Source organism: Thamnophis elegans, chromosome 16 (assembly GCF_009769535.1).
Source record: "Thamnophis elegans isolate rThaEle1 chromosome 16, rThaEle1.pri, whole genome shotgun sequence".
Lineage (NCBI taxonomy): Eukaryota > Metazoa > Chordata > Lepidosauria > Squamata > Colubridae > Thamnophis > Thamnophis elegans.
The window spans coordinates 38,703,285-38,772,907 of record NC_045556.1 but is presented as its reverse complement, the minus strand read 5'-3'; the positions used below and the strand labels follow the sequence as shown (position 1 = coordinate 38,772,907).

The 69,623-nt window shown below is 48.5% G+C and overlaps 3 protein-coding genes across 6 annotated transcripts; 2 read left to right on the top strand and 1 right to left on the bottom strand.

Annotated features, from left to right (window-relative positions):
- Window positions 1-7,076: 7,076 nt before the first annotated feature.
- IER5L (immediate early response 5 like) lies at window positions 7,077-8,954 on the top strand. Its single transcript, XM_032232377.1, has one exon. It carries the CDS (start codon window positions 7,306-7,308, stop codon window positions 8,488-8,490), a length of 1,185 nt encoding a protein of 394 aa, XP_032088268.1. The 5' UTR covers window positions 7,077-7,305; the 3' UTR covers window positions 8,491-8,954.
- Window positions 8,955-23,396: 14,442 nt separating this feature from the next.
- On the bottom strand, window positions 23,397-47,974 carry PTPA (protein phosphatase 2 phosphatase activator). 2 transcript variants are annotated; one of them, XM_032233043.1, is made up of 10 exons: window positions 47,849-47,974; window positions 39,267-39,370; window positions 38,639-38,725; window positions 36,692-36,817; window positions 36,060-36,177; window positions 33,845-33,944; window positions 33,308-33,432; window positions 32,868-32,968; window positions 24,300-24,407; window positions 23,397-23,858 (listed from the first exon to the last, which is right to left on the bottom strand). In XM_032233043.1, exons 2-10 carry the CDS (start codon window positions 39,324-39,326, stop codon window positions 23,784-23,786), a joined length of 900 nt encoding a protein of 299 aa, XP_032088934.1. In that variant the 5' UTR covers window positions 39,327-39,370; window positions 47,849-47,974; the 3' UTR covers window positions 23,397-23,783. The 2 variants fall into 2 exon arrangements, with proteins under 2 accessions (XP_032088934.1, XP_032088932.1); XM_032233041.1 differs by lacking the exon at window positions 47,849-47,974 and adding an exon at window positions 43,404-43,534.
- Window positions 47,042-68,736, top strand: CRAT (carnitine O-acetyltransferase). Of its 3 annotated transcripts, none has more exons than XM_032233039.1 (14): window positions 47,042-47,179; window positions 54,022-54,285; window positions 55,319-55,437; window positions 56,840-56,893; window positions 57,591-57,756; window positions 59,907-60,081; window positions 60,729-60,907; window positions 61,774-61,874; window positions 63,511-63,630; window positions 64,166-64,288; window positions 65,801-65,936; window positions 66,604-66,666; window positions 67,069-67,206; window positions 68,131-68,736. In XM_032233039.1, the coding sequence occupies exons 1-14, from the start codon at window positions 47,153-47,155 to the stop codon at window positions 68,344-68,346; spliced, it is 1,881 nt and encodes a 626-aa protein (XP_032088930.1). In that variant the 5' UTR covers window positions 47,042-47,152; the 3' UTR covers window positions 68,347-68,736. The 3 variants fall into 3 exon arrangements, with proteins under 3 accessions (XP_032088930.1, XP_032088929.1, XP_032088931.1); XM_032233038.1 differs by lacking the exon at window positions 47,042-47,179 and adding an exon at window positions 49,243-49,423; XM_032233040.1 differs by lacking the exon at window positions 47,042-47,179 and having other exon boundaries at window positions 54,171-54,285; window positions 55,326-55,437.
- Window positions 68,737-69,623: the final 887 nt, after the last annotated feature.

The window sequence follows — 69,623 nt, the reverse complement described above, 5'->3', positions numbered from 1 at the left end:
GCTCTCATGCCTCCCCTGGTCCTTCTTTTCATTAAACTAGACATACCCAGTTCCTGCAACCGTTCTTAATGTTTTAGTCTCCAGTCTCCTAATCCTCTTTCTTGCTCTTCTCTGCGCTCTTTCTAGAGTCTCCACATCTTTTCTTGGATCTCGTTTAGACTTCAAACATGGGGCGCCCCAAATCAGAAAAAAAAATTTAGCTCTCCACCTCTCATACACATTACTGGACCTAAATCAAAATGAAAACTGAGTAAAAAATATCCCAAATTAGAAACAGCAAAACAAAAAACAAAAATAAGATATAAAATAGCAGCCGAGACCCCTCCTGACATCCCAAATTCAATATAACCAAAACTAAGAAAAGTGTTCAATTGTACGATTGTGGAGGGCCTTGTTGGCGAAACAAAGTTTTTCATGCCAAGTTGTTATGCCTAGTTTTGCCAAGGAATAAAAATTGGTACCAAGAAAATAATCACAACAATGCCACCATGTTCTGCGGAGAATTATAATGCACAACAACAACGATGTACTGCTAACTAGGGCATGCAAAACCTTTGCCAGACCAATCCTCGAATACAGCTCATCTGCCTGGAATCCACACTGCATATCGGGCATTAATACGATCGAGCGGGTCCAGAGGTATTTCACGAGAAGAGTCCTCCACTCCTCTGCCCACAACAGAATCCCTTATGCCACCAGGCACAAAATTCTGGGCTTGGTCAATCTGGAACTACGCCCGCCTACTTTCCGACCTGAGTGTAGTACACAAAATTGTCTGCCACAACGTCCTACCTGTCAACAACTACTTCAGCTTCAACCTCAATAACACACAGGCAAACAATCAATACAAACTCAAGGTAAACCTCTCCAAACTCGATTGCAGAAAATACGACTTCAGCCACAGAGTGGTCAACGCCTGGAATGCTCTACCTGACTCCGATGTTACACCCTCAAACCCCCCAAAGCTTCAACATAAGACTGCCTACTGTGGACCTCACCCCATTCCGAAGAAGTCCGTAAAGGGGGTGTGCATAAGCGCACCAGCGTGCCTTCCGTCCCTGTCCTACTTCCCCACTCATTCGTATCCATTTCCTGTGTTCATAATCATTGTTTATACTTATACTTATCGTTTACATGTTTGACAAACTAAATAAAATAAATAAATTTAAAAAAGATATCCTTTCCTTCTCCAAGGAACAAGGAAGCAGCTGCACAAGATCAGTCGCAGCCCCAAATTTCGGTTGCTAAGCGAGACGCCTGTGAAGTTAATTTTGTCCCATTTTACCACCTTTCTTGCCCCAATTATTAACCAAATCACACTGCCGTTGTTAAATTAGTAAGCACAGTCGCAAAGTGAATCTGGCTTCCCCGCTGAATTTGCTTGTTAGAAGGATGCAGAAGGGGGGGGGATCACATGACCCCGGGGCACAGCAACGGTCATAAACATGAGTCAGTTGCCACGCATCTGAATTTAGATGACACGGCCACAGGGATGCTGCAATAGTCATAAGCTACTTTTTTTGCACTGCCATTGTGCACTTTAAGCGGTCATTAAGTGAATTGTTGTAAGTCGAGAACTACCTTTATTTTTCTGGCTGGCCATCTCATCCCAGGACTCTGGGCAGCCCTGCGTTCCCCTGCGGTGGCTGAAATTTTGCCTGTTATTTCGAATATAAATAACAGCCCACCTTGTCATTTTTTCTCACCTTCTTTTCCAACCTCTGTGCTGCTAAGAAAATATTCGCCAAATTTGGGACCCTGTGCCAAAGAGCCATTCCAGTGTCTTCCTGCAATGTTCCCCGTGGATTTAAACCCAGAACTTAAATCTCCTGGGTGAAGTAGCTTGAACAGACTGGGAGGAAAGGGGGCATTTAAAAAAAAAAAAATCCCTTATTAGAATGTATTGCCACGAGTCCACTAATTTAAGCATGTTTAAGTGGGTTTAGCATGGCCTTGAAAGAGCAAAGGATGACATTACTTTCAACCACGTATTTGTATTAATATCCCCTTTGATAACCAAGTTGGTGAGGAATGGTAGAGTGGGAAGGGGGTGGATTGTTTAATTTTTCAGAGTAGTTCTCCCCACTTTTGGGGGAAAGGAAGCCGCAATGCATGCTGGGAGGCAGCGTTGATTAACGTGCAGAGAGAGCTTAATTCATCAAAATCCAAACCAAATCAAGAAATGTGGGAGGCTAAATATGCTCCCACTTGCGTGTCACAATTTGAGAAGACCTAAAGGGGGGTTTCTCACCTTCAACTGTTTCTAAGATTTGGGGGTTTCAACTCCCAGAATTCCCCCAAGACGCCAGCTGAGGAATTCTGGGAGTTGATGTCCACATGTCTTAAAGTGGCTAAGGCTGGGAAACTGACTGATTCCCTGGTATTCCTCGACTTACGATCACAATTGAGCCCCAAATTTCTGCTGCTAAGCGAGATAGTTGTTGAGTGGGTTTTGACACATTTTACGACCTTTCTTGCCCCGTTGTTAAGTGAATCACTGCAGTTGTTAAGTTACCAACATGCATGATACGCGGCTCTGGCTTCCCCGTTGATTTTGCTTACCACAAGGTCGTAAAAGGGGATCACGTAACCCCAGGATGCTGCAACCGTCATAAATATGAGTCAGTTGCCAAGTGTCCAAATTTTGATCACTTGACCATGGAGACACTGCAGTGTGAAAACTGGTCATCGGTCCCTTTTTTGTGCTGTTGCGGCTGGTCACTAAACAAATGGTTGTAAGTCAAGGACTACCTCTCTTTTACTACTGCTATGCTTACATTTCTTTTCATTTATCTTTCTTTATTCTTGTAGACCCGCTAGAGTCGCCCCACGGTGAGAGAACGAGCAAATAAATCTAACAAATAATAATAATAATAAGTAATAGGCACCTTGGGTGCGACTCCAAAACAATTGGAGTACCATTTGAACACTGTTGGCATTGACAAATTCACTACCAGTCAATTGCAAAAGGCAGCTTGATTCGGAACAGCTTCCATCCTGCAATGAGGCCACTGGCACCATCAAAGGTTAACATCTGTTCATCCCCGGTCCTTGGGAAGAAGGTCTCAACAGGGGGCAAAAAATGCCAAATCCAGTCTAAATACCTGCTGACTGTACAATGAACCATAATAATTTATTATTTGAACACTTGAATACTGTTGGCATTGACAAATTCACTACTAGTCAATTGCGAAAAGCAGCTTTGCTGGGGGGGAGCTGAGAGCAGATCCTGCAATGAGACTTTTAACCTCACAAAACCTCCGTGTCTGCCTATTCCCTGGTCCCTGGGAAGCACAAAAATGCCAAATCCAGTTGGAACATCTGGCTGACTGCGGGACAAACCAGAAAACAAACGTGAAACCAACCCTCCAGTTGTGCTCCATTGGCGTTAACAGCCAGCAGCAAACCGGACCCTTCTGTTTTGCAGAACACGGGTGGCCTCTGCGGCTGCTGCCCCTCCCTTTTCCTCCTCCGCCTTCCTTTGCAACCGGCTCCCTCCTTCTCCAACTTTGGGGTGGACCCCCCTCTTCCTTCCTTCGTGACAACCCTGGTCTTGTTGTTGTTGTTGTTGTTCCTGCAGTGGGTTGTTTTTGCCCGGTCCTACAGTGTTGGGCTCCAGCTCGCTTTGGCGAAGGCTGGATTTTTATTTTTTTATTTTTTGCGCAACAGGGAGACAGATATCTCCTCCAGGCTTTTTCCGCCGGTTCCTTTCGTGCAACCTGGTAACCAACCGGCAGGATTATAACTGAACAGGTTTGGGCTGGGATGCACGTTGAGACAAATTTAATTCTCCCCCGAACATGTTTCTCTGCAACTTCGTGGCTCTTCCTGAGCAGAGCATGGGAGGGGATTCGTGCGGAAAAATTCTTCTATGGGTTTTCATCCCCCCCTCCTCCCCACGTCTTGCTTTCTGTCTGAGCACTGAGAAGATTTGTTTACAGGTTTCATTCGGATAAAATACTTTTCAACACAGGGCAGCGTCTTGCTGTTGTCGTTTTTTTAGTGGGGAATTTTTTTTTAAGGGTACGATCTTTGCAACAGAGGCAACTGATGGCCAGAATTGTGTGGCCTAGGAGCACCGTTGACCCTGAAATGTCCGTTGCTAAGCGGAACGGTTCGGTCAGCTTTGCCCCGTCTTACGGCCTTTCTTGCCAACGGTCGGTAAGTGAATCTCTGTGGTGGTCAAGCCAGTAACGTGGTTCTTGAGTGAATTTGGCTTCCCCCCTTGAATTTGCTTGTCAGGAGGTCGTCAAAGGGGATTACACGACACACACAACCCGGATACTGCAACCGTCGTAAACATGAGTCAGTTGCCAGGTGTCTGAATTATGATCAGGCGGCCCTGGAGATGCTGCAGTGATGGCAAAGTGTAAAAAACAGCCAAAAGTGGCTTTCGCCAGTGCCGTTGTAACTTTGAATAGTCACTAAATGAATAGTTGTAAGTCAAGGATCAGCTCTGTGCAGTCTTTGGAGCCTTCAATCTTGGGAACTTTTAAGATGGTTGGACTTCAACTCCCAGGATTTCCCAGCTAGCATTCCAGACCTCTGAAAGCGGCTGGGGAATTCTGGGAGTCACAAATTACAACGGCGGTGGGCGGTCTCTATTACAGTCGTAACACAAGGACTGCTCGTAATCTTTAGCAAGCAGAGGTCCCTCAAAAATAAGTATCCTTCATAGACAGGTAATGTATTTTTCAGATTGGTGATATCATCCTACCTAAAGTAAAAGTAGAGATTCCCCTCACACATCGGTGCTAGTTGTTCCTGACTCTAGGGGGCAGTGGTGCTTATCTCTGTTTCAAAGCCAGAGAGCCAGCACTGTCCGAAGACGTCTCCGTGGTCATGTGGCTGGCATGACTCAAGGCACATGGAGCGCTGTTCCCTTCCCACCAAAGATTATCCCTATTTTTCTACTTCCATTTTTTACGTGCTTTCGAACTGCTAGGTTGGCAGAAGCTGGGACGAGTCACGGGAGCTCATTCCCTTACACGGCGCTAGGGATTCGAACTGCCGAACTGCCAACCTTTTTGATCGACAAGCTCAGCGTCTTAGCCACTGAGCCACCACACCCCTTATCATCCAACATACTAACAGGTTATTTGTCTTCCCGCAGTGCCAGGGAAATCCAAATTGCTCAGTCCCAACCCAGCCGAGTTGAAAGCGGCTTCCCAAATCCTATTAAATGCTTACTAATTATATGGCAGAAAATAAAATCTCCTTTTTGAATCAAACTTTCTAGGGATTTCAAGGACAAGACTAGACTCTTTCAGCAGCAGAAGCAGCAGCTCAAAACTGGTGGGCTTTTAAACCCCCTTTTTTTGTTTCCCAGTCTCTCTGCTGAGATTTCTGGGAGGTTGGATTAGATGACCTCTGAGGTCCCCATCCAACTCCCATCACAGCACTCCCAAACCCTGCTTAGTTTTTCCAAGATCAGCCAGACCAAGCTGCCCCTTAGCTGGATCCTAAAGGAAATATAGAAATTAAAAAAAAATGGTCTAACCCTTCCTTCTACAGTTGTTTCGCCTTACGCTGCAGAAGAAAATCACATTTTGACATAAAACAAGGGCAAATTAGTTCCACCGGGGGCTTGCAATTAATTGCTGGGGTTAACAAGTCTGCCTCAGCTCTCTCTCTCTCTCTCTCTCTCTCTCTCTCTCCCTCCCTCCCTCCCTCTCTTTAGCAAATGACCCAGAATCATTGATAGTCCAGCGGTATACAATTTAATAAATCATTATGATTGGTTGCATAGTCAGCCAGATGTTTAGAATGGATTTGGCCATTTCCAAAAGACCTGGAATGGGCAGGTGTGGCTGTTTGATGGGGTTACAAATATGGTTGCAGGATGTAAGCCATAGCTAATAAAACCTGCCTTTTGCAATTGACGGTGAATTTGTCAATGCTGATGGTATTCAAGTGTTCAAAGAATGAATTATGGTTCATCACACAGCTAGATGTTCGGACTGGATTTGGCATTTTTGTCCACCTATGGAATCCTTCCCATGGAGCTAAAATAGGCAGATGTTGTTGTTCAACGACATCAAAGCTGTCCCAAAGATGCTTTTTTAAAGAGACTTTCTGGTTTTTTTCTTTGAAGACGTTTCACTCCTCATCAGAGAAGCTTCTTCAGCTCTGACCAAAGAAAGAAGGACGTAGGCTGTTCAAACTGACGCAGAGCTTGCCAAATACTGATGGTGTTCAAGTGGTGCTCCAGATGCTTTGGGATCGCACCAAAGGCAGTTATTGGTCCTGAGCATACATTGATCCCCATGGCAAGAAAAATGACCAGTTGACATAGACATTGAAAGGTTGATGGTACCACTTCTGCTGCAAGGACCTTTTTCAAACGAAGCCCATCAAATCCCCCAAAATGCCTTCGTTGCTAATGCAAATCCAAGAGGGGGAAAGAGCCAAGAAGTAGGAAATCCCACGGAACTCCCCAAGACTAGAAACCCGGACGAGGTGCATCTGGGCTGGCGCGCAATCGTGATTTCGACACCGGGCATTTGGGAATCCCCAGACAGGCGATTTGGGAGGCAAAGAAATGCCAATTCAGGGCCGATTTTGGGGCGGCGGCGGCCCCCACTACCCCACACCTGCAGCAGGGGAGGCGGGGATCCACGAGACCCCGCCCACTCGCCCGCCACACACACCCCTCCCCGGGCCCGCACGTGGAGAGCCGGCCCGGGGAGGCTCACCTGTGCCAGGCGGCGCAAGCCGCCCCCCTGCCGCCTTCACCCCCCCCAGAAAAAACCCTCGAAGCCCCCCGGCCCGCCTGCCCGGGCGGTCGCCCGCCTCCCTCGCCCCCTGCCCGGCCGGCTTGGCCCGGCGCCTGCCTCTCGGCTGGCCTCTCCGGAGCGCCCCGCTCCAGCTAGCCGCGTCAGCCCGATCGGTATTTGAATAGCACAAAGGAACCGCCTCGTCTGGATTGGCGGCTCGGGCCCCAGGTGGGCGGGCGGCGGCTGCCAATCCAAGACCAAGGTGCCCGCAGATAGGTCCCGGGCTCGGGGGGCGGGCTCGGGGACGGGGTATAAATAGCGGGGGCTGGGCATAGCCGCGCTTAGTGCTGGCCCTGCCGAGCGCGGACGGCCAGGCGGACGAGCCAGCAGACAGCGCCGGGCATCGGGTGGGGTTGGCGGCTGCTTTCGCTGCCTTTCCCGAGTGGGTGGCATCCAGCGCCTGGCACGGCCGGTCCTGCCCGGCGCGGCCCCCGTGGGAGCAGTGGCCCCGGGCAGCGCCGGCCTCGCCGCGGGTGGATGCGGGCCCGGTGGCCGTCGGGCGGCCGAAGCTGAGCGGCCGGCGCGGAAGATGGAGTGCGCGCTGGACGCCCAGAGCCTGATCAGCCTCTCGCTGCGCAAGATCCACATGTCGCGCACGCAGCGCGGCGGGCTGAAGCTGCACAAGAACCTGCTGGTCTCCTACGTGCTCCGCAACGCCCGGCAGCTCTACCTGAGCGAGCGCTACGCCGAGCTCTACCGCCGCCAGAGCAGCGCCCTGCCCGGCCAGCCGCCGCACCCGCTGTACCTCGACGGAGCCGCCGCCGCCGGCGCCCTGCCCTTGCCGCCCGCGCCCACCCTCGGCGCTCCCCCGACGCTGGGCGAGCTGGCCGCCGCCGCCGACTTCCAGACGCTGCCCGCCAACGCCGGACCCGACGGCCTCCAGCTGCGGAGCTGCGCCCTGGCCAGGCCGGACTCGCCGTCCATGTTGCTCCTGCCGCCGCCGCCGCCGCCGCCGCCCACCGACGACGCTGCTTTGGGGCTGCCCGGCGCGGCGGGCGTGTGCCGGGACTCGCCGCTGCCCTTCTACCCGCCGCGCGGCTACCCCAGCTCGGGCTCCGCAGGAGGAGGAGGCGGCGGCAGCGGAGGCGGCGGGGCTGACTTCGGGATCCCGTGCGCGCCCTCGGGGATGCCGCCGCCGTCGGGGCCCGCGGCGCACTGCTCGAGCCGCACCACCGTGCTGGATCTGGACACGCACGTGGTGACCACGGTGGAGAACGGCTACCTGCACCAGGACTGCTGCTGCGCGCCCTGCCCGCCAGGCGGCCTCGTCCCCGCCGTCGTGGCCTCCTCTGCCAGCTGCTGCCCGCCGCCGCCACCGCCGCTGCCTCCGCCCAGCCCGGGCGCCAAGCGCAAGTACGAAACGGCGGGCGGCGCTGGGGACCCGCCGCTGTTGCCGCCTGCGCCGCCCGGTGCGCCTTCGCCCTTCGCCTCCTGTGCCAAGCGCGCCCGCTTGGAAGGCTTCCCCGCCGCTGGACAGGCGCCCTCGCCTTCCTCCTCCTCCTGCTCCCATCCTTCCTCCTCCTCCTCCTCGCCGGACGCTTCCAACATCTCCAGCCTGATCTCCATCTTCGGCTCCAGCTTCAGCGGCTTGGTGAGCCGGCCGGCGCCAGCGGCACCGCCGTCGGACTCGGAGCAGCTCTCCAGCGGACAGCTGTGCGGCAAACAGGCGCTGGCGAGTTTGGGGGCTTGGACGCGGGCCATCGTGGCCTTTTGAGAGCGGCCGGGGTCGGCTTTTGCGGGGCTCTCCCCGCCGCTCGGCCCCTTTTCGGACGCTGTGGGGGACGGCTGTGATTATTGGGGGGTGGGCGGGAGACCCTGAAACAAAGACTGGACTTGCGGGGGTCTGGGCTGAACCTGGGAGGGGAGGGGGAAAGGCTTTTGGGGAGGGGGGACGTCGAACCGAGCGAATGTTTTCTAAAATTTGGACCACGGAGTTCCCCGGGGCCACCGGAGCTCAATTTTTGCAGCGGAGGGACGGCCGAGGAGAGGCGAGGCGATTCGGGCAGCGAGGAACGCGGAAGACGGGCGAATAACTTTTCCTTTGTTTCTTGATTTCCCGGCGCTTTTGAGTTGGAGGGGGCTCTGGCGCTGCCTTTTTTCTGGGCTCCAAGCCTTCTTTGGTTTCCTTTTTCTTTTAAAGAGGAGGGGGGGTCATTTTTTAAAAAACCCGGGGGGGGGAGGTGGGACCGTGAACGAGTGCGAATGCCGCATGGGAGGGGGGGAAGGCCATATTTTTTTTGGGGGGTCTCGGTGGGGCAAGAGTTAGTTCTGCCTGCTTGGAAGGGGGCATTGTCGGGGGGGGGGAAACCTAAAGTGGAAAATTGGAGACTGGTCCCTACTTGGAAAGAAGGCGATTTTTCCTTTCCCGGCTGTAAGAGCAATATTTTTAAAGGCTTCCGAGTTCTATTTTAAAAGCCCCTTGAAAATGCTGGGTTTTCAACGGATTTCGCTCTAGAGTCACTGCCCCCCAACTCAAATGTACTGTATAAACCCCCCTCCCTCACTTTGCAGCCGCTTTGGGTTTTGAGGAGGGACCTTTAGCGGACATGGGCCTCCCCTCCACCGAACCCTTTTTTTAAAAAAAATCCCCAACGTTTTATGCTGCAGAAAGAAATTTATTCAGAGGGTGATTTTTTTTTTTTATTGATTGACCACGTTGGAGATGGTTGCTATTTTGTCCTTGCATGTACACAAACACCACAACTCACACCCTTGCACCCTCTTAAGTAGTCCATTTGCAGATGGGGTTTGGGGGGGGGGGGTAACAGCTCCCATCATGCACAGCTGTCTGCCTCCCTCCATCCCAAGGGAAGCCTGAAAGAAAGAGGCAAAACAACTCTGCCTGCTCCTCAGTTCACTCTTTTTGTCTCTTTAAATGAGTTGGATGACTCCTCCGTTTTTGTTTTTCTAAACAACTCCTCAACCAGCCAGCATTGTTCAGTCCTGTGTGCAGGAAAATAAATAAAATAAATAAAAGCCTGTGTTTTCTGTAACCCTTTTTTATTATTTCTCAGAGAGGAGGGAAATGGGAATTAAATTTGTGTTCTTTTTTTTTTTAATTATTATTTTGCAAGGGAAGGGAGGAAAATAGCCTTTTGTTGTAAAAAGGTAGTTTTTTTTTTCAATCTGCCATCCACTTCACATTTCAGCACTGTGTATTAAAGGACTCATTGCCAAACTATTATTATTTTTCCCCACCCTCCCTTTGTATCTCTGTATATTTGTGTGTGTGTGTGTGTGTGTGTGTGTGTGTGCATACTGAAGTGTATATCACCGGGTAAAACTGTTCAGATTTGTTTAAATTTATAATCTTAATAAAAAGGCCAATTATAAAATGGGGAGAGCAAGTGGCTGTGTTATCCTTTGCTTACAAAAAGCTTAGAGCTGGGTGGGGGTGGGGGGTGGGGGGGCTGCAAATCTTAACTTCAGTTGTTGCTGCTCATGTGTAAACTGAGTGACTCAACTGATGAGATTTGCTTGCCAGCCCAACTAACACAAAAGTTTTGCTTGAAACAAAATAGTTGACTTGTTTCAACTGAAAAAGGCCCTTGGCTGAAAGGATTTAACTCCATGTTATCAGGCACATTTTAATATTTTGGGAAGGGGAGGGGAGGGGGGGCCAAGCCTTATCCAAATGAATAAACAAAAGGAAAGAGAAAGATCAATTTTCTCAAGATAACCAGATTGGAAGAAAACAGCATCTGCTAAATGCTATCTTTTAAACAAAAAAAAGCAGCAAAAAGCTGTGTTCATTTGTAGCATTTAGTATCTGGAGCAAACCTGAGTTGCTAATATATATATATATATATATATATATATATATATATATATATATATATATATATATATATATATATATATATATATATATATATATATATATATATATATATATATATATATATATATATATATATGCTTGGGGAAGTTTGGGTGGATTCAGAGAGAGAGTTTGAGTTTGGGATTTAAAAAAAATATTAACAGAAGCGTTCCTTTGACAAAGGGATAAAAGTTTTTTCCCCCCCTTGTGGATCTATAAAACATGGTTATGTGGCCCCTGTTCCTAAAAGTTTGTTTTTCCCTCTTTTCTTTTTATCTAGAGCGGAGTTTGTTATCTCTGCTTTACGCCACTTGGTGGTGTTTTCCACACACCCCTTTCTTTAAACCAAATGAATGAAGGTAATAAAAGGATTTTTCTGACCAACTACAGGCTGGCCTCAAAATTAATGGGTGTGTGTGATCGTGCACATGTGTGCCTACACAAACACTTTTTTTTTTTTTAAAAAAAGGAGCTCTTCCTAAAATGTAGCTAGAAGCAGAGATTCCCAACTCCCGGGCAAAATTGGCATAATAAATCAAAACTTTTTGACATTCCTTATTAGAATTTTTAACCGGACGGGATATTTATATTCTGGCCCCAGGAAGATGACCGTTTTGGTTTCTAAGACTCACGGATGGATTTTGATGAATTTGTGCACTCACTACCATAATTTTTAAATATATATATATATTATTACTGTTTTCTTAAGTAGGAAAATCATTTATTATGGATCATGTTAATATTACGAGTTGATCTTTGTTTAATCTTGCTGAATGTCAGGTCTGAAAAAGCCCATTTTAGATCTGAATTGAATTCCAGGAGAACGGAATGTATTGAAATCGGAGGCTGATATTTAAACGAAAGAGAGTTCCCTTCCATCTTTTTAACCTTTTGTTGAAGTATGTATATAATTTTTAATTCGTTTTTTCCAATCTTAGATTTGCAACCGAGGTAGAGTCCAGCCGAAAAGGCAATTGCCAGAGCTCTCCCTAGTGGTCAATGTGGGCATTGCAGCATTATGCTGTAGCAGATTTTAAAAAAAATACATTTGAAATTCAGAAGGCAAAATTCAGAAAAAGAGTTGGAAGGGATCTTGGGTTGAGTGGAGTCCAAATTCAACTCATTTGGGGAAGGGATTTATATCAATACTGGGTGGGGGAAGTGGAATACTTTTCTCCCATTGCCTCTTTGCACAGAGGTTCACAGATCAGCACACACAAACACATATACACACACACACCCCAAATGGGCTGCATAAAAGATTAAAACAGAAAAAGGCTACTCCACAACTTGGATAACCCAGGCCAGTTGCTACAAGATGCCAAGCCATGGTGTTAATGAACAAACTCCAACTGAGTCCACACACTACGTCATACATCAGGATTTACCAAACAAACCAGGGTTTATCTGTATCCTGCCTTTATTATTTTTACAAACAACTCAAAGTGGCGAACAAATCCAACATATTTTCCTCCTACTCTTTTCTCCACAACAACCTTGTGAGGTGAGTTTGGGCTGACTGGTCCAAAGTCACCCAGCTGGCTTTTACGCCGAAGACAAGACTAGAACTCATTGTCACCTGGTGATTGGCTCAATGTCAGCCAGGTGCCTTCCTTCATTCCCTCCTTCCATCTTTCCCAACTATCAATTCCTTCTCATTCCAATCTCCCTCCCTCCTTCCTATCTCCTTCTCTTTCCCTCCCTCCCTCCCCCGCCCCTATAAGTAGATTCCTTCCTTCCTTCCAACCATCTTCTCAATTCCTTTCTTCCCATTCCAATCTCCCTCCCTCCTTCCTATCTCCTTCCTTCCTTCCCATTCTTTACTTCCTTCCTTCCACCCTCCCTCTCTCCTGCACAAAGCAAGGGGATGACCTCAGGATCTCCAAAACCTGGCCATGACCAGAAAACATGTGAAATAATAATACAGCCAAATCAGCACAGACGTCCTGGTGAAAATAGATTTACACAACAAATTCCTTTTTCCAACGGGGGCTACAGGTATCCAGAGAGGGGGGATTATTGCGACAGAAGAAAAAAAATTGCACTTTCGGTTGACTGAATCCAAGCAGAGTTGGTCTCTTCCATATTTTGTGCATTATCCAGAGCAAAGAAGGGAGTGAACCTACGTTTTTAATTCCAAAATTAAAGACCAGGATTCAAATTTGGGCAACAGCTGGAACAGAGACCATTTCTATCCCTCTTTCCGGTGGGATTATTATTTTTTTTTTTAAAGAGAACCCCCCCCCTTCAAAAAGGGCCCAACCGCTTTGCAAGAGAGCATGCAAAAAACCCGAAATAAAAGCTGTCTTGTAAATAAACTGTGTTGAAAACAGCCCTGACCTTGCTTGCCTGTTGCGGAGGGCAGAGAGAGATGGGGGGGGGGGGGGAACGGAATTAGCCGAAAGACAGGAGTTTGTTCCTGGCTAAATTTAAACCCCTGATAATTAGCGAGACTGGCTCTTCTGGATGGACCCTTTTTGGTATTCCCACAAGACAGTTAACCTCTCCATGAACCCGGTTAAGTATGTTGTGGGAACCAGGCCAATGGACGGGGAGAACCTACAAAAACAGGTTAATTTAGCAACTGGTTTGTGGGTTGGGCGAAGCACCCAGAAAACCAGCTTCCAACCCCCCTCAGGTGCCAGTTCCACCAACCTGGTGCCCTCCAGAGGGGCAGTGACTACGCTTCCCAGCCTCCCCACCCTCGGCCCAGCCAGCGTTGCAAGGACAGGAAAGAGGGCAGAGTGGCTACAGCGGCAGACTACAAAGCCCATCTACCCGATGGGGATTATGGGAAGCACATATAGCAAATACTACTGGGCCCATCACTTCAGGTCGCCTATTTAAAAAGAAAAGGGGGGGGAGAGAAATGGGGATGTTTGCAGGCCAATGGAAACCAGACCAACGTCCCAACCAACTTACGCGGGATAAAACCTATCCGCGGCGCCGATGCTTAAGGTTCATATTGACTTAATTAATTTATTAATGGTTGGTTAACTGTATCCTTGCTTTCAGTTAAGATTAATTCATATTTAATTCCGCGCAGTTGTGATCTTGCCGCCAAATGCTCAAGGCAGCTAACGACATTAAAAACTCAAGTAGAAAAAAAAGAGAGGCTTCTTTTTTTAAAAAAGAGAGTTAATTAAGAGCCGCCTCCAAATTCGAGTCGAGCCTCTTTCAAGAACGGACACGCTCAACGTTTTCAAGGCAAGGCTAGGAAAGAGGTTGGAAGAGTTTTGTCAACTTCGCCCTCTAGTCTATGGCAGTGGTTCCCAAACTTGGCAACTTTTAAGACTTGTGGACTTCAACTCCCAGAATTCTCCAGCCAAGTCTTAAAGTTGCCAAGTTTGGGAACCACTGGTCTATGGCATCGAGATCTCCTGGTGGCGTCTTGTTCAGTTGGAAACACCGCTTAGGTTTTTGGACGTCAGCCCAGGTTAGAATAAAAAATTGTTCCTGCTAAGTTTAACTGTGTTGACATCATCAACAAATCCAGATAGTTTCCTTGTTGAAGCTCAAAAATGATTTTCCACTATTGTCAAAAAAAAAAAAAAAAATTGTTTTAAAATTCTGGTCCCCTGGTGGTCTCCTATCCCTTTTCGAACCAAGTGAGCTTTGCCCCCATTTTTTTTTTTACCTTTCTTGCCACAGTGGTTAAGTTAGTGACACAGTTGTTAAGCAAATCTGTATTCCCCGCTCGTCGGAAAGTCACAAAAGGGGATCACGTCACTCTGGGATGCTGCGACCGTCATAAATATGAGACAGTTAACAAGCACCTGAATTTTGATCACGTGGCCACGGGGCTGTTGCAATGGACAGGTGAAAACAGTCCTCAGTCACATTTTTCAGCACCATTGTAACGCTTGTGGCCCATGCCAGTGGCCAGTGCAGCTGGCAGCATATTCGGCCAATGAGGAGGTTGGGGAGGAAGATGGGCCAGTCCTGGAGTCTGGGGAAGGCTCTGATGATGAGGGCTCTGTGTCGGAGGCAGAGAGGGGGACAGGGATGTATGCCAGGTAACAGCTACCTTCAGAGTCAGACATCTTGGAGGGAGAAGAACAGCTGGAGCCTGTTCCCAGTGTGCGCATGTGCAGAGTGGCCAGACGAAGGGAAGAGCTAAAGAACAGGGGTCGACTTGGGAGGAAGGCCACAAGTGGGCGATGAATGCCCCCCCCAGAGGAAGTAAAAGAGGAGTGAAAGGGGAGTGGAGTTTGCAGGAGAAAATTAGTTCGCTTAATTCGTTCGTGACTCTCTGAGGCTCCTTGCCAGATTCTGCAGATGTCGGCCTGGCAGCTCTCCAAGCCAGAGAAGGTCTGTGACCGTAAATCCTCCCTCGAAAGCCTTTGCTGGAAGTGAATGAGCAGAAGTCACAGCAAATTAATCAGTTTGCTTCATTGGTTCGTGACTCTCCGCGGCTCCTTGCCAAGTTCTGCAGATTTTATGCCTGGCAGCTCTCCATGCCAGATAAGGTCTGTGACCGTAAATCCTCCCTTGAAAGACTTTGCTGGAGGTGAATGAGCAGAATTAATAAAAGGGGTTTTTCTCGGACCAGGAGTTGGCTTCATCCTCTTGGGAAGCCTCAGTCAGAACAGTAACTTCAAACGGTCAGTAAATGAACTGTTGTAAGCTGACAAATTTAGCTTTGTTAACCTTCAACTGTCCGCTTGGATCGCATCGTGGGCTGCAAAGGGGAACTTTTGTCTTTTAAAATTAAAATTAACCAGCCCCCCCCCCCCCCCGATCCCTCTAGCCTGACAACTGTACTGGGGTTGGGGGGAGAAAATTCACTCTGCACCGTCTCAGGCGCCCAACCCCTTTTTTCTCATTATCCTTCGCACCAACTTTCGACCTCGCGGCTTGGAAGCCGGGGACGATGGTTCAGTTGCAAACCCCAGCAGAAATTCCAGCCTTTGAACCGCTAAAGCTGCGCTGCTGCTCGTTTCATCTTTTCTCCTCGGCTGTCAGCTCAGCAATTCCTTCTTTTTTTTTCTTTTTCCGAGGGAGAGAAAACTTAGCACAGCAGCAGAATAGAGAGTGGCAGGGAAAGAAATGAGGGGTGTTAGGGGAGAGGGGGGGAAGAGAGAGGGGCGATTTTCCCCGTCACCCTGAAAATTCACCTGCGTGATGATTAATTTAGGGGCGGCTGATGAATGTGCGGATGAGGCAGGGAAAGAGGAGGGAAGGGGGTGGCTCTGTGGGAAGGAGGGTGCCTTGCGGAGCTTTGGAAGGGAGACAGAAGAAGGGCGGACAAGGGGCATCTGAGCGTGTGCAGAGATCTGGCCAAAGCTTTAGCGCAGTGATGATGGCGAACCTTTGGGGCGCTGAGTGCCCAAACTGGAACACGCGTGTATGCACCTGCATGTGTGTGCGCCGGAGTGCCGGAAACCCGAAGACCAGCTGGCCAATCTACAGGTACACGGGCCAACTGGTTGTCGGGTTTCCAGCAGGCACTTCAGCCAGCTGGTCTTCGCGCACGGCAGAGCACTGGGAACCCAAGGACAAGCTGGCCAGCGCACACATGCCTGTTCTGGGGTTGTTTTGAGGCCGTTTTTCAGTGGGGCTTTGCAGGGGGGCGAGCGCCACAAAACGGCCTGAAAAACGGCTCAAAACTGCCCCCCCAAAAACAGGCTGTTTTCCGGAGCTTTTTCAGGCCGTTTCCCAGCACTCCAGCGCCCAACGGAAACCAGCTGGCCAGCACTGAAAACCAGGAGAGCAGCTGGTGATGGTGGCTGTGACCACACAGAGGGCTCTACTTCGCCATCACGGTTTCAGGGGATGCTCTGATCAGATGGTTGGAAGAGACGCCTCTTAAATCTTTGGGCATCTGATCTATTTGCCGGGAGGGGAGGGGGGTTGGAGAGGGGGACGTTGGTTACCAGAATCCTTCCAGGCCAACAGAACTTTGGAGAAAAGAAATTGTCGGGGCCTTTTTGGATATTGCCGCTCTGGCAACTGGATCTAGTCAGTTTCGCAATGTTTTACTCCAAGGACTCTCAACCTGGGGAGGGGTGTGTGTGTGTGTCACAAATCTAGGGAGGGGAGGGTGGCAAATGGCTCGTGTGTGTGTGTGTGAATGTGTGCATTTGTGTTACATATGCAATTGCCTGGATTGCTGTCAGAATTCTCCCGCAGAGATTTGGGGTTTTGTGCATCAGCAGCAGCTCTCAAGAGCAGAGACTGATCCAAAATAAACACGGGATGTGAATCAAGGATGGTTATCTCAAAAACACAACCTGGATCTCCAGAATTATGGAGAGCTACACAAACAAAAACAGGATTTTTCCGTTGTTTATTTCGATTCAAAGGACTCATCCTTCACACACAAACACAAATGCACACGTGGTCGCTAAAGGGATGGCCCGAAGTTGAGGGCAAGGAATACAGCTTCCAGATCATAGAACACAGAATCCTCAGGGCTAGTGGAGACCCTGGAGGTCTTCTAGTCCAACCCCCAACTCAAGGCAGGAGACTCATCCCAGCCCAGACAAATGGATGTCCGGTATCTTCTTGAAAACCTCCAATGCTGGAGCACCCACATCAGAGAGCGAGCCTTTCCACGGGTTAATTGTTCTGCCAGGAAAGCTCCTCTCCTTCACTGGTTTCCCTCCACTGCCTTCTGGTGCTTTGGAGAACAGGCTGGCCCCCTTCTTTGTAGCAGCCCCTCAAATACTGGAAGGCCAACCTAGAACTAAGGAGAAATTTCCTGACATTGAAAACAATTAACTGGTGGAAGGCTTTGCCTCCAAAAGTTGTGATTGCTCCAACCCTGGATGTCTTTAAGAAGAGATTGGACAATCACCTGTTCGAAATGATATGGGGCTTCCTACCTGAGCAGGGGGTTGGACTAGAAGACCTCCAAGGTCCCTTCCAACTCTTGTCATTCTGTTATTCTATCACATCACACCTGGTCCTCCTTTTCACTAAAGGTAAAAGTTCCCCTCACACATACAAGTGCCAGTCATTCCCGACTCTAGGGGGCGCTGCTCATCTCCTTTCCAAAGCCAAAGAGCCAGCGCTGTCCGAAGACGTCTCCGTGGTCATGTGGCCGGCATGATTCAACGCCAAAGGCACACGGAATGCTGTTCCCTTCCCACCAAAGGTGGTTCCTATTTTCCTACTTGCATTTTTTAAGTGCTTTCGAACTGCTAGGTTGGCAGAAGCTGGGACAAGTCACGGGAGCTCACTCCCTTACGCGGCACTCAGGATTCGAACCGGCGACCTTTCTGATCAACAAGCATCTTAGCCACTGAGCCACTGCTTTCCTTTTTTTTTAGACTAGACATCCCCAGTTCCTGCAACCGCTCTTCATACGTTTTAGCCTCCAGCCCCGATCATCCTTGTTGTGTTTCTCTGCCCTCTTATCTAGGGCCTCAATATCCTTTTTTGAACCAGCTGCAGGAGTCCAAGTGTGTCCTTTTGATCTCCCCTTATTTGGAACGACGCGGGAGTGGAAGACTGGGAGACCCAAACCGAAGCGTCCATGAAGCCACCAGAAGTCCATCCCGATTCAGGCCCAGCTTCGTTTTCTCCACTTAGCGATGTTAATAGCAGAGCTATTATAAAAGCTGATGCTTGTGGCAGGAGGCCAGTAAAGAAATTGGTCGGGCTCAGTTTTCATCCAGCTTTTACATTATCTGCCCGGAGTGCTTATATCTCTTCAACAAATAAAAGTTCCCCTTCACCTGTTCGGTGATCCTCAAGGATCACGAGAGATCCTGAAGCCGAAATTCCTGCAATCCCCTCTGGAATGGAGAGAAATCCTTACCAGAATTAGCGGAATGTATTTCCGGACCGATTTCCTACAGGCAATGTTTGCATGAAGTCTCTTTGGCAAATCTAGAAGCAGAATTTGTTGGGAATATTCTAATAATGGTACTGAATTCGTTGGGGGGGGGGGGGGGGAGAGAGACCGCAAGCTTGTCAAACCCGCCAATGTTAAAAGTCACGAAAGTTTGACTAAGGTTGATGCTGAAGAAGCTTCAGGTTTTGTGTGAATGTAACTGTCTTCCCTTGTTCTGGTTAGGGGTGTTGCAACACAGTTCGTAGGGTTTTAGTTGGTATATTCTAGTGTTTCTAGATCCCAGCAACTTTGAGATGTGTGGATTTCAACTCCCAGAATTCTCCAATCAGTCGCTGTTTTCCCGTTTTGTCCGTTTTCTGCCCGCAAAGAAGCTTCGCTTCTAATCCTCACCCTCCGATTTAGACGCACGATACGTGTTTGCTTTTAAACAAATGCTTCCCCACCTCACCCTCTCCAATAATTTCCTGGAAGATGTAAAACTCAATTCCTCAAGATCTAGTAGGACCCCCGCCCCTTCTTTAAGTCAATTCCACAACTAGGATCTTACAGAGAGCAAGGGTTAGTCAATTTCACCTTCCTGTCTAATCAATTTCACCAGCCGTTCAGCAGAATCTGCGACTCTTAAACCTATCACCTTTTCTTGATGTAGGCTAGCAGGGAGTCCTCGACTTACGACCACCACGGAGGCTAAAAACGCCTGTTGCTAAGGGAAACATTTGTTCAGTGAGTTCAGCCCCATTTCACCACCTTCCTTGCCACAGTCGTTAAGTGAATCCCTGCAGTTGTTCAGTTAGTAACAGGGTTGTTAAGGGAACCTGGCTTCCCCCATTGACATCGATGTGTCAGAAGGTTGCAAAAGCAGATTGCGTGACACACGTGTGTCCCCCTCCCCCCCGGGGCACAGGGCAACAGTCCTAGGTACATGTCAGTTGCCAAGGGTTTGAATTTTATTCACGTGACCAATGCTAGGATGCTGCAACCATTGTGGGAAAAACGGTCGTAAGTCACTTTTTTCAGGGCTGGTGTAATTTTGAATGGCCACTAAATGAAAGGTCGTAAGTCCAGGACGACCTGCGTTCCAAGCACTTCTTTGCAAGTAATGCTACCAAGGCAGGCACCACTGAGGCTTTGCAAGACTGTAGTAACCTTCTCCTAGGCCCTCCTCCCTTTCCCAGAATCCAAAGGCCACTCCAGATATCCTCCAGAGTGACTTTCCTCAAAGGCTTCTCTCATCCCATCAAGTTCTTCCCCTCCCAGATCCTATGGGAGAAGAAGACGCTCCTTAGGAATGAATTGCCAACCTGATCTCCTCCAAAAACATATTATTATTATCAGCAGCAGCAGCACCACATGGTTCAATTATATTATTTTACTCTTATTACTAGGACAGGTGAGTTGTAGAAAGGACAGGAAGCCCTTCTACTAACTATGCAATTTCACTGATCCTGCATCTGGAGTAAATGGTAGTTTACTTTACCTCCGCCCCCCCTCCTCCTCCCCCGTACGAAGTTGCCTGCCCCAGAATTAAATAGTTCTTAAAAAGGGAAGACCTGGTATCAGCTTTCTCTCTCTCTAGAAACAGTGTGTGTGTATGTGTGTATGTGTGTATGTATATGTGTATATGTATATGTGTGTGTGTGTGTGTATGTATGTATATATATATATATATATATATATATATATATATAAAAAAAATAAATTTTTTACAACCCCTGGTAAGCCCCAACTATGGGAGGAAGCCAACTGCTTCCATCATCTGTCAATCGGCTCGTCACAAGAGTCCATCACGACAGAAACCCAATATTTTTACTGTTGCCTTTGTTATATTTGTGTTTTTTTATTTGTGCTGATAAATAAATAAAGGGAGACTAGTATAGATCTATTTCAAGCTATTTAGCTCTCATCAGCTAGCCACACCCTTACTGGGATTTGAAAAAAAAAAAATCTAATAGATACCTTTCACCCTGGCTTCGCTGATAACGGATTAGAGCCTGTGGCCTAATGGCTAAGATCTCTGCCTAGTATGCAATATAGCCCAGGTTCAAATCCCAGTAAGGGTATGGCTAGCTGATGAGAGCTAAATAGCTTGAAATAGATCTATACTAGTCTCCCTTTATTTATTTATCAGCACAAATAAAAACACACACTTTCAATTATTCTACTATGCATTTTCTATGGTGGGCAAATGGGAGGGGGGATTGTAGGGAGTTAGATGCTATGTAGCCATAACAACATTCTTTCCAGAAATCCAAGGTCATCCTTTGTCTTTGAACCTCTGCACCTGACCAGAACTGGATGGGTGGAAGCTGCCAGCGTGGCAGTGGGAGATTGGACCATGGGGTGGACTCGTGGGCGTGGGGAGGGCAAGATCTTGAACTTTAGGCTGTTGTACTATAAAATCTAGGAAGAGGTGGTTTAAAAGCCACTGACCGTCAGACCAGCCAAAGGAACGCCGAGGTGGGCCCTGAAGACTCCCTGGAATTAATAAAAGCTATGTCACACAGAGAAAGAGGCCAATCCTATTTAATGGAAGGGGCAGCCACCGCCGCTCCTTGGCGTTTAACAGAAACAGGCAAAGATGGACGTTTTGAGGGGGAAGGGAGGAGAGGGGAGGGGAGGTCTCCTCCCTGGGGAGGGGGGCAAGTAGACACATGCAGGGTTTGCAAAAATCCCCCCCCCCATCTGCAAGCTTGCCTGGGGAAGCTGCCGCTTGCTTTGATCAGAGTTTCAAAAGGCGTTGGGGTTTTTTATGTGTGTGTGTGTGCATGGCCATTCTGAGTGCAATTTGCAAGAAGGCTGGACTTCTTGCTCTAGAGTAGGCTACGGTCAAGCTAGGGAAAGAGGTCAGTGGATAAGAGGAGAATATTTGTAGCTCGGGCTTGACATGAGGGGTCCGAGCTGGATCTTTTTTTTTTTTCTCCTTGAGGACGTTTCATCACCCAACTAGGTGACACCATCAGTGCTAGAAAGGAGTGGGATTTGCTTCTAGCACTGATGATATAAAGCTAGTTGGGCAATGAAACCTCTGCAAGAAAACCACTAAGATAAGAGAGCATCGAGGGCCCCCCAGTCGTCACTGCCTTCCTCCTCCTCTCTGCCAACCTCACTCTCCTCACACTGCTGACGTTACCTAGTTGGGTTGTGAAACGTCTTGCAAAAAAACCATTAAGCTCAGAGAGTATGGAGGATCCCTCAAATAGATCAGTTGGGGGGGGGGAGGGTGGAATCCACTACTTTCTGGGAATCGCCCTTTGAAGTTACCACCTGCCCCTTTCAAATCAGCCTCAGGCTGGGATTTCTGTGAAAGAAAAAAGGGGGTGGGTGGGTTTTCCTTTAAAATGGAATAAACCGGCAAAGCAGTTTCTTGGAATCCCCCCACCTCAAGCCCTCCCATTTTGGAGAAACAGGATTGACAAGTTTTTGCAAGGAGCCAGAAAAATAAATAAATAAAATAAAATAAAACTACAGATGTACGGTTGAATTAGAAACTGAGGAAAGGCCTATAGGAGAAACTGGGGACCCCCCTTTTTCAAATCACTTGGAGGGTGGGGAGAAGGGCCGGTCATGTATTCCCCATAAACTTCAACCGAGAGATTTAAAACAATATTATTTGCTTTTAGACTTGACTGGAAAGAAAAATAAACAAACAAACCGGAAAGACTTTTGCGGAGTGTGTTTTGGGGTTTTTTGGGGGTGTTGGTGGTGTTGGGGGCTGTTTTCAACCAAAATGTTTTGAAGGTGTGATTTAAATAGAATTTGGCTCCTTGGCCCGAAATACTGAAATTGGTAGTGGGGTGTAGCGTTTTCACCCTTCCTTTTTTTGGGAGATCTAAAACTCCCTGGTCCACGTGGGAACCCCCCCCCCCCAAATCTTAGCCAATCCCACAATGCATGGAGTTACTCTTCATTTTCTCCAGGTGGGCTGGAGAGGAGGAACTGTTTTGGCCAGGAAGCTTCCAGATCCAGCTTGCCTGGCAGCTACCCCTTCTGACCCAACTCCCTTTTTAAAGGACCGGATTCCATGCTTCCTTGGGGGTCCACGAGGGAATCCCCCCCTCCTTGCTAAATAGCCACCGTGCAGAAAAAGGCTGGGAAGCTGGGGAAGGCGGGTGAGAAACGTCGCACACTTTCAAAATAAAAGAGGCTGCCTTTGCGCGGAGCAACGGTTCTCAATCTTGGTGGTTTTTAAGAGGCGTGGACTTCAACTCCCAGAATTCCCTAGCCTTTGTGCTTTATGTTTTGGTGTGAAGGCAAACCATCTTCCCTTGATCTGGTGAGGGGTGTTCCGTGGACGCAGACCCTGTGGTTTCAGTTGGCAAATTTTAAGGTGTGTGGATTTCAACCCCCAGAATCTCCCAGCCAGCAAAAGATATTCCCGTTTTGGCTCTTTCCCCTTTTGTTCATTTTCTGCACCGCAAAGAGGCTTTGCTTCCAACCATCCATTCTCTGATTTAGATGTAGGTTGCCGTTTTTGCAAATTGTGACTTGGAAGAAGCAAAATTCAAGGAAAAGCAGATTGCTCGAGATCTGGAACCCCGGCCGAATTGAATCTGAGCCCCCCCCCCCCCGGTCAATTTCCAGTTCTTACAAAGAGCAAGTTAGTCAATTTCACTTTCCCATCTAGTCAATTTCACCAGGCACCGAGCAGAATCTGGGATTCTCAACCTGTAATCTTTTCTTGATGTAGGCCAGCAAGAGACGATGCTTCTCCTTGAACGTGTCCCCCCCCCCCCCCCCCCGGCCCCCTGTCTGAACCCTTCAAATTTGATTTCCCCCGAGGTTGTGAAAACACTGGTATGGAAGCTTTCTCTCTGGGGTGGAGAGGGGAATAACCCCCTGATCCCTGAATGGAAAGGGTCCGAAATCGAAGCTGGCTGGGGGAATTCTGGGAGTGCAGAAGTCTTAAAGGGGCCAGGTTTGGAGACCCCGCCCAAAGGGATTAAGGCAAAGGAGGGGAAGGATTGGGAAGGGAGCCCTGGGAAAAATGCCAGCACGTCTAGCTTGACTCTGAAGTTTTAACGCTTGTGTATTTCCCCAACAAAATATACAGCACAGCTCAGAGAAGCAAACTGCCCCCCCCCCCCCGCCTCAAGAGCACCAACCATCCTGGGGCAAATGAAAAAAAGGGGTGCAGAAGAGGGGGGGGACCATTGCATGGCCTGAGTCAAGTCCACCTCTTGCCCTTTTTTCATTTTTTGGGGTTTGTGTGTGTGTGTGCGAATGCCAGGGTCTTCTTGGTCAGTTGTGCCCTGCCAGGCTCCTGCCGAAAGGAAGGAGCATCGGGGCTGGCGGGGTTTGGGGGTTACTCGGAAGAAGAGCCCTCCCCCTCTCCTGCCGTTCTCCAGGGCTCCCCCCCCCCCTCGGTCCCATCACCAACAGAGCTCCTTTAAGGTGTGACAGGCTGGATAGGAAGCAGGCTGCCGAATTTGAAGTGCTGAATGACGGGGAACTTCTCCAGGCACTAAAAGAAGGGGAAAGAAAGGGAAGAGGGACAGAAGTTTGACATCCGACGTCCATCATGGTCTGGAATCACCAGGCAAAAAGTCCAGGACCTCAGGCCTCCGAGGGTAAACTGGACCCCGATCATCCAGTCAGGCCTAAAGCAGGACTAGAACTCCCCGACTCCTGGCGATTGCCCCTAAGCCACCCAGCTGGCTTTCACGGCCAAGGCGAGGCTAGAACTCCCCGCCTCCCACTTCCTATCCTGGCACCTTCACCACTAGACCAAACTGGTTCTGTCTGGTCTTTCATTTCATGACAGGTCCAGGTTTGACTGACAAATGCCAGCTCTTCACGTTCATAGTCAGCCTCAAGGTCGGACAGATGTCTGACCCAGAATGGACATCTGGATGGAGAGGTGCTGTTTCCTCCCCCCCTCCTGCTTTCCTCTGCCTTTCCTCACCTCGGCTTTGTACATCCGGATGAGCCCCTGGTTGACTTTGGACCACGAAGGGACGGCACTGATGTTCCACAGCTGGTTGGAGTGCTCAGGGAAGGGCCCCGTCTTCATCTGGAGGGCAAAAGGAGTCGGCGTTAACCTTGAGGCCCATCCCCACGACTAACGGGAGCCCAAAGTGGTAACCGGTGGTATAAAAACACCCACACGTGGCCCCCCCTCCCATTTCATTATGCCTCTCTAGGGGAGAAGAACGTTTTCCCACTCTGCTATAGCTGCAGACGGTTGGCCCATGTGGGTTTCTTTGAAAGCCCTCAGGAGAAACTGTCGGGAGAAAAGAGAATGAACTTGCTGTGGATCTGAACTTAAAACCCAGTTTATCCCAAGTGGAGCAGTCTACACAACGCAGTCAACCAAAACCTCAGCGTTAATCCTCAACCTACGACCATAACTGGGGTTGTGACCACAAGTCATGGCGATTGTTAAGCCATTCACCATGCGATTGATTTCACGACCTTTTCTGTGGCGGTTGTGAACCGAACACGGCGGCCATCATAAAACAAATCCTTTTGACTCAATGGGCGTTTTCTGCCAGAGGTCGGAAGGAAAGATCGTGGTCTCATGAGCCCGGGATGATGCCAATGGCGGTCAAGGCCAGTCAGAAGCCAAGCACCCAAAATTGGTTCTTTCAAAGTACTGACGGACACACACAGAGACTCCGGAAAGAGTGCGGAGAAGAGCAAGGAAGACGAGAAGGGATCTAGAGGCTAAATCACACAATGGTTTAAGGGAAGCGGCTTATCTCTAGTTTATTGGAGGAAAGGATTAGGGGGCAACACGATAGCCATCTTGGAGTATTTGGGGGGGGGGGTCTGTCACAGGGAGGAAGGGGCTGACCTATTCCCCAAAGCACCAGAGGGCAGGACAAGATAAACAACTTAGAATTAAGGAGAAATTTCCTGGCAGTGAGAACAATTCATCAGTGGAACAGCTTCCCTCCAGAAGTTGGGGGGGGGGGGGGCTCCATCACTGGAGGTTTTTATCTGGAATGGTAGATCTCCTGCCCTTGAGCAGGGGGCTGGACTAGACGACCTCCCAGGTCCCTTCCAACTCTGCCTTTCTCTTATTTATTTCCTGCCTGCCAATCTGCGCCCAGCCCTGCCCACGAGGCCAAAAGACCAGTTCTGCTGGCTGCCTGGGCATCGGAGTGTTTTTTGGAAGGCTGAGATGCGCCCCGTTGAAGTGGTCCGATTTCTCCAGCAATCTTCAGGAGGGAACCCCCCCAAAAGGCCCCCACATTTCCCCCCCCCCTAATGCCAGCCTTCCTCCTTGCCTGACACCTTTCTGCGAGAGAGAGAAAGAGATTCGGATGAACTCCCAAGCGAGAGGCGAAGAGGGCTGCTTGCGGGGAGGCGAAAAAAGCAGTTGAGTTACTTTTCCTGGACTCGATTCTGGGGCACACCCTTGAGAAGAAAGCTGGCTCTGTCTGGGGCGGGGGGGGGGGAGGGAGGGAGAGAGGAGGAGGAGGCTGGGAGGGAATGCAATCCAACTTGCCGAGAGGGAAGTTTCCATGACATCATCCACCACAGAGCTGCAGCGCCAGCTGAAAAGCAAGCCTGGGAAGTCAACAGCTCTTTGCAGGATGCGGATTTTAAAATAGCTCACTTCCTCCTCCTCCTCCTCCTCCTCCTCTTCCTCCTCCTCTCTCCAGACCCAAGGCACAGGGAATATTCAGACTGCAACCCCCACCCACCCCATGCAAAAAAAAAAAACAATGGGGGAGGGGAGAGGAATTTAAAATGGGTGGTGGAAGGGGGGGAGATTTCCTTTGAAATGCACTGCAAATCTCCAAGTGCAAAGATATTTTGGGGAAGAGATTGGCAACACGGTGGGGGCTGGAGGGGGGGAGAAAATAGGTCATCAGCCCCCTCCTCCTCCTCCTCCCAGGGTCAGCCCCCTTTCTCCACCCTTTTTGTAGCAAGGCCTGGATTTCATTTCTGCCCCCAAGGGCTGCGAATGGTCTCCTGTCTCCATCCTCAAGAAAAGGACAACGGGGGTGCTGTTTTCTCCTGGCTAAACCCACAAAAGTTGGGGGGGGGGTCTGGAACAGAAGCACAAATTTGGGGTGGGGGCAAAGAAAAAAGATTGGGTTTCCCACCCACCCCGCCCCCTAATTTGGGCAATCAGCTGATGCGAACCTAAAAGATTATCGGGTTCTGTACGGGATTTCTTCGCCCAAAAGAAAGCGAGGAAGAGAGAGAAAAAAGGCAGAAGGACAGGGGTGGGGGAAGGAAGGAAGGAAGGAAGGAAGGAAGATGAAGTGTGCTGTTTTGGATGAGGAATCTGCCACGCCTGCTTTCCAAGCTCCTAGTCCTCATGGGCTCCAGCACGGGTGGGGGATGGGGAATTGCAGATTGTGACCTTTATACAGGTAGTCCTTGACTTATGACCACAATTGAGCCCAGGATTTATGTGGCTACGTGAGAAGTCTGTTAAGTGATTTTTGGAGACTTTTCTCACCACATTTGTTAAGTGAATCATGGCAGTTGTTAAGTGAGTCACACACTTGTGAAGTGAATCTGGCTTCCCCACTGACTTGGTTTGTCAGAAGGGACACCACCACCACCCCCTCCGGGAGACTGCGACTGTCATAAATCTGAACCAGTTGCCAAGCGTCTGGATTTTGATCACGAGACCAGGTTCACTTAACGCAGTGTTTCTCAACCTTGGCCACTTGAAGATGTCCGGACTTCAACTCCCAGAATTCCCCAGCCAGCATTCTGGGGGTCTGCGAGCTGTGGACGATGGGCCTGGTGGCAGCCTCAAAAGGAGCCTGGGAGGGAAGGTAGCACTGCATCCTATTTCCAGTCATTTGATTTCAATGGAAAAGATATTTACGCATGAAAGGTTGATATTTTGAAATAATGTCATGGCTTAAGGAGATTTGGAATATATGTGTGTGTGTGTGTGTGTGTGTGTGTGTATTGTGTGTATATATATATACACACACACACACACATACTTTAAAAAGGAAAGTGGAAGGCCACTTTCTCAGAATAACAGAGCTGGAAGGGACCTTGGAGGTCTTCTAGTCCAACCCCTTGCTCAGGCAGGAGACCCTAGAGCATCCCAGACAAGTGGCTGTCCAGTCTCTTCTTCAAAACCTCCAGTGATAGGAGGCAAGCTGTCCCACATCCTATTTCCAATCTGTAAACAGGTAAGGATGGGGTGGCTCAGTGGCTCAGACGCTAAGCTTGTGGATCAGAAAGGTTAGCGGTTCAAACCCCTAGGGCCGCGTAACGGAGGGAGCTCCTGTGACTCGTCTCAGCTTCTGCCAACCTAGCAGTTTGAAAGCACGTTAAAAAAAATGCAAGTAGAAAAATAGGAGCCACCTTTGGTGGGAAGGGAAGAGCGTTCCGTGCGCCTTTGGCGTTGAGTCATGCTGGCCACATGACCACGGAGACTTCTTCGGACAGCGCTGGTTCTCCAGCTTTGAAACAGAGATGAGCGCTGCCCCCTAGAGTCGGGAACGACCGGCACAGATCTTCGAGGGGATCCTTTACCTTTAACCGGTGAGTGCTGACCTTTGCGACAGAGGGCAAGGCTGAATTTCAGGAGCTTTAACCCAAGGACAGGAACTGAAGCCTGGGGGGGGAGGGGGGGGCAAGGCCCCAATTCGGAAAAAAAGGCCAGAGGCAGCAGGAGCCGCAGAGCCCTCTGAGTCATCCCGGCCAGAGACTCGAAAAGAGAATGACAGCGTGACTCATCCGGGCTGCGTCAGTCAATCCCAGCAAAGTTGGTCAGATGTTTTTAAGATGTTTCTTCCCAAGAAGCGGCTGCTATGAGGTTCCTCCGGAGCCACCCGGTGGGTTGGGCTGATCCGTTATTTTTTATTTATCTATTGGATCGTTACCCCTCTTTTACAGGGGGGTCCTCGACTTATGACCACAACCGACACGAGGATTTTCCTGCCGCTAAGCGACACAGTCCTTAAGGGAGTTTTGCCACAATCACTGCCGTTGTTAACGAAGTCACAGGGTTGTTAAGCAAATCTTCCATCCCCACAGACCTCCGCTTGTCAGGTCGCCAAAGGGGATCAACTGATCCCTGCATTTCTAAAGTGATCTGCCCTTGTTTTTTTCACCCCTTCTTAAATTCATTTACCAGCCTCTCGCCTACGTAGCGGGGCAAAATCTGGGACGTACAGCAGATCACATGTTTTGTGCAGAAAGGAGACCAAAAACGTGAAGGAGTCAGCAGGGATGGATAGTCCAACTATTTTAATTTTAAAAAGAAAGTATCTAGGTTTTTTCTCTCTCTGGAATTTTGTACCTCCAGTGATGGAGCCCTCACGACTTCTGGAGGGAAGTTATTCCACTCACTGTCAGGAAATTCCTTCCTTCCTTCCTTCCTTCCTTCCTTCCTTCCTTTCTTTTTCTTTCCTTCCTTCCTTTCTTTTCTTTCTTTCTCTTTCTTTCTTCCTTTCTTTTTTTCTTCCTTCCTTTCTTTTTCTTTTTCTTTCTTTCCTTCCTTCCTTTCTTTTTTTCTTTCTTTCTCTTTCTTTCTTCCTTTCTTTTTTCTTCCTTCCTTTCTTTTTCTTTTTCTTTCCTTCCTTCCTGCCTTCCTTTTTCGTTCCTCACCTTTATTATACGTAACTCAGGCCATAGTACATTGCATTTTATATAATGATCAACCTCCAACAGAAACAATATCTTTTTTTAAAAAAGAGAGACAGAAAAACTTTCCAAAACCCTTCAGTGCTTGCAGAAAAGGCACCTGGGGCCCAGACAAGCAAAGCCTCTCTCGCCTGCCCCTTCGCGGCCAGGGACCCACAACGTCCTTGGGGCAGATGGTGGGTTGTGTTTGCGTTTGTGTTCCAAAGGGATTACCTTTCGCGCACCCTCAGTTACTAAACCCGAGTTTGGCACCCCTGAAACTCCACTCCGCCCAAGCAGGTGGGCATCATCGTGGTGCCAAATGGACATCTGCTGGAGAGGGGAGACTGGGGATGAAGTGGTGGAGTTTTAGAAAATGATGAAGGAGGAGGAGGAGGAGGAGGAGGAGGAGGAGGAGGAGGAGGAGGAGGAAAGGCACAGAGAGGCAGGGGGGAAAAAAGAGAGAGGTGGAAAGAAAGGAACTGCAGCTGATTCCAGGCACAAAGAAAAGAACGAGCTGGGGAGAGAGAAGGATGGAGAGAGAGAGAGAGAGAGAGAGAGAAAGAGAGAGAGAGAGAGAGAGAGAGTCCCGCAGTGACCCCAAGGGAACAGAATGAGTCAGGGTAACCATATTGAGCAGGAAATTACTCACAGACGCTGCGTTCCTGCCTCTCTGTTCCCAAGAGAATCGGCCTTTTGTAAATGGTTCCTCTGTCAGTTGAAAAAAAAATTAAGGGGGGGGGGGGAGAGGAGATGGAAAAGGGGAGGGGAGGAAGGCAGCTGAGCCCAGCACCTTCCTGTCCGTGGCTTCCTTTCCAGCCAGGAAGGACTTAGCATTCCTGGCTCCCCCCCCACAAGTCCCAAACATGCAATGCAAAGCTTTTAAAAATGTTTTGTTTTTCCTCTACGCCCCCTTCTCAACCCCCACCCCCTTACTGAAATTATTCAATTGTTCTGTAATAAACGATTGTCATATTATTCTGCCCTTTTGAAATTGGAGCTGTCCCTTCCCAAAACTTCCCCAAATTTAGGAGCTGGATTTATTTATCAATTTGTAAAAAAAAATTTATTAGCTGCCCATCCCAACTGCAAGATTAAAACTGGGGAGAGGGGGCATGGACCTGGGGCGGGTGGGGGTTGAAAAGGGGGGGGGTGTAGAGGAACAAATAAACAACAAAACCTTAAGAAAATCTTTGCATTGCATGTTTGGGGCTTCGGAGGGGGAAAAAGGCAGGAATGCTAAACCCTTCCTGCTTTTTTTTCCAGGCGTGGAATTTGTGAGTGGGAAGGCAATCGACTTCTGGCCCAAGATTTGGGCCTGTTCACTGACACCCCCCCTACCCTGGGAGGGGGGGGGTGAGGGGGGTGGAGGTCTGGTTTGGAAATGAGGCCAGAGGGGACCCCCCAAGAGACAGGGAGATGCTCTTGCTTGGACAAAGGGACAAAGCCGGGGGCAGGAAGGAAGGAGGCTGCCTGGGAACCCAAGAGCTACCCCAGCCAGCTGGGGAGGAAGAGAAGGGAGGCTGTGGGTGGACTCTCATGGCCCCCACCGTGAGGAGAGCGTTGTCCCTCTTTCGGGGATCTCCAAACAGCAAAGCTGTCCCTGTGTTACAGAAGGACTGGAATGTGGTCATAGAAGATAGAATCCTTGGAGGTTTTCTAGTCCAGTGTTTTTCAACCTTGGCAACTTGAAGATGTCTGGACTTCAACTCCCAGAATTCCCCAGCCAGCATTCGCTGGCTGGGGAATTCTGGGAGTTGAAGTCCAGACATCTTCAAGTTGCCAAGGTTGAAAAACACTGTATCTAGTCCACCCCCGCTGTTAAAGCAGGGGATCCTATACCAAGTCAGACAAATGGATGTCCAGCCTCTCCTTGAAAACCTCCAGTGATGGAGCCCCCACGACTCCAGAAGGCAACTTCCGTTCCACTGCTTGATTGCTTTCGCTGTCAGGAAATTCCTCATCAATTCTCCTCTCCTGGATTGGTTCCCGTCTGCAGCTTCTTGTCCTGCCTTCGGGTGCTTTGGAGAAGAGCTTGACCCGTCTTCTCTGCGACAGTCCCTCACGCCCTGGGAGGCAGCTCTCGTGCCCACTCCCAGGCCCAACCCACGCAATCACTAGAAAAGAAATCTCGGTCCAAATGCCGACCCTAGTGGCCAGGATGGTGGAAACCAGGAGAGTGAGAAGTTCCTTGGCTAACAGCGCTGCCTAGCAAAAGACATCTGTTGTCCATTCAGGAGTTTGGAATCTGCTGTTTTCCCCACCCGTTATGCAGCTGCGGGCTATGCACTCTCTTATCTGGCCGCTCCCTAGGCGCTATCACTTCCCCCACATCTCCAAAGGTCATCCCCACATACCATGACCTCACCCCCCCCACCTCCCCTCCCTAGGCTGAGATTCGGAGCAGAAAAATGAAAGTCCCCTCCCGTCGTGTTGTGGGTGCTGCAATTCTACCGTTCTGCCACTAGGGGCCGATATTGTGCCGGCCGGAAGGTCGCAAGAGGGGGTCACGTGACCTTGGGAAAACCGTCGTAAGTACCAGCCGGTTGCCAAGTGCCTGGATTTTGATCATGGGACCGTGGGGGTGCCGCAACCGTCACCAGTGTGAAAAGGAGTCAGAAGTCGCTATTTCCAGTGCCGTCGTAACGTTGAATGGTCATTAAGCAAGTGATTGGAAGTTGAGTACCTGCAGTGCCTCCCTCTTAAGCAGAGCAGACAAGGACAATTTGTATTTGTATTTGTATTTATTGGACATTTATAGGCCGCCCTTTTCCCTGAGGGGACTCAGGGCGGCTTACAATCAAAAAGGAAAGGGAGTGTAGGACAATACAAAAGAAATGTGAACAAAAATAAATTAAACAGTAAAACTCAACATTCACTCAGCATTCGGGAGGGGCGAAAGTAGACTTATCCCCAGGCCTGACGGGCTAGCCAGTTCTTGAGGGCTGTGCGGAAGGCCTGGACGGTGGTGAGGGTACGAATCTCCACGGGGAGATTGTTCCATAGTGTCGGAGCCGCAACAGAGAAGACTCTCCTCCGAGTAGTCGCCAGTCGGCACTGACTGGCGGATGGAATACGGAGGAGGCCAACTCTATGTGATCTGATGGGACGCAGGGAGGTAATTGGCAGAAGGCGGTCTCTCAAATAGCCAGATCCACTACCATGGAGCGCTTTGTGAGTGGTAAGTAGGACCTTGAAGTGCACCCGGAGATCAACAGGTAGCCAGCGCAGCTCACGGAGGATCGGTGTTATGTGGGCGAACCGTGGTGCGCCCACGATCACTCGCGCGGCCGCATTCTGGACTAGCTGAAGTCTCCGGATGCTCTTCAAGGCCGGTTTTAGGAATAAAACTCTTGCGGGAAATGAGGATTCGTTTCTTTTAAAGTCAAGCCTTTTTCATACAATCGAGAAAGCAGCAGGTGGAGCTAGAAGGAACACAATCGGCGTCTAGTCCACAGATTTCCTAAGCCAAAAACTTTGAGGTGGCTGCAAAAATTAGGGCTTCTATGAGTAGTCCTTGACTATTCATTTAGCGACCGTTCAAAGTTATGACGGCACTGGAGAAAGTGTTTTAGGACCGTTTTTCACGCCTACAAACCGTTGCATCATCGCCGTGGTCACCTGATCGAAGTTCGGATGCTTGGCAACTGGCATGTACTTACGACGGTTGCAGTGTCCCGGGGTGACGCGATCCCTTTTCGCGACCTTCCAGCCAAGCCAGGTTCACTTCACAACCTGGCTTAACAACTGCGGGGACTCACTTAACAACTGTGCCAAGAGAGGTCGTAAAACGGGAAACAGGCTCACTGAATTGTCTGGCTTAGCAACGGAAATCTTGGCCTCCGTGGGGGTGTCGTAAATCAAGGACTACCCGTCTCTGTCTCTGCCAAAGGAATGGAAGGAAGGCGAAATCCCTCACCTCTGTGATGAAGCGGATGCATTCGAGGAACATGTAGTCCTTATGGTGCTCGTTCACCACCCTCTCATCCACAAAGTGCCGAGGTTCCACGTTGGGGTGATCTGAAAACAGGATCTTTTCAGAGCGGGTGGAAGTTGGACCCTGGAGGAGACTCACTGGAGCCTGGCAATGCCCCTCGGCTCTTCAGAACGGACCCCAAACAGTAGAAACTTTAAATCAGGGGTCCTCAAACTATGGCCCGTGGGCCGAACAAGGCCCGCCAAAGCCATTAATCCGGCCTGCGTGGGACCACGAGGCGGCCCCGCCCACATCACACCATCTACCCGCTGGCCCTGCCCACCCTCTGCGCATCCCATTTTTGGCCTTCCTGGCCTCCAGAAAGAGAGACAGAGAGAGGAGAGAGCAAAAGAAAGAGAAAGAGCGAGAATATCCCTGCTTACCAATCAATTGAGAGCTTCCCCAGATGAAGGGGAGGAACTGAAAGTCATCCAGACCCCAGACCCCTTGGCTGCCAGCTGGCTCCATCCGGTAGGTTTTCTGGAGTTTCCGCATCACCTCCAAGTACCTGAAACCAAATAAAATGGGACAGGTCAGGATTATATAGCAGCTGACCTCTGACTCCAACATAGCCATGAAACGAAACTCCACAGGAACTCAATGGGAAAAGCCCCTTCCCCCCCCCCCCCACTTAGACCCCTGGCGGCAGAGGAAGCAGAGAGAGAATTTGGGGAGGGTATTTGGGATCTCAGTCAACGCCATAACACGGGCAGAACCTGGGGGTTGGACTAGAAGACCTCCAAGGTCCCTTTTAAAAAAATGGTTATTCTACATTCTCCGTTCACTCTTCAGGAAAGCAGATCTTCTGTCTCTCTCTCCCCTCGCACAAGAGGGCCAGAGGGAGCGTTCGGAAAGGAAATGCCACTTTCCTCAAAGTGGCGTCCTCAACTCCGGCGGCTTTGAGATGCGTGGACTTTTACCTGTTGAACACTTTGAAGACAATGGCCAGCTGATCGTCCAGCCGGAGGACGCCGGTTTTGCAAAGGCAGCAAAGGAAGGCAGCGAAGGCCGCTTCGTGGCCTGTGGGGAGAAGGGAGATGCTCAGGATGAGGGACAGTTGGTCTAGTGGTTAAGGTTAAGGCTGGAAGCAACTTTTTAAACATTACTTTTGTGTGTTTGTTTTGTTCCTTTTGTATATCTGTCACTTTTTAAACTTTCTCTACGTCCCCTTCAGGTTGTAATTTTGTATATTTGGATTAGGTACTTTTGAAAGCTAGCAACAAAAAAATTAAAACAGCCATCCCAAACATTTAAGGAGCCTCTGCACGTGTGCAAATGCATGGAGCTAATCTGGGTCTGTGAACCCCAGAATCCAATTTAACATTTCCAGAAAACTCGCCCCCCCCCCCAAAAAAAAGCCTTCACACAACGCAGTTAAACCTGGGTCTAGCTCGCTCCACTGTGATGTCACACAAAATGACAGTCCCATTTGTGGTTCAGGCTGGCTGGAAATGATATTGCTTGTACATTCAGGAAAACTAGGCTGGGCCTCAGCTATATAAAAAGTCACAGCAGAAGGAAATGTGAGTTTCGTGCGTGCGTTCGTGCGTGCGTGTGAATAAACAGCCACAGAATGGTCAATGCCTGGAATTCACTACCTGACTCTGTTGTTACGTCCTCAAACCCCCCATAACTTCAACCGTCTACCGTGGACCTCACCCCATTCCTAAGAGATCCATGCATAAGCGCACCAGCGTGCTTCCCGTCCCCTGTACCACCGTCCCCACTTATTCATATCCATTTCCTGTGTTGGTGTCCATGTTCATACTTATACCATCACCTCGTACTTGTTTGGCAAACTGATTAATAAATAATAAATAAATAAATATCTCATGTGGTTCCTGTTCCCTCCGAGCTAAATTGAGGTTCATGTCTGAACTACAAGAAGCAAAACAAGAACCGAGGCTGGAGGTAACCAGGATGAGAGCGCCGACTGGTGGCTGATTGCGGCTTTACGGCGGCTTCTCCGGCAGTCCTGCAGCCTTGAATTTTCCATGCATTTTTAGAGATCAACTAGCTTCCCAAAAGTCCCTTCTCCGTGTTGCTAGGTTGCAATAGCAGTTTTGTAAAGTTTCTTCTGGGAACCTTTGCAGAAGGCAGGACAGCGGAAGAGAAGTGGGAAGGGGCCTTGGAGGTCTTCTAGCCCAACCCTCTATGCCATTGGGGCAAATGGCTGCCCAAAGCTCTTCTTAGAAGCCTCCAGGGACGGAGCACCCACAATTTTCTAAGCATCAGAGCTGGGGGCTACCGGGGAAAAAAAATCTTGATTTAATTTTGCCACGCTGTGCCTGTTTCGATCGGGAGCTTGCCATCCAAGATGCAAGGCAGAAACTGCCCATCTCCTTAAATCATCATCATCAACTATTATTATGGCTGTTCATGTCTTCAGCCCATGTCTGGAGTTTTCAAACACAATTCCACTTCCTCAGGTCACTTTTCCAGTTTTCAACTTTTGATAACAAGGATCACGTTGCTTGGCAATGAAACACTTATGCAAGGAAACTGCCCTGCTCCAAGAGCATCGGGACCCCAAAGTCCTCCCCCCCCCCAATCCCACCCCCTTCTAGCACTGATGATGTTACTTAGTTAGGTCATGAAACGCCTGCAAGAAAGTCACCATGTTCAGAGAGCACCAAGGACCTCAAAGCCAGTTATTACTCATGCCCACAAAGCCATCTGCCACACTGAAGGACTGTCCTCCCTGGGGGCCAGACACCCACTCCCATCATCCCCAGGAGCCGACCACAGTTGCTTAGAAGATGGGCAGCTATAAAGGTTCCCCTTGCACAGGTGTGCCAGTCGTTCCTGACTCTAGGGGGCGATGGTGCTCATCTCCCTTTCAAAGCCGAAGAGCTAGCGCTGTCCGAAGACGTCTCCGTGGTCATGTGGCCGGCATAACTCAATGCCGAAGGTGCGTGGAACGCTGTTCCCTTCCCACCAAAGGTGGTCCCTATTTTTCTACATGCATTTTTTAGGTGCTTTTGAACTGCTAGGTTGGCAGGGACGAGTAACGGGAGCTCACTCTGTTACGTGGCGCTAGGGATTCGAAACGCCGACATTTCTGATTGACAAGCTCAGCATCTTAGCCACTGCATCCCTGTGATGGGCAGCTATATAAAATCAACAGACAGGTACCTGTGCCATAGTCGATGCGAGTCGAATTGCCAACAGACTCTTTCAAGTACACAGCCACCTCGGGAACGGCGTCCGCTTGCTGTTTGGGGATGACCGTTGCCACCAAGGACTCCGCCCCCTACGATTTAGCCATAAACGAGCAATTAGAGACCCCATCACTGCAATCCAGGACGAAGAATAAATCTACAAGCAGAGCGGGCCCCTCCCCTCCCCCCTCCAGATTATTAGTATCCACAGCAGCCAACCCCAAGCAAACGACAGGACCTCAGGCACCAGCATGGCTCTGGTGGCACCTGGCCGTGGCTAAGGCTCCGAGGAAATGGTGGCTGGCTGAGGAATTCTGGGAGTTGAAGTCCACCAGTGCTAAAGTTGCCAAGATTGGGGGGCCCTGCCCTAAGAGAAATAAGCTGGCCACCAGACTGGAAACGAAGCTCACAAATTAGATTTTTAAAAAATATCCTTGTTTTGCACTTGAGCCCCTAAGCAAGGGGTTGGGCTAAACGGCCTTGAAATGTCCTTTACAACCCTGGGAGGCTTTTCGGCCTAAGCTGACTGGTAAGGCAGTGTTTACCTCTGCCCCTCTCCCCATGGGACTTTCTGCCCCCCCTCTTTCAGCCCTGCCCCCAGCCTACCTGGTCCAGTTTTCCGTACCACGTCCGGAAAGCTTTGTTCCCAAAGCGAGAAGGCTGATCCATGGGGGGCGTCTCATCGATCCACCGATCCAGTGTGTTGAGGAGCGCGACGAGCTTTTCGATGGGCTGTTGGGAAGAAGGTACAGCTGTCGGCGGTTAAGCAAGCCTTGAAACGGAATTCACACAGGGCACCCTCTTCTGCCAGGTTTTCCGCTTGATAAGGCCACGCTGGGAATGCTGCGTGCAATTCCCATCACCACGGTGCAAGAAAAAAGAAGATGCCGAGACCCTGGAAAGGGTGCAGAGGACTGCAGAATCAATCCTGCCCAAATTCTAATTTGCAACTGCAACATTGGACCATCTGAAAGGGGGAGGAGGGAGGCAGCCAGGGGAGGAAAATGAAACCGAAGGAAGATGTCTTAGAGGAGGACAGGAAGCACAATTGCCTGCAACTGAAATATTTCTGTTTGGAAGGATGCCCTCCTTCCTCCCTCCCTCCCTCCCACCTGCCCTTCTTTCCTTTCTTTTTCCCTTTCTCCGTGTTTTCTCCTTCTCATCTCCCTTCCTTTCTCCTTTCTTTTCCCTTTCCCATTTTCCTCCCTCCCCCTCCTTTCTTCTCTTTTTTCCTTTCTTCCCTTTTCCTTCTCATCCTCCTTTCTCCTTTTCCTCTGCTTTTCTTCTCATCCTCCTTCCTTCCTTCCTTTCCCATTGTCCTTTCTCTTTCCTCCTTTTCTCCCCTTCTTTCCCTGTCACGTTCCTTCCTTCCTTCCTTCCTCGATCCTCCCCTCCTTCCCTTCCCCTTATATGCTCCAGTCCTAGGCTTGTTTGAGCTCGATCAATTAATTCACCAAACCTTTCCCTTCCAAACGCACAGAAGCCCTTGGGGAAAAAATCCTCAGCATGGAAAGGTGGGGAAGAGGGGGGGGGGGAGAGAGGACAAAGATAGCAGCGGTTCCCTCGACTTTGCCAGAGGCGGCTTCCTTCATGAGAAATCCTCCAGGCCCTCGGGCCAAAGTTCGGCCATCACTCACCCTGCCATGTCAAACGGGAAACTGTCAGGCCCACCAATTTTCCCAGCCCTTCAAGCAAGAGATGAGCGGAAAGGAGGGGGGGGAGGAGGGTCTGCAATTCAACCAGCGCAGCGTGCGAAACAGAGCAACTGAGGAGAACCAGCACGGACGGAGGCTTGCAACAAACGTCAAAAATAAGTTTTGTTCAAGGTGTAAAAGCAAGAAAAAAAGTCAAGGAAACCATCGGTCTGCCAATAGGAGAACGTGGCAAGGAAGCGGCGGGCAGCGGGGAGAAAGGCTCAGCCTTGTAAAAACTGGCAGAGGATGGAGGAAGCGTTGGCCGGCGAAGAAGAAGGTTCCCTCTGCAGCCGCAGCTCTGTTCCTAACCCTGGTTCAAAGCTCAGGGCAACCAAAGGCAGCCGGTTTCTGCACCGTCTCCCGTTTCAGTGGGTTCAAAAGCCCCCCCCCCCCCCCTCGTTAAAGGCCTCAGCGGCCTCGGGGTCATTAGCGTATGGGAAGGGCATGGCTGTCGTCAGCTTCCCCCAGGAACAGGGTACCCCAGATGCCTCTGAGCTCTCCTGAATCAATTTCTGCTGTTGATGGATTAGCAGCCGAGATTGGTTTGCCTGCTGGGGCGGCCGCTCGGCCTGTCTGTCTGCAGCTGAGATCCTTTTCCAAATCTCTCTTTCAAGCAAGGGGAGGAATCCCTCTCTCCTTCTCCCCTCTCCTCTCTCTCTTTCCCTCTCTCAGGAAAGGAAGGAAGGAATGGGAGCCCATTTGGCATTAGGCCGCGTGTGCTCCGGCACTGGAGATTTTCAAAAACAGACTGGGCAACCGATTGACTGGGGAGGCACCCCATGATCAGGGGGTTGGACTAGAAGACCTCCAAGGTCCCTCCCAGCCCTATGACTCTATGAGAGACCAAAGGAAGGCCTACCTCCGAGACTTTATATTCGCAGGTCAACTTCTTTCCCTTGATGCTTTCGTTCAAGGTGAGGATGAAGCCAATGTAGTCAGCATATGCCTGTTCAAAAACACAAACACACAGTCACACCGGGTTAAGAAACCGGCAGTGCAGGTAGACCTCGACTCACAGGAGTTCATTTCGTGACCATTCGAAGTTACGACGGCCCTGAAAAAAGCGACTTGTGACTGTTTTTCACACTTACGACCGTTGCAGCAATGCCCCCCCCCCCGGGTCAGGTGATCAAAATTCAGACACTTGGCAATTGGCTCATATTTATGACGGTTGGGGGGGTGTCACGTGATCCCCTTTTGCGACCATCTGACAAGCAAAGTTGTTCACTTACTAGCTTAACAACGGCTGTGATTCACTTAACAACTGAGGTGAGAAAGGTCGTAAAATGGGGCAAAACTCGCTTAACCAACGTCCTGCTTAGGGACAGAGCTTTTGGGCTCAATTGTGGTGGTAAGTCGAGGACTACCTTCTGAGAGGTTAGCTTTCTACATGCAAGGAACAGCCCTCGCAATCGTCCTTGTGGCCCTTTGGGGCCCCGCATCTCCTGCCAGAGCCCAAGAGGGCAAGCAGAGCTCTTGGCCCCTACCTGAGAGCGCTTCCACTTGGCCATGTCGGGAACCATGTTGATTTCCTTCTTGGGGATCATGAACGGGGGTTGGGACGGAGGAGGCTGCGTCTCCTCCAAGGCTTCTGGAAGAGGAAAAAGCAGATTAAACCACCACGGATCTTGGAGCCTTTCAACTTCCTTCAGGGGAGGAGAATTTCTTCAGAGGGTTTTTACATCCGTCTCTCAGCCGAACTGATTGCCTAAGTGAGATGCAAGGAGGGAAGTACAGTCCAAAGGCAGTAAACGCAGGAGATTAACTGTTATCACCCAAGAGTTAAAATCCTCGCCATCCCTGTTTCTGAACTATTCTGATGATTAAATCTGCAGGCAGGCGGAGAGAACCGTGTGGGCCCAGATGCAGTCAAGTGAAGGTTTTAAAATAAGGATTGCATTTCACTGAGGAAATGTTTCAGGTTTCTTAACAAGGAGAAGAGAGGAAAAACATAATTAAATCGCTGCAAAGCCCCAGAGAGACATTGCCCATGATGCAAAGGGAGCGCTCTTGGTTTGGAGATCCCTCTTTCAAAGCCACACGCTTCCAAAAAGCGCCATAGAAATTTGGCAGACTTCAAAGGAGAGCCTACGCTAGTGTCCCTGAGATTGGAGTTGTCGCAGAGTTGTGTGAAAAATACACAACGATTAGCTGGAGTAGCAGCAGGATTCCAACTGGCTTCCTGGCCTCGGTATGCAGAACAACAGACTTGGAAGGGACCTTGGAGGTCTTCTAATCCAGCCCCTTCCTCAGGCAGGAAACCCTAAACCATTTCGGACAAATCGTCGTCCAATTTCCAGTACCTGGAGACAGGAAGAACTGGAGAAGATAATCAAATACTAAGGCCTGCAGATAGAAATAGAAGGACTGTGGCAAATGAAAGCAAAGAATAAGCCCCTTTGGCGCAATCCCGAAACATCTGGAGCATCACTTGAACACCATCGCCATTGACAAAACCCGCATCGGTCAACTGCAAAAGGCAGTTTGATTTAGAACAGCCTACATCCTGCAACCTAACGCCATGAAACAACATCTGCCTATGGCTCCATAGGTGGGCAAAAATGCCAAATCCAGTCTGAACTGAATCGGCTGTGTGATGAACCATAATAATTTATTATTTGAACGCTTGGAACACCATCGGCATTGACAATTTCACCCTCAGTCAATTGCAAAAGGCAGTTTTATCAGCAGCGGCTTACATCCTGCAACGATATTTGTAAACCCATCAAACAATTACATCTGCCTCTCCCAGGTCCTTGGGAACGTCTCAACAAGTGAACAGAAATGTCAATTCTAGTCTGAACATCTGGCAGACTGTGCAATGGACCACAATAATTTATTACCTGAACATATGAACAGTATCAGCATTGACATCTGTCAATTGTAAAAGGCAGCTGGAACAGCTGATATCTTTATATCTGTAACACCATCAAAGAGCCACATCTGTCTATGCCAGTTGCTTAATAATAGGTGAATAAAATGGTAAATCCAATCTGAACATCTGGGTGACTGTGCAACGAACCGCAATAATGTATTATTTGGACATTTGAATACTATCAGCATTGACAACATCCCTATCAGTTAATTGCAAAAGGCAGCTTTGCTTGAAACAGCTTACAACCAATTTCGCTGTATACATGATGTACAATGACAATAAAGGCTGTTATTATTATTAATAATTATTAATTATTATTATTAACTTTATTCATTAAGCATGAAACTCAGTCATTCAAAACATTCATTCATGAACATTCAAAAGCGCATCACAAATGCCATTGACTGGTGCTAATGGTTGATAGGGGTTGCTGCCAGCGTCCTAGATATCAACCAAGTATCTTCTTAAGATGGATGATGTTCCGAGTAGCGGAGTTTTTTGCAGTTCCGCTGGTGTTATTGCAGGAGGCTGCAATTTCTTGTTGTGTTTTATAAACTTCTTGGACAGGGTACCAAGTGCCCTGATGACCTTGGGTATCACTGATTTTTATTATTATTATTCATTAAGCATGAGACTCAGACAAGTGAACATTTAAAGATGCGTCAAAAATATCATTGGTGCTAATGGTTGATACGAGTTGCTGCCAGTGTCCTAGGTGTCAATCAGGTCTCTTCTTATAATACATAATGTACTGGGGTTGAGCAGTTTTTGCTATTATTATTATACAATTGTATCACAGCGGCCAGTTGTTTCTCCGGAATTGGCATTGGTTACTAGTCGGGCCCCACCCAGGGGCCTAGGACGTCGTAACGTATTTTCGTAATATGCCTGCAGATCCAAGCAGTGCGGCTTTTTGCATTTGACTGATGGTGATTTTGTCAATTTTTAACTGTTTCAAATGTAATTCCAGTGCTTTTGGAATAGCACCCAGTGTGCCAATTACCACTGGAATTACCACTGCTGGTTTGTGCCATAGTCGTTGAATTTATTATTATTATGATTATTCCTCAGCTTTCAACACTTCACTTAATGACTGTTCAAAGTTAAAACGGCACTGAAAATAGTGACATGATCATTTTTCACACTTACAACCATTGCACCATCCCCATGGTGACGTGATTTACATTCACACGCTTGGCCACTGATTCACATTTACGACGGTCGCAGTGTTTCCCGGGATCACGCGATCCCCATTTACGACCTTCTGATGAGAAAAGTCGATTGGGGGAGGGGGGAGCCGGATTCACTTAACAACCTGTGTAAACCGACTCATCAACTGCAGTGGTTCACTTAGCAACTTTGGCAAGGAAGGTGGTAAACCCTTGGCACACTTCGCTTAACAAATGTTTTCACTTAGCAACAGAATGGTTGGGCTGGCATATTTATTCATTATTAAATTTATTATTTAAGTTTTATATATAGATATATTGTTAATATATAACAGAAAATATGACAATTACCATGTATAAACAAATGTTAGGAGTTGAAAGATTATGATTATGAATATCTAAATCAGTGTTTCTCAATATATAATAGATATATTGTTAATATATAATAGAAAATATGAAAATTACCATGTATAAACAAATGTTAGGAGTTGAAAGATTATGATTATGTATAGCTAAATCAGTGTTTCTCAATATATAATAGATATATTATTAATACATAATAGAAAATATGAAAATTACCATGTATAAACAAATGTTAGGAGTTGAAAGATTATGATTATGCATATCCAAATCAGTGTCTCGATATATAATAGATATATTGTTAATATATAACAGAAAATATGACAATTACCATGTATAAACAAATGTTAGGAGTTGAAAGATTATGATTATGTATATCCAAATCAGTGTTTCTCAATATATAATAGATATATTATTAAAATATAACAGAAAATATGAAAATTACCATGTATAAACAAATGTTAGGAGTTGAAAGATTATGATTATGCATATCCAAATCAGTGCTTCTCAATATATAATAGATATATTATTAATATATAACAGAAAATATGAAAATTACCATGTATAAACAAATGTTAGAGGAGTTGAAAGATTATGATTATGTATATCTAAATCAGTGTTTCTCAACCTTGGCCACTTGAAGATGCCCGGACTTCAACTCCCAGAATTCCCCAGCCAGCATTCGCTGGCTGGGGAATTCTGGGAGTTGAAGTCCAGACATCTTCAAGTGGCCAAGGTTGAGAAACACTGATCTAAATACTATTATTGTTATTAGTATATGTGTATAAAGTATATAAATATATAAATATAAATATATAAAGGGCTGGGCTCAATTGTGGTCTTGAGACAAGGACTACCTGTATATTACAAGAACCCCAACCCCGGGATAAGAAGGCCAAACCCCGCCCACTGTGCCAGCAACCATCATCCCCAGCCTTGTTATTATGGGATGGAGTCCTTCCAGGCCAGAGCCTCGCCCCCTCCCCCACTCTCCTCACAGCCCCCCCCCCGAGATAAAACTCCCTCAGCCATCATTTTCCCTCACGGGGGTGTTTTTTCCCTTCCCTCAGAGCAGCAAAAGGCGCCCCGGCGGCCCCGCAAGGAGGTTACGACGACCCCGTAAGGTAGGCCGTCCTTCCTCTCGGAAGGGGAATTCGCCTTCCCCCGTCCTGCCCCGCCGGGGAGTGGGGAAAGATTTCGCCCCGGGGCTGTCCCCTTACCCGGCTGCCGCTCGCTCTCGGCCATCTTTCCGGGACTGAGGAGAAACCGCCGCCGCCGCCGCCGCCTTTCAGCCCTCACCACCTGACGGCCCTGAGGAACCGCCGGCCCGCCATCTTGGGAAAGGGCAAAGCCGGCGGCGGCGGCGGCGGCGAATAGGAAAGCGCGAATAGGGAAGCCGCGGCGGCCATGTTTGTCGAGGGCCACGCCCGACTTGGCCCCCAGGGCGTCAGCGGGCGGCGACGTCGATCCGGCCATGTCGGCGAAGGGCAACGAAGCCTTCCGGGGAGAGGAGGAGGAGGAGGAGGCCGACGGGCAGTTACTACTACGTCGCGCGCGCATTGACGTTCCCGCGTTGCGCCTGTCTCGGACGGTGAGAAATCTGTGAGGCGCTACAGGTGCTCGGCCTCTAGAGGGCGCTCCAATGATGCGGATAGTTTTATCTCACTATTAAAACTCAAAGCAGCGAAGCCGAGATTTATATTATATTATTATACTAATGTTGTATTGCATTGTAGTTATAATATACATACATGCATGCATGCATGCATACATCGATACACACGCACACACATATACATATTGTATCATACTTTACATTATATTAGTGATGTAATACAATCCATTACATTAAAGCATAATGTAGTATTATACTTTACTAATACTATACTATTACTATACACTATACTAATATATACTAGACTAGTCTATTCTATTTCTATTTCTAATTCTACATAGCAATACATTAATTACATCATACCATAGTGTGGGAAGTTATCATCCAGCCCTCTCCCAGAAAAATGAAATATCCTAGGAAATATTGAAAACGCAGAATATTTCTCTGGATGTGAAAAGAAAGAAACATGCTTTAAAAGACAGAATAGTTGCCTGTAGCTTCCTGCCCATCCACACTTTGTCAATAGGCCATTGGGAAGGCCAGGCTAGCCCACTTTACATAACAAAGACTTCTCTACTGCAGCTGCAGGGAGAAGGGATATTACTCAACTCTCCACATGGCATCTGAGAACTCATCTATACCTGGATTCAAAACAGCCTAGAGAGTAGCCCCCTGCATGGCCCCATGGGAGTCTGACAACCAATCAGAATACATTTCTTACACAGGAACAGGAAACAGAGAGGTGGGACTAAACAGGGTATAAAAAGCCTAGCAAGCCCCTCCCTCAGCCTTCTCTTCTTCTCCACCAACATTGAAGCATGTGGTCACCTTTTCTGTCCAGGGCTCAAGCCATGTGGCCCTGTCCACCAATAAACCATCTTTCCAAGCAGCCTCCGTGTCTCCAGTGTCTTCTTCTCCCCACTTGGAGCCGAACCCAGTAAAGGACATTTCTTTCAACAATAGCATAATATTATACTATGGTATACTATTCGATTTACTTTACATTTATTGAATGAGTATTTAATTTGCAAGCCACCCAGTCATTTATTGAGCTGGCTGGCTACATAAATTGCATAAACACACAACTAATTTCTTTTTTATGCATTTGTTCCTTAGGCTGAGGTTCGGCTTTTTCACCCAAAACACTTTTTAAAAAAAATATGTATTGCTGCTATGTCTATGCTGCTCTAATCCCAAACTAAATATTTAATGAAATAAATGTTGTTAAAAATTAACATTATCTTCTGAATTTTGATTAGTTCCTATTCCAGAACAGGAAGAATGGAGCACTTAGCAAATGCCCAGTTTGCATAAAGTTCCCACGGTGGGAAAACACCAAACTGACAAAGCATCCAGGGTTGCCTTAGGCACAATGTTTAAAATGCACAAAACCGCCCTTTATTAAGATCCAAAGACAATATGCATCGCCATTGCCAAGGGGGGAAATGGCCAGGGTTTGTCTTAATTCCATCTTTAAAATGTTTATGCTCTGTGGTTCTTTGTTTCCCTTTGGAACGGCCCGGCTCTGGTTAATGAATGAATCATATCGATTATTTCAACTGTGTTGACTTTGGCAACTTGTAAGGTAGACAATCACTAAAGTCACATTTTATCTTTGACCCACAAGAGAGCTGCCTTCCTTGCCAGCTTTCATTCAGCCCAGGTCCTGTTTGTCTTTTGGGCATTACAACTGCCCCACCCCAAGATCTTTACCCATAATCCACATCCCTGAATGTTCACCTAACCGTGCGTCCCTCTTCTGCTTCCACCCTTGTGCTCCCTCCTTGTTTTACAGCTTGTTTATCAAGCGGGCAACTTTAAGACAGGTGGACTTTGTCTCCCAGAATTCCTCGACCAGCATGCTTTAGGATGGGTGGATTTCCAGGACGCTTGCTAGGGAATTCTGGGAATTGAAGTCCATCCCATTTTTTAAATTGCCACGGTTGAAAATAAGTGTTTTCGTTGGTGATGATTTAGCATGTTATGCAAACCCGGTTGAAGTTTTCTTAATCCTTTCCCAAAGAGACACACCCAGATTCTTTGGCACTTTAACCAAGTGGTTTCCTGACCCCTGCCCTCTCTCTTTAAAATTTGGTTAATTAGGGCAAGTATTATTAATGCATTTTGTTGTTTTGTTTCTGTGGTATCTGTACGGAATGGACTACAGATGATGTAACATTCTAATATTTACCTAAGTTGAAATAGAAGGAAAAGGAAAAAAAAATACATTGGCATTAACTATGAGGTGCAGTGACGGCATTAATAAACATAAGACAAGTTTAGTTTTTGCCTCCAAAGTTAAATATAGTACTGTAAAGCAGATACAAAGAGCTGCCAATTAATGCTGGGAAGGATGGAGGGCAGAAGAAGAAGAAGAAGGGGACGACAGAGAAGGAGGCGGCTGGATGGAGTCACTGAAGCAGCCAGCAGGAGCTTAAATGGACTCCGGAGGATGGGAGAGGGGTAGGGTTAGGACAGGAAGGCCTGGAGGAACGTGGTCCAGGGGGTCGCGATGGGTCAGACACGACTTCGCAACTAACATCAAAAGCTGAATACTTAACAGCGAGGTCTCTGCTGCGCTGTTCCTTATCCTTGTTTGTGCCATAATGAAGATGGAGGGGAAAAAGATTATAGGCAAAAACGGCAAGAAGAAAAATAGAGGGAAGGGGGGAGGAAATAGTATGGAAGGAAGACAAGAAAGAGGGGAAAAATAAACAACACACGAGGGAGAGGCAAAAGGAAAAGAATAAAAGAGGAAAAGCAAAACGGAGAAGTGGAGAAGAATGACGGAATAAAAGGAGAAGGGAAACAATGAACGGATAAGAGAGGAAGAGAAAAGAATGAAATAGGAAAGGAAGAAAGGGAAAGTAAAGATGGAAAGAGGAAAAAGGAAAAAAAGGAATAAAAATTTAAAAAAAGGAAAGGTGGGGGGAATGCAAAAGAGAAATAATAATCCCATTTGCTTCCAAGCTTCCCTCCCCCACCCCTTAACTTAAAGCACCGCTCTCCCTTTCCGGAGATCTCCTGGTGGTCTCCCATCCGCGCGCCCTTAAAACTTGCTTCCCAATCCTTTTGCATTGAGGGGGGGGGAGGCGTCTTTCGGTGGGGGTGGGGGGGACCTTGCCCTTCCCAAGCATGGCGGGGGGGGGGGCGGCATGCCCTGGCCAAAGATGGCTGAGCCTGGGACTCCGCCTCCCCCCTCCCTCCCCCCCCCCCAAAAAAACAAAGCAGCCGCGGGAGGGGCCGAGGCTGCAGGTTGCGCCGGAGCGCGGCTGCCCTTGCGGACTTTGCTCGGTGGGCAGGGCCGTTGCGCGGGTTTTTGCAAAAGGAGCCCCCCGATCCTGCCCCGGCGTCATGCTGACCTTCCTAGCCAGGAACATGGTGAGTCCTCTTGGCCAGGCTCCGCGGGCGCCCGCTTGGAGGAGCAGGCGGCTGCCCTTCTGGCTTGAGGATGGGGTGCTGCTGCTGCTGCTGCTGCGCGGGGAGGGCTGGGGGATCGCGGGCAAAGGGAGCCCCCTCCGCCCCTCCCCTCCTTTTGCAAACCGATTGCCCGGGCTGACTTTCGCTTTTGCGCGCGGGGTCGTCCTTGCAAAGGGGGAAGAGGAAAAAGTGTGTGTGTGTGTGTGTGTGTGGTTGCGTTGTTGTGTTGTTCCTGCTGGGCACCCCTGTTTTGGGCCCTGTTGCATCCAGAGTTGGTGGTGGTCGTTTTTTTTTGCAAGGGGGGGAGGACAAGGGGGCGTCCGCGAGGCTTTGGGTGGGACAGGAATATCCTCCTTGCGCCAAAGGACTCGCGTGAAACCTTGGCTTTAAGAGTGGGGGGGTTTCATTGCACCCCCTTTTGAAAAATGTGGGGGGGGGACATCTCATTTTTGGCTGTCTCGGAAAAGGATGTTGCCTGTTTCGTTTGTGTGTTGCGGTTCCAGTTGTGAATAAGAAACAGAAGAGCAAAATAGTTTTTCTTTTTTAAATCTGGCAAGAAAATAACAAAAAAAAGAATCACAACCCCGAAGCAAAACAAGGACCACAATTTTGTGAGTCCCGCACACTTACCATAGTTCGTTTAGCGGCCCTTTCAAGATGACGACGGCGTTGGGAAAAAAGTGACTTACGACCGTTTCTTTACGCTGCATTATGGGCCCCCCATCCTGTCACCAAAATTGAGGATATATATATATTTTTGGACAACTGGCAGATATTGGGTTTTATGCTCTGTGGGTTTGCCCTGCCTGCCCCTCCCTCCCTCCTGCCTTTTAATAATTAGCTGCTTTATTAATTAAGCCAGTGTTTCTCAACCTTGGCCACTTGAAGATGTCTGGACTTCAAGTCCCAGAATTCCCCAGCCAGCATTCGCTGGCTGGGGAATTCTGGGAGTTGAAGTCCAGACATCTTCAAGTAGCCAAGGTTGAGAAACACTGAATTAAGCAGAGCATGAAGGGGGAGCTAATTAGCTTCCTCCTTGCGGTGGGAGGGGTCAGTTTCGGTACCGTCCCGCTAAAAATTAGGATGATTTTATTAGCGCCAAATGTAATCGACGTCTTGCAGAGGTGTTAGTCCTCACATTTTGCGGCAAAGGGGGCCGTGGCATTCGCCGTTAAGCGGTGCAGTCGTTCACCCAAGCATCGCACGGCCGCGACAAGCTTTCTTGCCGTGGTCGTTGAGCAAATCACTGCAGCCGTTAAGCGAATCCCGCTTCCCCCTCCATGGCTTGTGAATTTGCCGGCGGGGAGGGTTGTGAGTCAGTCGATCACATGACCCTGGGACAGAGAAACTGTCATAAGTCCATGCCAGTTGCCCAGGGGTGGAATTTCAATCAAGGCACCGCAGGGACGTTGCGATGCTCGGGAGTCGTACAAGGAGGAGTTGAAAGTCACGTTTTTTCATCAGCCAAATTTTGAATGGTCACTAAATAGATGATCACAATCCGAGGACGTCTGTAACGCAATGCAAAATTTGAAAGCACCCTAAAAAGCCGCCTTTGCCAACAGTCCTCGACTTACGACCACAATAGAGGCTAAAATTGCTAAGCGGGAGACATTCGTTAATTGAGTTTTGCCCCGTTTTGAGACCTGCCTTGCCGCTGTTGTTAAGTGAATCGCTGCGGGCGTTGAGTCAGCCACACGGTTGTTAAGCGAATCCGGGCTTCCCCGTTGACTTCGCCCGTCAGAAGGTCGCAAAAGGGGACCAGGGACACTGCAGCCGTCATAAATACAAGTCAGTTGCCAAATGCCCGAATTTTGATGCTTGCGACGGTCGTAAAGTTTGAAAAAGTCATCGGTAGCTTTTTCCAGTGCCGCTGTAACTTGGAACGGTCGCTAAAGAGAGCAGTGGCAAGTAGGGGACTATCGGTCGAAGCAGACCTTCCAGTGTGCATGTTTGGCCTTTCACAATCCTCCTTGGCTGGGCCGGCTTCCAGGAAAACTTTGGAATGAGTAATTGTATTAATTAGACTTCAGAGAAGCACGGAGCGCTAAGTGGCCCGGCCTAAATTATTTTGGGGTGTGCTTGAGGAGGAGGTTGAAACTGGGGCTCCTGCTTCCTGAAGAAACACTTTTCCCCTGTACGGATTCAGTTTCGGGCATCTTTATTGCCATGCAGGGCGACTCCGGTCGATGCCAATCCCGAATGGTAAGAGCTGTCGGGCATCGTAGCCCTGAAAAGGCGATTTGGGGAGCCAGGCATAGCTGGTTTCATGGGGATGCCTGCCCTGTGCGGAGAAGGGTCAGACTGGAGGACCACAAGGGAGCCTTTTCCAACTCTTAAGCTCTTTCCTTCAAAGGAGATTATTTCTTGCACCGGCAGGCAAAGGAATCTGCAGAGCGGGCTGGTGAAGGACAGCTAGCGCAGAATTTAAAAGGAAAAATAAATTTTAAAACAGCAGAGAATTCCCACGCCGGCAGGCTGAACGTTAAAAATTGCTTGGAAACTGCCGGGAGGGGAAAAGTTGTTTAACCGCATCGGGTTGGCAAATAGAAACGGGTTGCACCCTGCTTTTAAAAAGTGCACCAGGAACCGTAGCGAACTCGTAACTGGTTGGGTTTGCGGTAGCAAAATAATAATAATAATCAGATTTTTGTTTAGCCCCACAATCTTATTAACAGAGAGAAATTTTATGAGGTGCATCAGCTCGGTTTGAGTGTAGGCTAGAGCAGTGTTTCTCAACCTTAGCAACTTGAAGATGTCCGGACTTCAACTCCCAGAATTCCCCAGCCAGCAAATGCTGGCTGGGGAATTCTGGGAGTTGAAGTCCGGACATCTTCAAGTTGCCAAGGTTAAGAAACACTGGGCTAGAGAAGAGGGTTTAATCATGGGATAGTTTTTAATCTGTTGAAATGAATCTGTTCCTAATCTTGTCTCGTTTTAATTTGCATTAGTCTTTTTCTGTCTGCCTTTTTTATAATCCGTAAGCCGCCCCGTCTTCAACTTACAGGGGCCGTGGGTGGCACAAATATTTAATAAATAACCCGTAAATCGTCATAAAGTAGAATACAAGATGATCGGCTTTTGTTGGTGGAAAAATGAGGCTACCAGAGCACCTGGTTTTGATCCGGTAGGTAGCCTAGTTTGCTTCCTGGGATGCCTGGGGAAGGGTTTGTGTGTTTGTGTGTGTGGGTGTGATTAGTCAAATTACATAACAAGGCTGCTTTGTCGCCAACCTTGTTGCTACAGTTACTCCTCGACTTACGACCTCCGTTGGGGTGGGAGCTTTCATTGGTGAGCAGTGTGGTTGTTAAGTGCATTGTGCTCAATTTTACAACCTTAAAGCGGTGGCAAAGTTAGACGGCATCCTAAAAAGCAGAGACAACAAAAGTGCGTCTAGTCAAGGCTACGGTTTTCCCAGTTGCAATGGATGGCTGTGAAGGTTGGAGCATAAGGAAGGCTGAGGGCCAAAGAATGGAGGCCTTTGAACTCTGGTGCTGGAGAAGAAGACTCCTGCATTGAGTCCCTTGGACTGCAAGGCCATCCAACCGGTCAGTCCTAGAGGAGATCAACCCTGACTGCTCTTTAGAAGGCCAGATCCTGAAGAGGAAACTCAAAGACTTTGGCCACCTGATGAGAAGGAAGAAGGACTCCCTGGAGAAGAGCCTCATGCTGGGAAAGATGGAGGGCAAAAGAAGAAGAAGGGGACGGCAGAGAAGGAGGTGGCTGGATGGAGTCTCCGAAGCAGCTGGCGTGAGCTTCAATGGACTCCAGAGGATGGGAGAGGACAGGAAGACCTGGAGGAACGTGGTCCATGGGGTCGCGATGGATCGTGAGGAGATCAACCCTGGCTGCTCTTTAGAAGGCCAGATCCTGAAGAGGAAACTCAAAGACTTTGGCCACCTGATGAGAAGGAAGAAGGACTCCCTGGAGAAGAGCCTCATGCTGGGAAGGATGGAGGGCAGAAGAAGAAGAAGGGGACGGCAGAGAAGGAGGTGGCTGGATGGAGTCACCAAAGCAGCCGGCGTGAGCTTCAATGGACTCCAGAGGATGGGAGAGGACAGGAAGGCCTGGAGGAACGTGGTCCATGGGGTCACGATGGATCGTGAGGAGATCAACCCTGGCTGCTCTTTAGAAGGCCAGATCCTGAAGAGGAAACTCAAAGACTTTGGCCACCTAATGAGAAGGAAGGAGGACTCCCTGGAGAAGAGCCTCATGGTGGGAACAATGGAGGGCAGAAGAAGAAGGGGACGGCAGAGAAGGAGGTGGCTGGATGGAGTCCCCGAAGCAGCCGGCGTGAGCTTCAATGGACTCCAGAGGATGGGAGAGGACAGGGAGGCCTGGAGGAACGTGGTCCATGGGGTCGCGATGGGTCGGACACAACTTCGCAACTAACAACAACAAATGAATCCAGCTTCCCTTGTTGACTTTTGAGTGTTGAAGTTGGCTGGGACAGTCGCAAAAGGCAGTTGTGTGATCATGGGATGCAAACATGCCAGTTGCCACGCGCTGCAATGGTCGTAAATGCGAGGACCGCTTGCAGGTCGCCTTTTTTTTTAAGCACGGTTGTGGCTGCAAACCGTCGCTAAACAAATGGCTGCAATTCAAGGACTACCTGATTTTGAAAGCCGGAGCCTCCGTTTTGTTAGGGCTTTTGGCAGCTGCGTAAATGTATTTTTAGCGCATCTATAAATAAATCACAGGGGATATTGATTGCATTGCTTTTCTCTAATTGCAACGGTGGCTTTTAATTTTGCCTGTTAATTTTGGTTGGGATTACACAGTGAGCCCCGTTGGGGAGGTTGACTTAAAAATAAAACCTCCGTACCTACTTTCTAATTGAGATTTTGCACTCTTCGGCTGATCTGTTACTAAAGTAAATGATTAGCCTGAATTTAAAAAGTTAAGCTCCCCACGTGGATTAATCGTTACTCCAGAAATCTTTTCAAAGTTTTGCTGATTTTGTTACGGGATCATTTGGGTGTGTGTGTGTGTGTGTCAGATAAGGTGGAAAAACAGTGTTGGTCTTTCCCAGTTGTTAAGGGGCTGCCCCAAAGAAGAGGGAGTCCAGCTGAGGGCAGGACAAGAAGCAATGGGTGGAAACTAATCAAGGAGAGAAGCAACCTAGAACTAAGGAGAAATTTCCTGACAGAACAATTAATCAGTGGAACAACTTGCCTCCAGAGGTTGTAAATGCTCCAACACTGGAAGTTTTTAAGAAGATGTTGGATGGCCATTTGTCTGGAACGGTATAGGGTTCCCTGCTTAGGCAAGGGGTTGGACTAGAAGACCTCCAAGGTCCCTTCCAACTCTGTTATTCTATTCTATTCTACTCTACTCTTCTATTCTATCTTCTATTCTATTCTATTCTCTCTTCTCTTCTACTCTACTCTAAGCACCTGAAGGCAGAACAAGAAGCAATGGGTGGAAACTAATGGAGGAGATAAGCAATTTAGGACTGAGGAGAAATTTCCTGACGGTGAGAACAATTAATCAGTGGAACAGAAGTTGCCTCCAGAAATTGTGAATGCTCCAACACTGGAAGTCCTTAAGATGATGTTGGATAGCCATTTGTCTGGAACGGTATAAGGTTTCCTGCCTAGGCAGGGGGTTGGACTAGAAGACCTCCAAGGTCCCTTCCAATAACTCTGTTATTCTGTTCAGACCGTTTGTGTTTTGAAAGGTGAGCGAGCTTCGTTTCTTCCTTCCCTGCCTGCCTCCCAAAATCCAAATGAGAAGCTGGCATAGTTGCCCTCGGCCCTCATGGTGCTCAGGGCGTGAAGCACAAGACCTCACATGTCACCTGCAGCTGGGAATGTGGGATCCCGGAGGGAGGGTCTCCCCACCAAAACCATCCTCTTGTTTCGGAATTCTTGTGAGCAGCTTCACCCCTTTTTGCCCTTAAGTCACTGCTGAGCGTAGATTTTATAGGTTAAGAAACGTCCGGTGTATTAAGGGGACGAAGCAAATCATAACTTGAGGAATGGAGAAGCAAGGGGAAAAAAGACAAAAAATGATAAATAAAAAAGGAAACAGATCGCAAATAAGAAAATATATAGTCTTCCATACTTTTCTTTCTCTTTCTTTCTTTCTTTCTTTCTTTCTTTCTTTCTTTCTTTCTTTCTTTCTCTCTTTCTTTTTTCTCTTTCTTTTTTTCTCTTTCTTTCTCTCTCTCTCTCCCTCCCTATGAAATTTGAAGCTCATTGGTTATAGCAGTGCTCCTTGACAACTGCTAAGATGTGTGGACTTCAACTCCCAGAATTCCCCAGCCAGGAGAATTGTGGGAGCTGAAGTCCACACTTCCTTCTTTCCTTTATCTCTCCTTCCTTCCTTCCTTCCTTCCTTCCTTCCTTCCTTCCCAATCCCCATAATTTTTTCTTTCTTCTTCCAGCAAAAAAGTCCACAGACCATTAGGTCCAAAATTTCCTCTGTAAAGCAGGAGAAAAACAGTCCCCTGGAATTGGATGGCTTTTAATACATGCAAATAAACAAATAATTTAAAAATAAATAAATTACCTCTCCTGCTTTGAAGGGGGGTGGGGAAGCCTAGCTCAATTCTTTTTCCAGATGATGGCATTTTGGTCCGGCAGCTGGTAGCCTGTTCCCTGAACTGCTAGATTTCTACAAGGAAACAAAGTTGGAAGAAAGTTTGAATCCTGTTCCCTTATTTCCAGCTTTCTCCATGCAAGGAGTTTTGTTCAAAAAGCAAATGAAAAATAAACAAGGGCTGTTCATTCACATGTCCGTGCTTCGTAGGAGTGACGGGGGAAGGAATACTCACAGTTGTGCTGTTTGTTTGTTAACAGGCGAAGCCGTCCAGCTGGTTGAAGCCGGTGGCCTTGCAGAAGCTCCGGGGCCGCTACCTGACCCACCAGGAAGGGCTGCCCCATCTGCCTGTCCCCCCACTGCAGCAAACTTTGGACCGGTACCTCTTGATGCTGGAGCCCATCATTAGCGAGGAGGAGCTGAGCCACACCAAAGATTTGGTGCGAGAGTTTCGGAAACCGGGCGGCGTTGGAGATCGGTTGCAGAAAGGGCTGGAGAGAAGAGCCCGGAAGAGCGAGAATTGGGTAGGTGGGATCCTGAGCACCGTGTGTGTGTGTGTGTGTGTGTGTGTGTGTGTTGGGTTTTGGAGATCTGTTGGTGGAGATTCCAGGTTGCCCCAAAGGTGCTTTTGCAAGACAACTGGATTCCCTTTGTTTTTTCCTCGAAGGCGTTTCGCTTCTCATCCAAGAAGGTTCTTCAGTTCTCAGTTCAGTTCTTCAGAGCTGAAGAAGCTTCTTGGATGAGAAGCGAAACTTCTTCAAGGGGGGGGGGGGAAACAAAGAAAGTCCAGCTGCCTCTTGGAAAAGCACCTTTGGGGTTTGAGAGACCCTTTCCAACCAGAAACTCTGAGGGGGATCCTTACAGTCCCTTAAATAGGAGCCAGCCGTGTGCGGTAGCAGCCAAAAAAGCCAACACAATCCTAGGCTGCATTAACGGAGGGATAGAATCAAGATCACTACCGCTTTATAAAACATCACCCGGCTCAGAAAGCATCAAGGATCCCACCACTGACTTCCTCCTCCTCCTCTCTGCAAACCCCACTCCCTCCTAGACTGATGACATCACCTAGTTTGGTAATGAAACGTCCACAAGAAAACCACTAAAGCTCAGAGACCACCACCAAAGACCCCTGAGCCTGCAAGCCATCTTTTCTTTTGGACTTCAGGCCTGCCACACCTTCGGCTGTGGGAAAATAGGAGTCGGGTGATATGTAGCCATAACAACATTCTTCTTAGAAAGCCCAAGGTCATCTTTGTCTCGTCACCTGGCCGGAACTGGATGGGAGGAATCTGTCTTCGTGGCAGTGGATGATTGGACCATGGGATGGACTTGTGGGTGTGGTGGGGGGGCAGGATCTTGCACTTTCAACTGGGTGGAGAAAACCAGGAAGCTTTCAGATTTGGGTTAATGTCCCAGATGTGCCAACATGGCTCTCTTCATCAATTGGGACTTTGAGGAACCTTTTCATTTAATTGTGGATGTTATTTGGAACCCTGACAATTCTTATCAATCCGTGGGAAACTGCAACTTATTGCATGCTCTCTTTTCTCAACCGAGCTTTCAGACTGGTGGCTGAAAACAGCCTACCTGGAGTATCGGCTGCCTGTGGTCATCCATTCCAGCCCTGGCGTGGTGCTGCCCAAACAGGATTTCCTGGACCGCCAAGGTCAACTCAGGTGAGCCTCCTTTAAAGCCTTGTGGTTGAGCCTCGTTGCTGTAAAAGGCCCATCGGAAGAAGGGAACATTTTAGCTTTCAAACAGGGCCAAGACAAGGTTCCAGGGACAAGATAGATGAATAAGATTAGATGAATAAAGAATGTTTATTATGGTCACCGTTGACTAGTAAACTAGTCACTCAGACATAAGAAATTTACGTACTGTACCTAAACGTCCGCACTCCCAAATTATATTCGTTTTTATTCTGTCTTTTTGGGGTTTCTTTTGAATAGTTTGTTGTTCTGTTGTGGTTTTTCTAGTTGTGATCTTCTTTTGATCCCCTGTGTGTTTTGTCAACCCTTCTGGAAGGAAAGCGACACCGTTGCAGGGTGCATTTTGGGTTTTTTTAAGAAATCAGGGTTATTTTTTTCCTTTCCTATACATTCACAAATATACAGTCTTGTAAATACTATTAACGTTTGTCTATTAACGACTGACTTTTATCACCCTCTTCTTAACAAATATACAAAACACCCTTTCTTGCCACCCCATAGCTCTCGTCTTTTTCCAGTAACAACAATCCGTCTTCTCAATCTCCTTTCTCTGCCTTCTCCTTTCCTCCTCTCCTTCCTCTTTCCTTCCCCCCTTCCCTTTTCCCCCCACTCCTCTTCTACTCCTTGGAGGGGGCATTTGGGACGCTGCTCCTTTTGCCAGTCCTCTAATCGCTGCTAGTATTTTTAGCATTCCTCTCTCAGGGCTGCCCTGATTGAGTGGGGAGGGGGGGGGGATATTTGAGCTTTGCAGTGTTGTGGGGGGGAGGGGGTCACCTTTCCCTCACTATCCCACCGGCCCCCCTTTCACCTTTCCTCCACTTCTGGCCTGCATTTAAAAATACCAGCCAATGTAAGGGAAGAGCAAACGGTGAGTGCATCAAAAAGGAATTTTCCTTCCCCTGCAATGCCCAGCCTTTCCTCGGCTGGCCTGGCTCCAATCTGCAGATGGACCCCGCCACGTCTACCTAGGGCCCCTCCCCCAGCAGGTCACTCAGGCAGCAGGGGGCTGCTCGGAGTTGGAAGGGACCTGGGAGGTCTTCTAGTCCATCCTCCCTGCTCAAGAGACCCTCCAGTGTTGGGGCAGCCAGAGCTTCCGGAAGCAACCTGTTCCAAAGTTTTGGGAAACTGCTATCATGATGATGACGGTCATATTATTTACAGTGGCAGCTTCATCCTTCGAATGCTCGTCCCCCTTGACCTCTGCAAAGATTTGAGCCAAAGAGCCCCTTGTTCCATTTGGCAGAAGGCTCCAGGCCCTCCGGGCGGCTGACCTTGGTAGCTTCCTCCACCCCAGCCTGAAACCAGAAGCCTCCCTGGTTTCTGCTAAGCCCCCTCCCCTCCTGACCTGTTTCCTCTGGACTCTTTGCAGGTTTGCGGCCAAGATGATTGAGGGGGCTCTGGACTTCAAGACGATGATTGACAAGTGAGTTGGGACGCCTTTTTCCGATCTCCGAGGGGGCTTAACGGTCCTTGAATGTGGCAGAGTTCAACCCTTCTCTCCCTCTCTGTTTGCCCGTCCATCTCTTTTACTTTCACAGGCTTACCTTGGGGTACGAAACGCCAATAACGGCCAGAAAGGAAATGGGGAAAGGGGAAAATGAAAAGAATAGCAATAGCAGTTAGACTTATATACCGCTTCATAGGGCTTTCAGCCCTCTCTAAGCGGTTTACAGAGTCAGCACATCACCCACACAGTCTGGGTCCTCATTTCACCCACCTCGGAAGGATGGAAGGCTGAGTCAACCCTGAGCCAGTGAGATTTGAACCGCCGAACTGCAGATAACAGTCAGCTGAAGTGGCCTGCAGTACTGCACCCTAACCACTGCGCCACCTCGGCTCAGAAAGAAAAGCGGGTTTGCGGAATCCGGCAAGGCTGGAAGTATCTCTTTCCCCCCTCTTGCGATACCTGAGGAGGGGTTTTCCGGTTTAATCAAAAAGTCAAAACTCTGGTTTCCTCCACGATGCTCTTCCCACAAAGGCTGACCCTCTGTGGCTGCCCCAAAACTTTTCAAAAGCTGTTTCCAAACTCCAGATTTTTGGAGCTTTAACCCCCATCGCCAGCCACAACTCACTAGGCGCCTAGTTTTCCACCGCTCTCTCTTTCCACCTTTTTTCTCCAGCGAAACTCTACCTGTGGAATATCTCGGTGGGAAGCCTCTCTGCATGAACCAGTACTACCAGATCCTCTCCTCCTGCCGCATCCCGGGTCCCAAACACGATTCGGTGGTGAACTACGCCAAGGGGAAGAAATCTCCCACTCATATCACTGTGGTTCACAATTTTCAGGTAGGCAGGTATATGGGAGATGCCACTCTATACACCCTGCGTCTCTGCATTTGTGGAGCATCAGAGGTAGAGGACCTGGCTCACGCCCGATTGGGCTGTTGCTTGTCGAAGGGAGTGAGGGGCAGAGACCTTGGTCCATGTACCAAACGGATCCCCCCTTGGGATCCCCCTATCAAAACAACTTTCTTTATGTGTAGCCAGAACCAGGAAATAACATTCAACACAGCCACAGTCCTTCAACAAAACGGGTCGGTTGAGATCTGGGATACGTGGGACTGATTGGGGTAGATTGCAAGGATGACACCGAAATGTAACCTTATCATATTTTTCTCTATATCCTAAATTATTGCATTCTATTCCAATTTCATTCTAGACCAGTGTTTCTCAACCTTGTCAACTTGAAGATGTCTGGACTTTAACTCCCAGAATTCCCCAGCCAGCGAATGCTCCCGGAGGTCTTCTAGTCCAACCACTCCTGCTCCAACAGGAGACCTTACGCCATTCCAGAGAAATGGCTGTCAATCTCTTCTTAAAGGCCTCCAATGATGGAGTATCCACAACTTCCAGTGGCAAGCTGTTCCACTGGTTATTTGTTCTAACCAGTGTTTCTCAACCTTGGCAACTTGAAGATGTCCGGACTTTAACTCCCAGAATTCCCCAGCCAGCATTCGCTGGCTGGGGAATTCTGGGAGTTGAAGTCCGGACATCTTCAAGTTGCCTAGGTTGAGAAACACTGTTCTAGACTGTATTTTATTCCAATTCCATTTGCAATCGTATTTTATCAAATTCCATTTTGTCAAATCTTAGTAATGATTTGTTTCTGGAACTTTCCACCTTGGCGTGGCCCCGAGGGCTAATCGATAAAGACTCACTGTTGTAGCCAGGCAGGTGGTCCTTTGAACTGTTGCTTGTTGCCGGCGTTTCGTGACCCATCTAGGTAACATCATCAGTAGTGGGGTGTGAGGGTGTGACTTGCTCCCTGTTTATACAGAGTAACTCTGAGCTGAGTGGTTTGCATGCAGATTTTTCATGACCCAATTAGGTAACATCAACTACATTCATCCTTCATTCTTTTATTCTTTCACCAGTCAAATGTCCCTTTATCCGACTGGGAAATGACATCAGTGTCAGGGAGTGTAAGGTTTGTTTCCTGTTTATATAAGATTAACCATGGTTTTCTAGTGAAAAGGTTTTTATTTTCCATTTTTTCATTTTCATACACTCACATATATACTGTGCATAGCCAGGGCCATACAACATTAAACAATAATCACAGCAATTCCTCTCGTCAACAATACACCAAAAAATAGAAACCCAATATACCTCTTCCACTCTCCATACACCTCTTTCTTCCACCCCACTCCAACTTTCTATCTTCCCTCCATCATCCCCCTCTAGCCTACTTCCCCTCCCCCTCTACCACTCCTCTCTCCCGATCCACTCCCTCCCTTCCTTCTCACCCTCCCTCCCATCCTCTCTCCCGCCATCTCTACCCATCTTTCTTCTATCCCTCTCCTCCTCCCCTTGGTGTATTTCCACTATATGTCAATGTACTCAACTTGTCCTGTTTTTACAGAGAAATTAAAGAGAAAGAGTATACATGCGAAGTCGCATTACATTGAAATCTAACACATAGTATATATCCCTCCCTCCCCCCCACCATGGTTTAACCATGGTTTCAACTGGGAAACTGAGCATCCCAGATCAAGCTAAGTCCCAAAATGCTAGAGAATTCCTTAGACGGATGAACCATCAACGGGCACACAGAATGAATCACGTCTACACACCGTTCAAATGAAAACAAAAAGAAAAGAGAAAACTCCTCTTTGCCAGCAGTCAATACCCAGATAAGCAGGATTAACCCTAGACCAATATTCAAGCAGTGAACAAACTACCAAGAAAAACACACACACACACACACCAATACTGACAGGGCAAGCAACTTGCATAAAAACAGAGAGCAAACACCGCTCCCCTCTAGCACTGATGATGTTACCCAGTTGGGTTATGAAATGACTGCAAGAAAACTCTGGGTTTTTGTACCATTCTTCACCTGCTTCCTTAAATAAAACCGGAGACAAATAAGTTGCGTATTTATTTGCCATGTAAATTTAATAGATGACAATTTTCCGCTTCTCCTTTTTTTCCAGTTCTTTCAGCTGGATGTTTACCGCAGCGACGGGAGCCCCCTAACCACCGACCAGATTTTTATTCAGCTGGAAAAGATTTGGAATACGTCCCTTCAAACCAACAAGGAGCCCATTGGGATTTTAACAAGCAATCATCGCAACACTTGGGCCAAAGCCTATAACAACCTCATCAAAGGTCAACCCCCATCCCTTACTCCCAGGGAGGCCCCACATGGGTTACTCTCCATTGCTTGTCATGAATGATTGAAGGAACTGGGTGTGTCTAATTTAATGAAAAGAAGGGGAGACATGATAGCAGTCTTCCAATATCTCAGGGGCTGCCCCAAAGGAGAGGGAGTCAAACTATTCTCCAAAGCACCTGAAGGCAGGACAAGAAGCAATGGGTGGAAACTAATCAAGGAGAGAAGCAACTTAGAACTGAGGAGAAATGACAGTGAGAACAATTAATCAGTGGAACAGAATTTGCCTCCAGAAGTTGTGAATGCCCCAACACTGGAAGTTTTTAAGAAGATATTAGATAGCCATTGAGCCAGAGTGGTATAAACTCTTCCTCTTGAACAAGGGTTGGACTAGAAGACCACCAAGGTCCCTTTCAACCCTTTCAACCCTTATTCTATGTTCTATGTAGGAGAACTAAAGAGAAACTTCAGAAATTGTGGGTGCTCCTCCCCTTTTTAAGAAGAGACTAGACAACCCTTTGAGTGAGACAGTAAAGGGTCTTCTGCTTGAACAGGGGGTTGGACTAGAAGACCTCTGGCGTCCCTTTGAACACTTGTGATTCTGTGTGTGTCTGTGTTGATGTAGCGTCTCCTTCCTTTCCAGACAAGACCAACAAGGAATCCGTCCGCACGATCGAAAAGAGCATTTTCACCGTCTGCTTGGACGCCCCGATTCCCCGGGTCTCAGACGACGTCTATAAGAGCCGGGTGGCTGCCCAGATGTTACACGGTGGAGGAAGCCGATGGAATAGTGGAAACCGCTGGTTCGACAAGACCCTGCAGGTAAATTGGCGTGGAGTAGGCCTTCCCCCCACCTTTGCCTCCGACGCAAGGTTTCTGACACACAGGGGGCTGGGTGGAATTTCCTGGCCACAATGCCAACTTTCCTCAGAGTGCGTCCCTTTCCCAGATGTTTCAAGTTTGCGTTGACAGCTGGGGTGTCCGTCCAGCCTCCACCCAATTTTAGGAAGCCAGAATTCTGTCGATTTCAGTGCGATGGCTTTTCAATGCCAGCCTTGGAGGAAAATGCAGGAGGCTTTTCCGATCAAGTGCTAAGTCTAATCTAATGAAAAGAAGGACCAGGGGAGACACGATAGCATGTTCCAATATTTGAGGGGCTGCCCCAAAGAAGAGGGAGTCAAGCTATTCTCCAAGGCACCCAAGGGCAGGACAAGAAGCAATGGGTGGAAACTAATCAAGGAGAGAAGCAACCTAGAACTGAGGAGACATTTCCTGAGAGTTAGAACCAGTGTTTCTCAACCTTGGCAACTTGAAGATGCCTGGACTTCAAGTCCCAGAATTCCCCAGCCAGCATTCGCTGGCTGGGGAATTCTGGGAGTTGAAGTCCGGACATCTTCAAGTTGCCAAGGTTGAGAAACACTGGTTAGAACAAATAACCAGCGGAACAGCTTGCCACTGGAAGTTGTGGATGCTCCATCGTTGGAGGCCTTTAAGAAGAGATTGACAGCCATTTCTCTGGAATGGCGTAAGGTCTCCTGTTGGAGCAGGGGTGGGTTGGACTAGAAGACCTCCGGGGGTCCCTTACAGTCCTAGGATTTTAAGGAAGAGTAAAATATCAGGAAGGAAAGAAAACTCAGCAACGGAGCCGACGCAGCCAGGCCCAATTTCATCTGGGTTTCTCCTTGCAGTTCATTGTGGCGGAAGACGGATCCTGCGGGTTGGTCTACGAACACGCACCGTCCGAGGGCCCCCCCATTGTGGCTCTGTTGGATCATATTGTGGAATACACGTAAGTGTCCTAACCTGGGCGCCCCCCAAAAAAGCAGGAGGCAGAGTCCTGGTCCCGACAGAACCCCTTTTGTGAAACGAATGTGGATTCCTCTCCTTCAGCCAAGGCCTGGCAAACAGCCTTTCAAAGGAATATTTAGGACCACAGACCTTATCTAGCTTGGAAGGGGCCGAGGTGGCGCAGTGGTTAGGGTGCAGTACTGCAGGCCACTTCAGCTGACTGCTATCTGCAGTTCGGCTGTTCAAATCTCACCGGCTCAGGGTTGACTCAGCCTTCCATCCTTCCGAGGTGGGTAAAATGAGGACCCGGATTGTTGTTGGGGGCAATATGCTGACTCTGTAAACCGCTTAGAGAGGGCTGAAAGCCCTATGAAGCGGTATATAAGTCTAACTGCTATTGCTTTGCTATTGCTATTGCTAGATAGATGATAGAGAGAGAGAGAGAGAGAGAGAGAGAGAGAGAGAGAGATAGACAGACAGACAGACAGATGATAAACAGATATAATGCATGGATGGATGGATGGATGGATGGATGGATGGATGGATGGATGGATGATTGATTGATAGATAGATAGATAGATAGATAGATAGATAGATAGATAGATAGATAGATAGATAGATAAGAGCCGAGGTGGTGCAGTGGTTAGGGTGCAATACTGCAGGCTACTTCAGCTGACTGTTATCTGCAGTTCGGCTGTTCAAATCTCACCGGCTCCGGGTCAACTCAGCCTTCCATCCTTCCGAGGTGGGTGAAATGAGGACGCAGACTGTGTGGGGGCGATATGCTGACTCTGTAAACCGCTTAGAGAGGGCTGAAAGCCCTATGAAGCAGTATATAAGTCTAATTGCTATTGCTATTCATCCTCCACCTGTGGCCTTCCTCCCAAGTCAACTCCTGTTCTTTAGCTCTTCCCTTTGTCTGGCCACTCTGCACATGCACACACTGGGAAGAGGCTCCAGCTGTTCTTCTGCCCCACTGAGGTCTGACTCTGAAGGCAGCTGATAACTGTCAGACGGCCCTGGCCCCCTCTCTGCCTCCGACACAGAGCCCTCCCCAGAGCCCTCCCCAGACACCAGGACTGGCCCATCTTCCTCCCCAACCCTCCTCATTCTGCGACTCTGCTGCCAGCTCTGCTGGCCACTGGCATGGGCCAGAACACTAAGGCAGCTTGGCTTTCAAATAGCTTTATTTTTTCCCCCCTTCTGGCAACCGATCCAGGAGGGTCTTCACATAATCCAAGAGCCAAGGTGGCGCAGTGGTTAAATGCAGCACTGCAGGCTACTGCTAGATCAGCAGGTCAGCGGTTCAAATCTCACCGGCTCCGGGTTGACTCAGCCTTCCATCCTTCCGAGGTGGGTAAAATGAGGACCCGGATTGTTGTTGGGGGCGATATATGCTGACTCTCTGTAAACCGCTTAGAGAGGGCTGAAAGCCCTAGGAAGCGGTATATAAGTCTAACTGCTATTGCTATTGCTATAATCCACTACGTTGGGCGGTGTTCACTCTTCAGTCAATATCCGCTTGTCTTTTCAGCGCGTGTTTCTAATTGAAGAATCAGGGAAGCCCTGATTTTCTCTCTTTTTAAAAATAATGTTTCTTTCCTGTGCTTCAACTATGTCCTCGCTGCTTTTGGTAGAAAGAAGCCACAGCTTGTAAGGTCTCCCATGGTGCCGTTACCGATGCCAAAGAAACTACGGTTTAACATCACCCCGGAAATCAAGAACGACATTGAACACGCCAAACAGAACCTTAACATGTGAGTAAGCTTCATCACATCAGTCCAAAGTCAGTACAGGGTTATGCCCGAAAGCCATCTTTCCTTTTTGGTAAAACTTACCTTTTGTGGGAAAAAATGGGAAGGGGGATTCTATGGAATTGAGATACGTAGCCATAACAACATTCTTTTGGAAACTCAAGGTCATCTTTGCACGTCACTTGGCTGGAACTGGATGGGAGGAATCTGTCTTCGTGGCAGTGGGAGATTGGACCATGGGGTGGACCCTGTGGGGGTGGATCTTGATCTTTCAGCTGGGTGGGGGCAACCTGGAAGCTTTCAGATCCGGGTTTCCCCAGATGTGCCAACATGACATCTCTAATAAAGTGGAACTTTGAGGAAACTCAAGCGTGGGAGTTTTATTTCGTTGGGGGCGTTACTTGGAACCCTGACATACAGGTAGTCCTCAACTTACAACCATTCATCTAAGTTTGACGTTCCGGTTTCGATGGGTCGTAAGTCGAGGGTTACTTGTGAAGGATCCTTGTCTGATCCGCTTCCCGTCCTTCTTCTGCAGCATGGTGCAAGATCTGGATATCAAAGTGACCGTCTTCCATCAGTTTGGGAAAAATTTCCCCAAATCGGAGAAAATCAGTCCGGATGCTTTCATCCAAATCGCTTTGCAGTTGGCTTATTACAGGTAAACGGGGAGCCTGGAGGGGGGGGGCTTTTCTTCATTATTCTGGTGGGTTTCAATTGTTTTGAGGATAAAGGTTGCTCCTCCTTCCTCTTCCTCCTCCTCCCACCTACTGGGAAACTGGTGGATTTCTGTAAGAACCAATCCAGGTCTAATCCAGCAGGGCCCAAGAGCCGAGGTGGCACAATGGTTAGAGTGCAGTACTGCAGGCCACTTCAGCTGACTGTTATCTGCAGTTCGGCGGTTCTAATCTCACCGGCTCAAGGTTGACTTAGCCTTCCATCCTTCCGAGGTGGGTGAAATGAGGACCCGGATTGTTGTTGGGGGCGATATGCTGACTCTGTAAACCGCTTAGAGAGGGCTGAGAGCCCTAGGAAGCGGTATATAAGTCTAACTGCTATTGCTATTGCTATCATAGCTTCTTATGCACTTAACCAACCAAGGAAACCCACCAATCTCCAGACATTTGGAGAAGCAAAGAAGCAGGGGTGAAATCCAGCAGGTTCTGACAGGTTCTGGAGAACCGGTAGCGGAGATTTTGAGTAGTTCAGAGAATCGATAAATACTGGAGAATTGATAAATACTGGATATAAATACTGGCTGGACCCAGAGTGGGGAGGGAATGGGGATTTTGCAATATTCTTCCCCTGCCACACCCACCAAGCCCACAGAACCGGTAGTAAAAAAAAATAAGAATTTCACCACTTCAAGGAAGTGTTGGATTAAGACAAAGATATGGTTGGAGAAGATGATAAAACAACATATTGAGCCCAAACCAGAAATATTTTTTGTTGGGGATATTATCTGAAACTTATAATAAACAGAATACATATTTAATTATTCATATGGTAACTGCAGCTAGAATTGTATCTGCACAATATTGGAAAAGTGAAGAGATTCCTACTTGGTGATTAGAAAAATATTAGAATGTGCAGAAATGAATAGACTAACATTGGCAATTAAGGAGAAAGAACCATCTGATTATATATGATATGATAGGGGAGGTGTTTTACCAATGGCTAGAGAACAAAAAAGGAAACTTGAAATAAAAGAATGGAAAATGTATTATGACAGAATAAAATGATAACTGTTAGCATTAGTATGATGGAAATAATTATAATGAATGTTATTATTGTACATGTATTAGAAGATATGTCAAGAAGGAAATGAAGATATTTATAAGGTTTAACTGTATAATGTATTATATAATCTATGGAAGAATGTCACACAGAAATATTTGTGTCCGGACGACGCACTGCTTAAGGAAAAATGGAATGTATGTATTTTTAAATTGAAAAAGAAAAGAACTTTTATAAACAAAGAAAACGCATCAATCTCCCAGCAGAAGTTTTCAGAGGTGGCCCGGCTGCCCTCAAGGCCAAGAGCTCTTCATTCCCCTGGTACTTTCTTGAATTGCTTCATTCCCTTTTTGGATACCACTTTTAATTTAGGATCGGGGAGGCCCTACATCTCCCATCACCCATCTTTGCTTCCTTTCCTTGTCGTGTTTTTTAGGATGTATGGGGAGCTTTGCTCCACTTATGAAAGCGCCTCGCTTCGGATGTTTCGTCTCGGACGGACAGACACCATCCGCTCGGCCTCCATGGACGTGCTTAAGTTTGTACAGTCCATGAGTGATGAAAAGATACAGGTAGGCCACCCGGAATCCATGTTTTCCCCATGACCATCATCCTCTCTTAATGACCCCATAATCCCCTGCAGACAGATCTCCACACTCCTGAAATGAATCTAACGAACGAAGGAACAAATTGTCTCCTGCAAACTCCACTCCCCTATCGCTCCTCTATTTATTTCCTCTGGGAGGGGCCATTCACCGTCTATCTGTGGCCTTAACTCCCAAGTCCACCCCTGTTCTTTCACTCTTCCCTTCGTCTGGCCACTCTGCGCATGCGCACACTGGGAACAGGCTCCAGCTGAAGGCAGCTGAGAACTGGCATTCATCTCTGGCCCCCTCTCTGCCTCCGACACAGAGCCCTCATCAGAGCCTTCCCCAGACTCCAGGACTGGCCCGGGTTCCTCCCCAACCTCCTCACTGTCCGAATCGTCTGCCAGCTCCACTGGCCACTGGCATGGGCCACAACAAAAGCAAAAGTGTTCTTTAACCAAATTTATCAAACGGGGAAAAGGTAGGGATGAGCCCCTTGCTAACCATCCATTGACACACTGGAGAAATAGCTACCTGTTTCCCAGAGAAAGGAAGACAATGGGAAGATGTCCTGTACTTGTAACATTTTGCAAATCTCCGCCATCTTTCTAAGTCTCTTATGGGTTGTGTTTCGCAACTGTTTCTTCCTTAGGGACAGGAGAAGGCAGAACTGTTGAGAAGAGCCACCCAAACGCATCGAAGCTATACTGACATGGTGGGTGTTATTATTTTACATTATAGATTAGAATTACCAGTACCAGATTTTTTCAGAGTATAAGATGCTCCGAAGTATAAGGTGCACCTAGCTTTTGAAGAGGAAAAGAAGAAGAAAAATCCGCCTCCCAGGAATTTGCCTCCTTGTAGTAGCAAACAGCAAACAGCCCGTTTCAGTTGCAGCACAGCCTGATTAGCAGAAGCAGCTGATCGCCGGTTGGATCCGCCTCCCGACCATCAGCTGTTTCAGGCTGCAGGGATCGCCATAGCCCGGTGATGGCTAACTTTTTCCCATTGCATGCCAAAAGCAGGGATAGCGCGGGGGTGGGGTGGGGGGTGGCATGGGCGTCCCCACACCCATAATGCTATGTTCCCTGCATGTTCTTCTCTCTCTGTCCCGTAGGCCATTAGAGGAAACGCCATTGATCGTCACCTGTTGGGCCTGAAGCTGCAAGCGATCGAGGATCTGGTGAGCATTCCCGAACTCTTCATGGACACCGCCTACGCCGTGGCCATGCACTTCAACCTCTCCACCAGCCAGGTGAGCTGTGGATCATGGTCTTTGGAGTTATTTCTTTCCTTGTTGATTTATTGGGCGACCGTGCACTGCCTCCAAGCCCTCTCTTGTGTTGCGTTTCTCCCGAGGGTTTCTGCTGTGGTGAAGGGATGTTCAGAACAATTTTCAGAGTCTTCAGCTTATGAGCATAACAGAGCTTTCCCCTCCGGGTTTAAGTGGTCGCAAATGGGGTCCCCAGTTTGAGTGGGTGGGAAAAAAGCCAGAATGGGGGAAGGACCCCCCGTTTAAATCTACCCACCCATCCATGTTTGTTTAATTTATTTGTATCCTGCCTTTATTATTTTTACAAATAACTCGAGGCAGCAAACATACGCAACTCAACACGGTGTCCTCCTATTTTCCCACTACAACAACCCTGTAGGTTGGGCTGAGAGAGAGGGGTTGACCCAAAGTCACCCAGCCAGTTTTCATGCCTAAAGCAGGACTAGAACTCACCGTCTCCTGGTGATTGGCCCTGATACCCACCTGGCTTTCATGCCTAAAGCGGGACTAGAACTCACCGTCTCCTGGTGATTGGCCCTGTTACCCACCTGGCTTTCATGCCTAAAGCAGGACTAGAACTCACCGTCTCCTGGTGATTGGCCCTGTTACCCACCTGGCTTTCATGCCTAAAGCGGGACTAGAACTCACCGTCTCCTGGTGATTGGCCCTGTTACCCACCTGGCTTTCATGCCTAAAGCGGGACTAGAACTCACCGTCTCCTGGTGATTGGCCCTGTTACCCAGCTGGCTTTCATGCCTAAAGCAAGACTAGAACTCCCCGTCTCCTGGTGATTGGCACTGTTACCCACCTGGCTTTCATGCCTAAAGCGGGACTAGAACTCCCCGTCTCCCGGTTCCTAGCCCGGTGCCTTAACCACTAGGCCAAAATGTCCTCTCCTCCCTGCAGGTGCCTGCCAAGACAGACTGTGTGATGTGCTTCGGCCCGGTGGTGCCGGACGGCTACGGCATTTGCTACAACCCCATGGAGGATCACATCAATATCGCCGTCTCGGCCCTCAACAGCTGCAGCGAAACCAACGCCGCTCGGATGGCCCATTACCTGAAGGAGGCCCTGCTGGACATGCAGCTCTTGCTCCAGTCCAACCCCAGGTCCAAACTCTAAGAGGGGCGGACGGCCTCTTCGGATGACTGACCTCTGGGGGGGCTTCATCCACACCCTGGACTGCCCCCCTCCTCCCCCCGACGGACGGCTTTTCCCGGTTGCGCCAACTTAGTGGGATGGAAATGAACTCCCAACAGCGCCCGACAGCGGAGATCCCTGCCGCCTTGCCCGTCTTCCTCCCCCTGCTCCTTTCCTCCGTCCGCATCAGTCTGTGCCTTAGAGAGGTTTTGCTGGGAGAATTGGGGGGAGGGGGGCTTCTGAATGGAGGGGAATCCGGACCTTCCTTGGTTGGATGCTGGGTATAAAGAGAAGGTCTTGGCTCAAAGCCTCCTCAGAAGGTCGGTCCGAGATTTTGCACAATGCTTGTTGTTCTCTGTGGATATAGAAGTCTGTTGCACACCAGCCTGACGGTTTCCATGGTGGAGCCGTTTTATTGTTTGATGCTAAAGGTTGCTTCTCGTTTATCCTATTCCTTCTTTCCCCTTCTCCATCATTCCTATCTGTCCTCCTGCTTTCTTCTCCTCCTCCTCCATCATCACCTCATCTCCTTGTCCACCTCTTATCTCCTACCTCTTCTCTGTCTCTTCCTCCTCCCCATTTCCTTGTCTTCTTCCTTCTCCATCTCCTTCCCCTTATCTTCCATCACCTCTTTTTCCTCCATCTCTCTCTCCTCTTCCGTTTTGCCTTTTTGTTGAGTTGCTCAGTCCTTATCATCGTGCACTTTTGGCCTCCTACAAGTCCTAGTTAACCCATCCACCTGGCTGGGTTACCTGGACCAAGGGCCGGTTCTTGGCTCTTACAAAATTGGCTCAGAGCATTGTCCTGCTCGCCTTGACAGAGAGGAGTATTATTTGAAAATGCCAACATTTTCTAGGATTTTCTGTGCCGATAAGATGTTATTTCATTAAATAATAAGCCTTTTTTAAAAATGTATTTGTTGGGAGATTAGCTCTACATTTCTACCAGGGTTTTTTGTTTTTTTGTTTCCTTCGCTGGTTTCTGGCTACCCAGATATTTATTTTAAGCCGCCCTCATCAGCCCCCAGGAAACAGATTTTTATAGATATCTGCACATTTTTTGTACACTGGCATCTATCTGTCCACACAACCTCCCTTGTAAAACCTTAAACAAAGGTTTTTAGCAGCCACCATTTGCACAGCCAAGGATAAGGGGGTCTTGACTGAACTGTCCTTCCACATTGGTTTAATTTGGCGGATTGTGTGAACCTCGAAAGCTGGTTATTTCAAAAAGCCGGTTAAACTGGTAGCATGAATGCA

What these genes read in the sequence shown, in the direction of transcription:
- IER5L (XM_032232377.1), top strand. Translation starts at nt 7,306, where the DNA reads ATGGAGTGCGCGCTGGACGCCCAGAGCCTGATCAGCCTCTCGCTGCGC.
- PTPA (XM_032233041.1), bottom strand. Translation starts at nt 43,428, where the DNA reads ATGGCCGAGAGCGAGCGGCAGCCGG. An exon ending in GGTACGGAAAACTGGACCAG is followed by an intron (nt 36,178 to 36,691) that starts GTAGGCTGGGGG and finishes GCTAAATCGTAG; the next exon opens with GGGGCGGAGTCCTTGGTGGC. An exon ending in TCCGGATGTACAAAGCCGAG is followed by an intron (nt 23,859 to 24,299) that starts GTGAGGAAAGGC and finishes CCCTTCTTTTAG; the next exon opens with TGCCTGGAGAAGTTCCCCGT.
- CRAT (XM_032233038.1), top strand. Translation starts at nt 49,388, where the DNA reads ATGCAGGGCGACTCCGGTCGATGCCAATCCCGAATG. An exon ending in GACCGCCAAGGTCAACTCAG is followed by an intron (nt 55,438 to 56,839) that starts GTGAGCCTCCTT and finishes GACTCTTTGCAG; the next exon opens with GTTTGCGGCCAAGATGATTG. An exon ending in GGTTCGACAAGACCCTGCAG is followed by an intron (nt 60,908 to 61,773) that starts GTAAATTGGCGT and finishes TTCTCCTTGCAG; the next exon opens with TTCATTGTGGCGGAAGACGG.